Below are 64,673 nucleotides of genomic sequence, written 5' to 3'. Positions count from 1 at the left end.
TCATGACTGAGCTTTGCACGCTATTCATTTCATTTCATTTACTTATTTATAAGGACAACACACAATCAACATTTTCTGTAAATGTGCCAGTGTTAAATGGGACATATCATGCTTTTTGTGATTTTCTTTTATTTTTATACTGTTATATTGTCAGATGTTAAACATGGTCCAAAGTCCTCAAGTTCCAAAACTTGAGGTGAATGTATGCGAAATGCACATCAAAAGCCAGAGCTTCAGCTTGCTCTGAATGCTTTGTTCGAAAAGTTACCTCTTCTTCCTGCTCTACTGAAGACTTCAGATTGTTCGCACATGCCCACAAATGGCCATCTGTTCTGTAGTCTTGTTGCTAAAGTTGTTCAATGTGTTCACATTGACCACTCGCATATTTCAGATCAGGTTCAGGCTCGAACATGTACAGTTGTATTTGAGAAGTTTCCATTTTAAGTAAGGAATGAGAAAAAGAACTGAAATCCTACTACTGCTGTTTGTTTACGTAGTCTCCGGAGAGGCAGCTTCTGGAAGCTAACGGATCAGAACAGAGTGGACTCACCAGGAGGGGGGCCTTAAAAAGACAGGTGCCAAAACGGCCTTTTTCAGACAGAGGCTGAACTAAGGCTGCATAAAGAGCCACTATAAAATAAATTAGGAGTTTTCTGTAAATCATGCAAAGATATTCCAGTAGAGCCCCAGAATATAAATATAAACATGTAGTGATCTCCCTGAGGAGAAAAGACTCGTTGTTATTTAATTTAGGTGAGACTGAAGATGAAATCCATTTCATGTTTCATTGTTCATTATATTATGATTTTAAGGACTATATCCCCCTCTCCCCTCCTTCTTTCTCTCTCAACCCAATCGGTCAAGACAGATGGCTGCCCACCTAGAGCCCGCTTCTGCTCGAGGTTTCTTCCCGTTAAAGGGGAGTTTTTCCTCACTGCTGTCGCCAAGTGCTTGCTCATGGGGGAATGTTGGGTCTTTGTAAATTAAAGAGTACAGTCTGTGCTATATAAATAAAACTGACTTGACTTGACTTGATATGACCTTTATAAACCATGCAAAGATATTCCAGTAGAGCTCCAAAATAAAAAATATAGACCTGGAAATGTGCATGATATGTCCCCTTTAACCAGCTGGCTAATTTTCAACTGCTGCCCTTTAACAAGATGTTCTGAAACCAAAAAACACAAAATCACAAGTACAGCACAAATCATGTAAAACAGCCAATGGTCTTCCCAAAAGTTGTTCTATGTTTTATGAACTGTGAGTCAACCTAATATGAATTTTCACTTTTAAATTTCTCTCCTCAACATGAACCAATCCAAAATTTAGCATTGATATATTTTTTTAAACATTGTGAGCTCTCTTGCTTTCTTTTCTGGAACACTACTTAAAGTATGCCAGAACAACATTTTTAATATCCTTTAATTTAACAGTTATATAATGTATAATAAATGTTCCCTTATTGGCCCCATGTAATACTCTTTTTTTGTTTTGCTGTCTAGCTTTTTCTTCCCTTCTATTTGATAAAATTTCCCAGAATACTGTGTTAGTTTTCTTTGCAGTTCTCAAGTTTTTTTTAAGCCTTGTGAGTTTCCGAATTGTTTGTGAATTAAAGTTATTAAATTATGCAAAAGGATGTTCTTATATTTATTGCACGGATCATAAAAGAACAATATGAGCCTGCACCGTTGTAATGAAGAATCTTGGAGTATAAGAATGGTAAATGAGTGTGTGTTATGTAAAGTTGGTCCTTATAACCATTTTAAATCTCCTCAACAATGAATACCATACCCACAAATTGAAAAATACCATATCCTCTAGAGTTAAGGAGAGTTTGAGAGTCTCTTGAAATAATGATGATTCACATATTCTGGAAGAAGAGGAGTGCGTTGGCAATAGTAACCTTCTTAAAACATATTGTTCGGTTAGAAATGCAATACTCTCTGTGCATGGCTGACTTGCCCTCAATACATTTCTTCAATCCACAAAAGAGAACACACATCTTGTCCACAGAAACCAAAGTTCATGCCTCTTACCACTTTTTTGGCAGCAACGGTCAGCAAAAGTGATGATGTGGGTCTCCTGCTGCCAACCGTACAGTCAGAAACCAGACCTGAGTTCATTTCCTGAAAGTCAGAAGAGCTGTCAAAGGCAGTCACAGTCAAAGTGTGGGGACTTCTAATAACATAAACCCAGTGGTGGAGGAAGTACTCAAATACTCCTCAGTTCAAATTTGACACATTTTTACATTTGAGAGCAGTAAAAACACCCTAAACACTGTTTTTTTCCAGCATGAAACATTTTCCTAAAGTGACCAGGAATATGCAAAACTTGAATAATAGTACAACTTGTTATATTTCTGTGCAGCTGATACACATTTTTGTACAATCAGGCTTCAGGTTAAATTGACAAAAAAAATCAGCATTCAAAAATGTTGTTGCATTCTTTATCTTCAATAACATTAATTAAAATTATGATGGCTGTTGTGTTGCATTGGGCCATAATATAGAGTGATTGTGAATGTTTTGCACTCTTTCTGCTCTCTGAAAGCTCAGTTAAGGATTAATCACCCATTTACTAATCACTGGTGAGGTATTTATGAATAAAACATAGTAAGTTTATTTATTCATGTCAAAATTTAATAAGAGGATAAACCCCTTGAGATGCACTGTCTGGTTTTGAAGGGAGTCCTCAAGCACAAAACATGAACGTTAACAAATATTTAAACAACAACAACAAAAAAAGTACCAATACAACAATGTAAAAATACTCCATTACAAGAAAAATCCCTGCATTTGAAGTATTATCAGCAAAATGTATTTCAAGGATCAAAAGGATCTGAACCAACTTTAGAGACTTTTGAATCTTTTAAATCAAGAGCATTTTAAGTCAAAGAAGTTTTATAAATATTTATATATTATATATTATATATAAGAGCGTGATTAGGAGTAAAAGTGAAGGATTTTTACTTTTATATTTCAGTAAAGTCCAAAATTTTACTTTAAGAAGTTATATGAATACAGGCCCTAGAGTCTATCCCAGCGTGCACTGGGTGAGAGGCAGCGTATACCAAGTATGATAGGTTGACAGTATATCACAGGTAACAATAGCCTGTACACACACACACACACACACACACACACACACACACACACACACACACACAGAGAGAGAGAGAGAGAGGAACTCCCACCATAAATGTGTGTGTTTTGTGTTTTTTTTTACACTGGTTGCCTTGGGGGCCCCCTGGTGGCTGCAGGATGCTAATCAGCTTCTCAGTCAGCTTTAATACCTTCTGTCTGTGCTTCAAACTGACCATGATGAGAGAAACATTAGACTGTAGAGAGCAAAAATCTGCAAAAAGTCATTTATGATTAAAAAAAACATCCCAAACCAATAGTTTGGTGAACTTCATACATCTAATAATCCTTCACATGGACCACATAATAGTATCTTGTCAGTCATTAGTTACTACTTCACTTGTACTAAAGAGGTTTAATGGATGTACGTGGGTTTGGGATGACGTTAAATGCAGGGACTCAGTTTAGGGTTTAGTAAACTGATGAAACAGGGGCTCTTCAAAGAGATGATGCAGACCACAAAATGCACAAAAAAGTTAATGAAAGCCTCTCAGAGAGTGGGCACAAAACAGCTCAAATACACTTGACTTTGCTACTCTGGCTAAGACCAGCTGCTTGTAAAATGTATCTTTATTTAAGCAAAATGGTGATAAAATGGGACCGCAATCACATTATTTTATAACTTTTTTCCTCCTCTCTATTAGCCATTAACCACTGTTGAATTACTTGGTGGAGGAATCTACTAATTATAAAGATTATAATCATTAATGTAGGCAATACACATATTTAAATGAGGTGTTTTGCAGTCTTGCAGGTTTAAGTATTGATATTAAGTATTGTGATATCTTATAACCTGGTCAGTGATGTGCATAAAGTGTTTACAACATATTCCTTTTAAAGTGTAGCTGTGTTGTTGCCATCAATCAACAACACTCAGATTATGAAATTATAGTAAAAAAAAATGTTTAGAACTTAAATCTTGAAAAATATAAAAACGGAAGTTTGACTACTTGCTTGATGATGATTTTAAATGGTATTAATACATATAAGAGAGAAAACTGTCACAATGTAGAAAGTAAACATGTATTTTTATGCTTAAAGCTTTTTATGTTGTGATAAAAAATCTGCTTTGAGGTGATAGATCTAAGGTTTAAAATGATTTGTGGTTATTGTGGCACATTTGGCATGGAGTAATGAATGTTTGAGGGCCATTTGTATCACAGCAGGGTAAAAACAAAATAATCCAATTCCTCACTTAACCTTTACAACAACAAATAAAACTGTGAAGATCTTAACTTCATTCAACACAATGTCAGAAAATGGGAGAAAATATGCAAAGAAACATGACAAAAACAAAACAAAACATTGTTTTTCATTGTTGTTTCACACTTTTATGGTCAAGACGTGATTATAGGCAAATTTACAAGCATCTGGCCCTGGACTCCAGACCTCCAGAGGCCCCCAAATGTTTGTTGGTTTGTGGCGATTGCATCAGCTGTAACTCTGTTTGGGAATAAGAACCATTAAAGCACAACATCAGCTGACATGATAGGAGCTGTAGTGGGTGTTCAGACTGAAAACAGCCCTGCGTTAAAGGTCATGCTGGTGTGGGTGTTTTATTTCAGGAACTGGTGAGACAATGAAATATAATCCAGGAAGGCCGGTTTGAGAAACTCTGCAAAGCAACAATATTGTGCTCTCAGCTTATTTGCCAAAACAAGTGGCCAAAAACATCAGTTATTGCAGATTTAAGAGAATGTTATGCTTATGGTGCATTTTCCTAAATTAAATATATATATTTCCTTGTTTAAATATATTTACATTCAGGCTACAGCTGATGATTGATTAAAGATCCCCTCCTCTGTTTTAAGACAGTTTGTAATAATAAATTGTGTCTAACATGTTTTTTTCCCGCATTAAATGTTCAGTTACCTCTGTTAAAAATCCTTAAAATGACATCTTCTCCTTCTCCCTCAATGAAAAATCCAGAATTGCTGAATATGCAACTATTTTTCATTTCAAAAGTTTAACCGTTGGACACAACATGTCTCCTACTTCACCTTAAAGTCCATTCTCAGTGTTTGTGCACTGGAGGCTTCAAGTTTCCACATCACACTTGTAATTTAAGTTGAATACTGGACCACGATTGGCTCCAAACTAGTTGTGATGTCATAAATCATGCTTGTAGGAAAACTCCTTAAACTCTGATTTAAGATAAGCTCAGAAACTTTTCCACTTTCAGCAGATTAATGTGACAATCAGCTTTCTAGTGTCAAACTCTGCACAGTGAAACTCAAACATTCAACTGAAGAACAAGAAAAACACATCCTCCAGTCATTTTTTTTGAAAAAGCCATATTACACACTAATTATTATTCAAGTAGAGTATTTTATATACATCTTAAAACATGGATTTTTGCCCACATCACTTACACTAAAAGCACATTTGAAGGGGATCTTTTAATAGCCAGTATGAACAGGAGGGAGGATTAAGGTCAAGGTCACTATTATTGCCTCCCTCAGGAGAAATTAATCTTGGACAAAGGGAATTGTCCTATCAGGCAACATTTCTTGGGCATAAAATTTTCCACCCCAGATCCAGTTATTTTCGGTGTGTAGTGTCAACCAATCAGGGGCCACCAGGAAAAGTTGAACATATTACACACATTCCACCATCAGAAGGAAAGAAGTATGTACATCCTTCGGCACACAGACAAAGACTAAGCAGCACTTTTCTGTAATTATGTCTGCTTTATCGTGAGGTTAACTACTGCAATTTATACACACTCACAAACAAGACCACTATAACAAAAATGATTTTTCATTAAAATGTGCATTTCACAATTGGAATTGCAGGAGGGGTGGTGCACCAGCAACCTGAATAGACCACATGCCCCTGACCCTAACCACTACTTGCCTAACCTTGACCTAACCCTAACCTTAACCACTGACCAAAAATCTGCTTTTTTCCCACTTGGGGATACAGCTTTTGTCCCCAATTGGACAAGCCATCCCCAATTAACTAGTCTTTAGTCTGAAATTTGTCCCAGAAAGTAGCCTACGACAGGGGCGCTAAAGCTAGTGGTCTGGACCAGTTAATGAGTGGTCTGTGGAGTGGTCTTCATGGTCCTAATCCACCTTTTCCCTTCTCAGGCCATGTTGGCAACACTGTTAGCCAAATAAATAACATAACATGTGAGTAGCTATTTTATTCTGTTTTTTAATATGAACCAGTGGTCCATATGGTCCTTGTGACCAGTTGCCTAGTGGGCTGTCGGTTGGTCCTTGTGGTCCAGATCAGTTACTTAGTGGTCCATCACGTGGTTCTTGTGGTCCAGACCAGTTGCTTAGTGGTCCATTGCATGTTCCTTGTGGTCCGCACCAGTTCCTTAGTGGTCCATCGCGTGTTCCTTGTGGTCTGGATCAGTTACTTAGTGGTTCGTCGCATGGTCCTTGTGGTCCAGACCAGTTGTTTAGTGGTCTGTTGCATGGTCCTTGTGGTCCAGACCAGTTGTTTAGTAGTCCGGTGCATGGTCCTTGTGGTCTGGACCAGTTGCCTTGTGGTACATCGCATGTTCCTTGTGGTCCAGACCAGTTCCTTGGTGGTCCACCGCGTGTTCCTTGTGGTCCGGATCAGTTGCTTAGTGGTCTGTCGCATGGTCCTTGTGGTCCAGACCAGTTGCTTAGTGGTCCATCGCATGTTCCTTGTGGTCCGGACCAGTTCCTTAGTGGTCCATCGCATGTTCCTTGTAGTCTGGATCAGTTGCTTAGTGGTCCATCGCATGGTCCTTGTGGTCCAGACCAGTTGTTTAGTGGTCTGCTGCATGGTCCTTATGGTCTGGACCAGTTGCCTTGTGGTACATCGCATGTTCCTTGTGGTACAGACCAGTTCCTTGGTGGTCCATCGCATGTTCCTTGTGGTCCAGATCACTTGCTTAGTGGTGCGTTGCATGGTCTTTTTGACCCGTACCAGTTGTTCACTGGTCTGTTGCATGGTCCTAATCCATCTTATACCTCCTCTGTCTTATCATCCTGTTCTTCCTTCTCTCTCATTTGGCTTTATGGTACACTTTTGTTAACTATTAATGCATTGTTTTTGTTGATGGAGACAAATAAATACCACAAATCATAATATTTTGTAAATGAATTTTATTCTTTTGTCAATTAGGACTTGATTGTATTGTTATTGTTGTACTGAAGTTTGTGTGATGACAGACAGACAGACAGACAGACAGACAGATAGATAGATAGATAGATAGATAGATAGATAGATAGATAGATAGATGGATATGACATTTTTTTCGGCTAACAGTGTTTCCAACACAGCCCAAGACGGGAGAAGTTGGATTAGGACCACTCCACAGACCACTTCCTAACTGGTCCAGACCACTAGCTTCAGCGTCCCTAGTGGTAGTAACCAGTGATCCGTGTTAGTGACCATGGTCAGTGGACAGACCACTGAATTCGTTACAACCCCGACCCCCTCCCCCCTCTGATACAAACAATCAGCAGTTATCTGATTACAGCAAGAAAAACCTCTTTCAAAGTTCATTCGGGCACTTGACTGTTGTTTTAAGAAAGACTTTAAAAAAACAAACAAACTGTGAACTTGTCCTTTAAACATGATGAAAACGCTCACTAATTAACACGTGACATTTCAGTTTATCGAGAGCTGCGGAGTCAGGATAAGTGTTTTACTTTGAAGGTGTCAGTAGGAAGTGTGGCAGTTAACGGTTTGTGCGTTTACGTCAGTTGACGCTGCACGCGGGGCTGAACGCATCGCATTCCAGTGTGATTCCAGCGAGATGTAAGCGCTGTGCGGACTCTGTGTTTCCCCGCCGTCTCCAGTCGCATTTTGAAGGGATAAAATGTCCAACTTGAAGGAGTCCAACACTTGTCCTGACGGCTACAGGGCTTTAAGCACAAGTGAGCTTAGGGAGCTTTTACAAAATGACGACAAAATGGACCAAATCATTCGACTCAATGAGAAGGTAGGTACCCTCTGCTCCCCAAACAACCAAAGTGCCGTAAGGACGCTCTGCTAAATCTCTACTTTTATTCGTAAAACGATGTGGTTCCGTCTTTTCCCCCCCTCTTTGTCCTCGTTAAAAATGAGCGTTAGGGTGTTTTTAATCATCACGTTTGATGTGCAATGTGTGTAATGCAAATCCGCTTTATATGGCTCATCGATTGTCTGCGTGGCGAGTGGTCGGATTTCCAATTCGTCTCCATGAACCCCCCAGCCTCTGTTGATGTTTGCGGTGAATTATTAGTTACTGAAGCGAAGATAAAACATTAATTTATCTGTGTTGTGTGCACACATGGTTATATTATAACCACAAATGTTCTTCTTGTGCAGGAAGCATCAATCTGTGTGGTGTTGTAGCCCCCGTACGCGCCGTTATGTGGTTTGAGTTCTGACGCAGAACTGCCTTTAAAAATCTGGAAATATGGTGTTTCTTTATCTGTCCGTGTAGCTGTATACAGCTAAAAAGATGACTTGAGGGACTATAACAATTCTTACTTCACATTATTCAATTCGGCATTACTTTAATATAGATAGCGATACTTATTTGAATAAAATTTCAACTTTTATAACTGGTGGTCCTGCGTTGTCCTCCCCCCAAAAGATACTCGGGATGGTATCAGAGAGGAGAGTTAATTTAAAAAAAGAGCACTTTTCTAGCAATAAGTTGTGTCCTGAAGTATTGGATTTATGCCGAATTGAGGAGTGGGTTGTAACCTTTTAGAAAACATCTTAAATCGTATAATTTCATATGTACAGCTTTGCGTTTTAACATGGTACATTTAAATTACAACATTTTTAAATGGAATTCCGCGTCCTCTACTATACATGTAAGAGAGGCACGTTTAGGGGCTACACGATGACCTTCCTGGCGTCAAGTGATACTACATCTCTCTCTCTCTCTCTCTCTCTCTCTCTCTCTCTCTGACACACACACACACATATTTATACAAGGTGTACCAGGGGCTCCCAAACTTTGTCATGGGCCCCATTTTGATTAGATTTGCCTTGGGGGGAGCTCAAACAGAGAAGACTCACAGTCAGGACTCAGTGGACTAAAGAGCTGCTTGGCTTTCTCAGCCAATGGTAGAGAGAAAACTACAATGGGTGCAGTGAAACATAACCAAGGTGGGCTAAGTCATCCTTGTCATATTTGCATCGCTTTCCTCGAGTACACTCACCGAATTATTGTGAGTTCAAAAGCTAAATGTCAAGTGATTTTTGCTTTAAGAGAGACAATACTCATTTGTCCTAAATAATCCTCTGTCAGGTTCTCGTCTTGGCGAAGGATGTGACATTTGAAACCTGGCTCTGTGAATGTGAAACTGGGACGACTGAGCCAAAGTGGTTGAATCTCACCAAGAGGTCATACAATTCTCCTTCCCCCCGGGAGCAGAGCAGGGTGACTCAGAACCACCATCCAGAGACCTTTAGGGGGGGGTGTTTTAGCGAGTATTCACCCATTTATCTGCCATGAACTAATAACAGAGAGGACATTTATCTTATAAGCAGGCTGGTTTCCATTCGTCTGTCATTCCTGGAGACTACACCATGCTATATTTTGTCACGGCTGGCTGCAGTATTGCTCAATGCATCTCTCATGTTCATATGAGCTTTGGAAGCAGTGCACTTCATTAATCTCATGTTAATGATCTGTGTTATGTAAACTACTCAGCTTAATCATTCATAATGATCCCTAATCATGAATGCTACAGGCTGCTTCTTCATATTCTCATTAAAAACTGGTCACAAAACAAGCTACATGTCATGTTGTGGTATTTCCAGTGTAGCTGCAATTGAGTTTGATTTAGAGCTGCAAGCATTAGTCGATCGACAGAAAATGAAATGCCAACTCGTGTGAGTCATTATTTAAGAATTTTTACATTTTTATGTCCTTTATGATGGTATATCTTTCAGGTTGAACAATAACAAGACATTTTAGGTTGCATCTACAGCTTTGGGAAACATTCATCAACATTTCTGACATTTTAAACGAGTGATCGAGAAAATAATCTATAATGAGAATAATCGTTAGTTGCAGCTCTGGTTTGATTGGAGAACATTTCACGATGATGTGGAACATCGAGTAACATCAGGTTTTCATGTCAGTCATACAGGAGCTTCTTCCTGGAGTCGCTGTAATGTAGTGATTCAACGATCATGTGGACTGATTAATGTCTTATAAATCCTCAGAGGGGAAACTGATTTACAAGGAGAAATCTATGATAGAAGAAAAAAAAGGAGAAGAGTTGTTGTGAGCTCAGCAGCCTTAAATGTTCTGTAGCTAGAACACCTTATTTTGGGGGGTATGTACATAAAACGCTTCATCATTAGGGCTGGATATCAGACCTCAAAATGTTAAATGTGTCTGACCAAAACTGTCAAGTAAAGCTGAATGTCCTGTCTTTTAGGTTTAGGCGACATCGGAGAAGTTTGGCCTCTTTTGTCAAATGAAAATGATCCCGTATATTATAGACTGATATCTATGTTTATATTTCTCAAAATAAGCCGTCGAACGGTTAAGAGTTTTTAAATTTACATCTGAAAGCATGTGGTTTTCACTTTGCAGAAACTCTACTATCTACAAGCTGTAGGAGGTGAAAGATTTAGTCACTGACTGTTTCCAGTAAAGTTAAACAGCTGTAGCTAATTAATTCAACGAGTTGTGTAAAAAACAACAACAAAAAAACCTGACTGTTGTGTGGGCCGTAATATACTCTTTGTGTAACTTCTCTATTTGAGAAGTAAACAGCAGGCTGTGTCTTTTTTTCCTGTTTAAAAACACCAACAGAGTGTGGGCTGTGACTAAATATTATATTCATTATTGATTAATGTGTGGATTATTCCCTTGAATGTCAGAAAATTACGCAAAATGACAACCACTGTTTCCCAAAACCCAAGTTGACTCCCTCAAATGTCTTCTTTAGTCCTGACCAACAGTCCACAGCTGTCATAGAGGACTAATGAAACCAGAAAAGCACGTCACTTTAAACTCATCCCAAAAGGTGCGAGAAGAGAGCTGGAGCTGTCCCTCCCCTATGCTCTCAGTTGAGTACAGGCTTGCAGTTACATGAAGAATTCTCTTTCATGGAAAAGACTTTACAGCCTGTCAATTTCATTGCAGACTGAATGTTAAATGGATGCCTGTTAGGCTGCAGAAGTCTAATTAGGATTGAGCCTCATTTAAGGTAAAAGAGAAACACTTATTTACTGCATTTCAAGTGGTCAGACTAGTGGCGTAGGCAGAAATTGTATTTTGAGTGGGCCGTCTTTCCCCTGAAAAAAGGACTGTAACATATCCGTCATGCATTCATCATAGCCTGCAGCCATTGTTGCTTCAGTACCAGTCAGCACACAAAAAACTAAATCTGCACATTTTACAGAAATCTGCATCCTTGCACTCTATTCTATCAAGAAAACTGTGATGAGAAGCACCTTGATTTTCCATTTTTGACTGTGCAGGAAAATTCATACAAATACGGGTGTGAATGTGGTTCATAAATCTGCAGGTGAAGCTGAAGTCGTGAGAACATGATTTCACTCGGGGGTGCTGACTATTAAACATCCCCTCCCAAAAAAAAATGTTTGAGTGTATTAAATTCTTGTAGCGATGCCACTGCAGTCTCCCCATTGAGAGAGAGAGAGAGAGAGAGAGACGCTGTGCACATTTATGCACGAGGCACAGCAGCCTAACTTCATTGATTATTTAAATCTCCCGGCATGCTGACAGGATCGGTCAGGATTGAATGGTAGTTAATGATCTGTGTTCATCTACACATCCAAAAGGTCACACACACACACAGTGCAGGTTCATATAGTGAAATTGTTTGGAGTAAAGCAGCCGTCCTCCCTGATAAATCTTGAGCTCCATCAGAGCTGTCTAAAAAATTCATTTCAGAAGCTAAAACTTTAACTCTGTTTCCTCTCGAGGGTTTTCTCTGTCCTGTCAAGTTGACAGTTTTTAGTAGTCGGGCTGCCGGAGACAATTTTAACTGGCATGTGTCAACCGGGTCTGTAAACCGTGCGTCTCACACCTGCTTCTTTTCCCCACTGCGCTATCCTTACACGCAGGGTCTATTTTAGCCGGACCGGCTGGGACACGACAGAAAAAAAAATTATTATTGCGACAACACAAATGGGCCTTCAGGCTGCCAGTCACCTCGAGGCTGCAGCGCCCCTACTGCCCGCGGCTACGGGTGAAGCCACATCAGGCTGACCTGCAGAAAGCGCTTTACCTCCAGGGAGCAAGCTGACCTCGTTGTGGGCTGATGAGTCTGGTGGACTCAGTTGGAAGGAGCGGAGGAGTTTCTTCATCATCAAATAACACATTAAAAACTTTGTGGCGTTAATGTTACATCGCCTAAAAAGGGCAGAAGGCAGCTCAGGAAGGTCTGCGTGTCCGAACCAGAGGAACTAATTGCATTCCAGAGACTTCCTACGACTTATTTCTACAGTTCCGTTTTAACCAGACGACAATTTAAACACACATGTCAAGTCAGCAATAAATCAAGTTTGTTCATTTATTTCCTTATTTTTTTGTATATATATTTATTGTTCCAAAACGTATTTTAATCACACTTGGCTGGGTGGGCCAGTCAGTAATGTGGGTGGGCCAGTGCCGCCCAGACCCATTACTGGCTAGGCGCCGGGGTAAGACATGTTGAACCACAGAAAACAACAGAGCTGCTCCTCGTCTTCTGCGGCACCCGACTCCTAAGTGCTCCCCAAGTGTCATTTGTCAAGGATAGTAAACACTGTTTCAGATAAATTTACTCAGCTGTAGGTAATTAATTAAAAAAAAAAAAAAGTGACTGTTGTCTGGCCAGGAATAGACTTTTTGTGTAACTTTTCTATCCGAGCAGTAAACAGTGGGGAGGGACTGGAGGCGGCAGCTAATGATTATTTACATCATCAATTAATCTGTCAATTATTCTCTTGAATGTCAGAAAATGGTGAAAAATGTTGATCACTGTTTCCCAAAGCCCAAGTTGACATCCTCAAATGTCTTCTTTTGTCCCAACCAACAGTCCACAGCTGTCATAGACGACTAATGAAACCAGAAAATATTGATATTTTAGAAGCTGGAATCAATGCAGCTCTCGGTGAGACTTGATCTAAATAGATGATCTGGGTAACAGTGAGCAAAAACGGCACGATTGAGACTGTCCTCCCAAGAAAAACGATACAATAGGTTGCAGTTTTTTTAGACGTAAAAAACGACCTATAGTTACGTTTGCGCGACAGACGCCATCTAGTGGCTGTAGTAACCTGGAGCAGTGATGCAGTCCTCATTCAGAGGAGGGGAGTTGGATGGAGGCATTAACCCAACACTGGACCACTGTTGTTTCCTGTTTTTTAAAAAAAACATGACTACGATCGTCCCTTAACCCTAACCCGTGGTTATTATTATAGCCATGACGACGAAGGTCGCCTAAGTTAAAGGTAGAAGTAACTTTAACCCACACCACGTTTCTCTAACCTTAACAAAGTTATCATTTTAACTCAAACCATGATCTTTCCTTAAATTTAACCAAGTGGTTTTTGTGTCTAAACCTAACCAGACCTTAACCACAGCGTTGCCACATCATAAAACATCTTTATTTTTTAACAGTGATTTGTAACGGTTTTGTAAATTACAGACAAATGATGTTGTCCTGCTGATTACTTCCAATAGGAGCATCAGATTAGAAAAACGCTCCCATGTGTCGTTCTGGAGCGCACATGGTCAAACAATCTCTGCGGCCGTTTCTTTTGGAGGACTTGTTGGTAAAGTTGCAGGCTGGAAAACCAAAAAACAACGTGGTGAAAGAAGCAGTACAGCTCAGTAGAGTTGAGGGGAACGGCGGAGTCAGGGGATAATTCTCTGTGGGTTCGTTACTGTGAGTAGCACCTTTTCATTTAATCAATAATTATACTAGAAATATTGATTGAAGTTGCTTTAAACTCATCCCAAAAGGTGCAAGAAGAGAGATCAAGAAAACATCAAGCTGTCCTTCCTCTACAGACTTACAGTACATAGCCCTTCATTTCTCTCAGTTGAGTACAGGGTTGCAGTTACATGAAGAATTCTCTTTCATGGAAAAGACTTTACACCCTGTCAATTTCATTGCAGACTGAATGTTAAATGGATGCCTGTTAGGCTGCAGAAGTCTAATTAGGCCTGAGCCTCATTTAAGGTAAGAGAGAAACACCTACTCACTGCATTTCATGTGGTCAGACATGTTAAACCACATAAAACAACAAAGCCGCTCTTCGTCTTCTCAGGCGCAGAACACTCGACTCCTAAGTGCTCCACCAGTGTCATTTGTCAAGGACGGTAAACATTCGCTCCCCAAAAGACTGCAGCAGTTGTTGTCTGATAAATGGAGCGGACTAGCCATAGCAGGAAATGGCATGTCCGTTTTAATTCCTGTTTAAGGAAAACAGGACTGATGATTGGACTATAAGCCTGAAACAAGCTGTGTTATCTTTATTCTCGCAGGACGTTTGTAGAAAGAGCAGCAAATCTGTAGTATCTCTCTCTGCACCCATGCGGAGTGTCTCTTCACTACGGGGCACATTCTGCAAATTCCTCTGAACTTGGGACTACTATTGCTTCATACATCCTTTTGATGACCCGTAAAATGTGAGACAGATGCACCGTACAACACTGGACTCAATAAAATGGCCTTCAGGCTTAAACTGACTGACTGTTGAAAGAAAGCAATTGAGCAAGAAAAGTATCCGACTGGGCAGAGACCCAGGAATGCTGAGACTGATGGAATAGTCAAAAGAGAATTCAGATTTTTTTTTTTTTTTTTTTTTTTTTTTGCAGCGTGAAACCCACAAAGTGGCATTGTCAGTTTCTTTAAAGCGATGCTGTGACAGTATCGTTTGGCAAGACTTAAAGGGAGTGGCATTCATTTTAATAATTTATGGTTCTCTTATGGTCCAGTGACAATGACTCCCTCCCCGCCCCTCCGACTGGTGACCGCCCCTCCCCCTCCATATACACATACACCGACCACCATCTCTCAAACCCCCAACAGCATCACGACTACAGCTACACTCAAAACTGTGACCTTTGACTAGGGCTAAGCGATAACGGACAAAAGAGTAATTATTTTTCAGCTATTTTCAAAATTCTCAATTTTATTTCCCTGCAAAAATACAGGATACTTTTAGGACATTATGTGCGAGGCAGCTGAGCAAGAATAATAAAAGATCTGCACCACCTGCACGGCTGTCATCATTAGGCATAAAATACAGCTTATTCTGTACAGCTACTGAATGCCAGTACCAGATGCCTCATCTAAGTAGAACATCCAGTATAATAATCAGTTTCAGCACATACAGCAGAAATGTCAGCTCGCTAATTGATTTGTTCTTTTCTGTTTGTGTTTTTTTACAAGACTCCAGCCTGATATCTGCAGACTGCTGCTAGTTACCAGGCAGGTAGGGACAAACTGAACAAAGTAGAATTTGGAAACTGTTCAGTCGCTTCCCTCCTCGTCATCAAACATAAACCGAGCTATTTACAGTCTGTCTCTGTCATATATGCAACCGTGACATTCAGTACGAGATAGTCAAAGACAGCTAGCCACCTGGAGTCATTACAGTCCTGTAAATTGCAGCATGTGAACATGTACTGTTACTAATCACGTCACAGTTTTCAGGACTGTCGTGACTCAAAACGGCTAATATAGCAGCTATCATCTTTTCTTAATATGCATGTTATGGTACTGTAGCAAACTTCCACTGCATTTCAGTGGCATGAACACATATCATTCACGTATCAAGTTACTGCTGATGCGAACCAAACATTTCCTACTGCTGCTTCACATTAAAAGCTTTCTACCAGCAAACCAAATGAGAGGCTTCTATTGTGAAGCAGCTATATAAAATGTGATGTATTTGTAAGAGAGGTAGTGGAGCTTCATTAGTGATGCTATTCTTCAATAAAAACAGGTTTACACAACAAGATAGGGACACATTAAGCACTGTTTGTACAATGGATCAGGTTTGGGGTTTTTGGGGGGGTGGGGGACGGGTGGTTTGCAGGATTTAACATTATATAAATATCACAAGTAAAAAGACAACATGGCACAGCAGCTCTTGATCAAACAAACAAACAAAAAAATAAAGAAATGAAATAACAGGAGGCTGCAATGCATGACAATTTTTAAACAGAATGATTGGCAGAGTCAAAGAAGGGGGGTGTGGGGGCGGGAGAGCAAATCAGTTTTAAATATTGCAGGGAGGTTAGATGCAGAGATGCAGATAACAAGTTTTCTACAACACAGCCCACCTCCAACAAGTCATTGAAGTGAACAACTTATACCTTGCAGTGCTGTATAGTGGAAAAACATTGTGTCACGGCTCAGTTAGAGTCCCTGCCACTATCGTAAAATGACCTTAGCCTTCAGGTGATTCAGTGTTCTGTGCAGCTTCCATTTGCCGGCAGTAGAAGATAAGCCAGTCTGCCTACATACAGTGATTGTATCTGGCAGCTCCCAGTGACTTTCTAACACACAGAGAACTTTCATTTCAGCTGCGCCTCCCTCCCAGCTCTGGCTCGATTCAGGCTGTGTGAACTCCTGCAGCTGTACCACATGCATGTCAGATGGGTCGTCACGTGAATTTGTGAACAATAGTTGTCATGCTGTTAAAACGTGAAACGTGATCTGTTTCAACTTTGTACTTCTGTTAAGTTTCAGGACCTTCAAGTGGACAGGGAGATGCTACTGACCTCCAATCGGAGTTTAGCAGAGGAGAGCCTCGCCCGACGACCCCGCCTTAATAACGGCAAACTCCAACTGGCGGAGAAATACCGGGAACTGTCCAACCTGGCAACCACATGCTGGGAAAAACAGAGTCAGCTTGGTGAGTTTACCCCACTGCACAAGAGACAAAAGGGGAAGGGGGGGGGGGGGTTGGGTGCAGTTTCTGGTTCCATATAGGATGCCAACAGGCGATTACTGTCAAGGCATAAGTCAGGAGGAGTGAGGTTGTGATGACAAGGTCACTGGTTCAAATTCCAGTGCTGGATGGGTAAATATGGCTTTGCTAAGTGGAATTGAGGCGCCGCTGCAGCTCCCTAAAAGCCATTTTTCTGATGATAGGACAGCTTTCTATATGACCATAAACAGCTGACTGATACCAAAGTAGTGTTAACTTTAGTGACTTTAGTGAAAACAAACCAAAAGAGGAAATCACAGGTTAACCACTTAAGGTTAAAACTAATTATACATGATATCCCACAGTGGCTCCTCACTGTCTTACCTTGTAATTGCACAAATAGCCTTTACCGGAATCTTTGAGACATAGAAAGCAAAAATGAAATTTAAATCACTTTTGACTCGCTGTGACACTCTCGCTGGTTTAGAGAAAAAAAGGGAAGTTTCACATCAGAGTAGAGAAAAGCTTCCGTGTCAGTGAGACAAGCCTTCAGCCGCTCAGCAAAAGCCTCAGCATGACTGGGGTTCGGTCATGGGAACGAAACGGAGCATATCAAATGCCAGCAGGAAGCTTGCAGCAGTTGTCAAGGAATTTGCAGGGTGAAAGGGGCCTTGTCTTTGTTTAGGCAAGTCATGCTTTTGACGGGGCAGCTATAGGGCAGCACCAGAGGATGTCTTCTAAGCCTCAGCCCTAAATTTTAAGCCTCATGGGCATGCTTACACTGACAGTGTAAGAGCCCAGCCAAGAGCAGGTGATAAATCCTGCTGCATTAATTTCCAGAGGTATTGTCAACTGTTACTTATTTATAACTCAAAACGTAAGCTTTTATGGACCAGGCGCAGTGCGTGGTTTACCCTAATGAAAACAATTCCTGCTCCAACCCCAGCTGCCGGCCAGTGATGGAAGTTTGGAGGAATGTTAAACTTCCTGTCAATGTGTGGGCATTATACAGATGCTATCCCACCTCCCCAGCAAAGTAGCAGGATGGGCGGGGGTCCATCCTTCCTCTGCAAAACATCTGATTCTCATTTGGTGCAACAAGGGAAGGGAGGGAAAAAAAAAAAAGGATAAATGAGGAGGCTTTTCTTAAGGCGAGTAATCGTGGCAGAGACGAACTGTGGAGTGGATCAAGGTAGACAGCTGTGTTGTTGACTATATCCTGCTGTTGGTAGATGGGATCTGTGACCAGAAGAAGCTGGCAGAGTTTGTTGTGGTTGAGTTGCAACCTTGAATGTTTCTTGACGCCAACTCCAGACAGTTTCTCACAACCATTACTGGCATCTACTGACATCTGCTTCTTTCTGCTGCTATACAAGCAGCTAATCATCGACGCTGACTTTCAGACTTTTGTAATGAAACATAAGCCCCTTTACATACAATCTCACACATAGGTCGCTGTTCTCCTTCTACGAATTTGTTTTGCCAAATACATTTTGTATGTTCAGTGACATTATTTTCAACTCAAAGAGTGGTTTTTGTTCCACGTACAAATTGTAGGAAGTTCATTGAGTTGGATGTTGGACATATAAAGCAGGGGGGTTTGACACCGGAGAATTGTTTCTGATCCTAAACAGAGGCGTTTGGAGGACTTGCAGGGTTTTCCCTGTCTATCTAACTCAAACTCAGGCTGCTTTTCTATTATTGGCTGCTAACTTTGTTGAAAATTCTGGTATGTGATATTGATGAAACATTGCAGCACCTGGAGAGTCTCCAGCATGCACACGCCAGAGGTATCTTGTAGTTCATCTTCAAAATAGGCAGCGTTTGCAAGCATGTTTTCATCTCATAACTAAATAATTACCTTTGCGAGACCAACATGAAGTATATTGTAAACTTTCTACGCCATCACTCAGAGATTTATGTTAGCGGAGCAGCGATCAGTAGCAAAACAAATGAGACCGGCTGACCAACAGACACTGCAGCATTAAACAACTTAAACCAACTCTGGTGCAAAGAAAATAACTCGGTGCTCAGTCGGTTTCAACTCAAACCCTGCACCCGCCCAGCTTTCCCCAGAGCTGACGGTGCAGCAGAGAGGCTGCTCTCCACTGCTGGAGACATGACGTTAATAACGACACAGCAGAGCACCCCGCCTCCCGCTCAGTTTGTTATTGTCATACAGGCAGAAGACTGTAAGATGCTTTCATTAATTCATTAATTAGTGCTGCGGACCATCTACCAGTTATGTTTCATATTGTGTTTCAGTGGAGTAAGGAGACCAGTCGATGGTTTGGCACCAGTATACTGGAGTAGGAGACTGAAAATAGTGCCGCCTTTTCTATTCATTCAATCAAGAATCAGTTTTGAATCCAGAACCAATCGGATCAGCACCTAAGTATTGTGATAATATCGAATGGGGAGATAAGCATCGTCCCAGGCCTACAAAATAAACACTGTCATTTGTCACAACCTTTATTTCTCTCCTCTCCTCTCCTCTTGCTGAGTTTAGAAAAGAACAGAGAATACCATTAATCCCGCAGGGCCAAAATTACTCTTGCAGAATAATCCACTGTCATACATTGTGTCAGCACTTTGTTTGTTTATCACTTTTCCCCCTCACTGATTAATTGACTCTGTCATGTCATTTCCTCTCTCCTCACCTCACTTCTTCGCCTCCTCTTCCAAGGCTCCAAACTAACTTTTCCACTTTTGCTACCATGATTTGGTTGTTGCTTTTTTTCCATTGGTCAAAATCAACACTGACATTTCTGTTTCTGCTCCATTCAGCAGTCAACATGGAGACTAATTTATGAGGTTGAGAAGTGAGAGTGAAGATAAATCCACTTTTTACTCCTAAAAGTATAAAAGATAAATTTCGGAGCTGTCATCCCGCTGGTAAACGTCTCCAGATCAGAGCCGAATCTGGTGTGACTCCGGATGTTATTCTTCCAGAAGCTCCGGCTCTCTCCCCGGTTCTCTCCTCCAGAGCTCCCTGTTGCTCAGCAGCAGTCTGTTAGCAAACAGCGGCTCGGTCCCTCCGCTCTGCTGGTCCTCCACACACACACAGACTCTCACATGCTCACGCGCTGTGTGTAGGGCACCAGGTGCCGGAGGGGGCACCAAAACAGCCTAATGATCACCACGCACTCGCACGAATGCGACCACATGAAATTTTAACTCTCACACTCTCACTCTTTGGTCGCAGTCTTCTCTTCTCTCCTCTCAGGCGGAGTTTAGAGAAGAACAGAAAATACCATTAATCCTGCAGTGCCAAAACATGAGGACTAAGTTACTCTTGTGGCATCATTTCGTCATATAGTGTGTCAGTACATTGTCTATCTCTGCTTCTGTCCTCACCTCCTCTCCTCTCTGTCCCCTCCCTCTCTGATGGATGATTAATGATCTCAAAGCTTGTGTGTATAGTCAGTATTTCTCATTCTGTTTCTTTTCCTCCTCAGGTTTTGCTCCAAGTATATATGTTATCTCTCCTTGTCGCTGTCATGTCTCTCCTCTATCTGTTCAACTTGTCTGTCTCAGGACTTTGAAGGGAGAAGCACATTTATTAAAGACCTTAGATCTTTTACATTTCAGGTTTTGCTCCAAGTATATATGTTATTCTTCCTTGTCACTGTCATGTCTCTTCTCTCTCTGCTCAACTCATCTGTCTTAGGACTTTGAAAGGGGAAACATCAGACTGTAGTGTCTTGGCTTAAGTTGAGCAAAGCTATCAATGACCTCCCCACGGTCCAGACCAGCCAGTAACGCCTTCTCAATGGACATTACAGCCAAATGACCTAACAGTCCTTGACCCACTGTGCTTGTAAGCCAAGTATGCAGTCGTCACAGGCACTGAAAGATCTTCCACAGCTGCAGCTGCAAACAGGGATAGTCAAAGCCACCTGAAAGATGGCCTTGAGGGTGGGGAATATATCACCATCCAGGAGGGAAAAGATGCTTTGGACATTAGGGATTGTGTCCTGGCCAACAAACTCTGGCAGTAGTTGTTGTTGTTGTAATGCATGGCAATTTGTCTCAGCAATTCTTCAGAGGGGAACAGTTTTGAGGCTGGATGACATGACTGTATGTCGTCATAAATTTCTCTCCAACTCCTGACAACCTGCTCTCAAGCAGTCTGTCGAGGACTGGAAAGAACAATCTCTGTCTGAGATGATCTCCTGAGCTGAAGTCTGAGCTTGTACCACAGGATGACTCAACTACATGCTCATCCATCCTTTTCTGCTTCCTCCATAGACTAGTACTATATTCAGTGATCCCAGGGCCATCACATATGGTCCTGTCATACATGTCCACAGCCATCTCTGAAGCAGATGTTGGAACATCACCAGCATGTAGATGAGGGGGGCAAATCTGCAAAGCTTTGACTGCAGTCCCGTGGTTAAAGGTGTTTAGATGTTCTGAAGGGTCCAGATCACAGCACACAGGGAGGTTTTCCAGGATGGCTTTGGACAGGCTCAACCTGCCCAGCGAGTCTTGGAAATGGACAAGTTCTCCCTCCCTTATTCCGAGCTGTTTCTTCAAAGCTTTCAATTTGTCATGATTGACTAGTGATGTGTTAAAGAGCAGACACGCTCCAGCAGATCAAACAAGTCACATGCTTCAGGGACAGCTTTGCAAGTGTGGCAAAGGACCGGATTTAGTTCACAGGCGTAGCAATGGACATAAATTGCTTCAGGATGTTTTTGTCTAAAGCGAGCTTGACCTCCCCCTACTGCCCCACTCATGACAGAGGTGCCATCATATACTTCCAATCCATGTTTGACAGGCTGCTCCTCTATGGTGTCAGTGATGATTTCAGCATCAAATGCATCAAGCTTGAAAAATCCAAGGAATCCTTCCTTCCTACCATTTCTCCTGAAGTCACATATCTTAACACATGCTCTGAATGCCGATCCCTTGCTTCATCTACTATGATTGAATACATTTTTGCTGCTTTGATCTCTGAAATAATTACTGCTGTTATGATGTCAGAGAAGCTTTGGATCATCTCGTTTCGGGATGACGGTGAGATGTAGGTAGTATGTTGATCGAATTGCTTAAGTAGCTGCACTCACTCCATTAAATTGCCTTTGTTATCGCTATCTTCACCCTCATTGTTACCCTGAAAAGCGATCTCCTGTTTCCCCAGAAAGGTGCCACTATGTGTTAAAGGTTTCCCGTACGTTCCCAACCTTTTCACTGATATTTGCTCCTTGCAGCTGCTCTGTCACATCGCCATGAACTTGAACTAAAACTCTTCCAGGACATCATTGAGGTCTTTATGTATGGTGGAACTCTCATTCTTCCTGAAGGAATTTAGGGCTCTTTTCCAGTTAGTATACCCTGTACTCATGAGGGAATCTTTCTGGTCTCTTAGTTGTTTTGGTTTTGCATAAAGCCTGCAAACGAAGCAGAAAGCTACATTTTTCTGTGCAGAGTATTCCAGCTACTCAACGTTTGAAACCATCTCTGTTGGAACGCTCATTTTTGTAGGCCAAAACTGACTGTGTGGGAAACCGTAATTCTTCACTTGCATTGGCCCTGTTTGTGGGGTCCCTAAGTAAAGGGCTTTTGGCTGTGTGTGTGTATCTGTACCAGAGGCCTCCTCCTGGCTCTCCTCTCCCTCATCTCTCCTGTCTCTTTCCTCTCTTTCCCAGTTTTCTCTGGTAGCTCTCTCTCATCTCTCCCTCCTCTGTCCTTCCTGGCTCATCTGTAATTGGAGACAAAACCCTAGTTCATAAGCTCTCACTATGACAAATTATTTAAATAAATTACATGTGCCAACATGCAGCTATGTGTATTAATCTTAGTGTCACACTAGCTACTACTATGAAATGATCTTTATGTAGCATCTCTAATCTTTAAAGTAAAGTAAAACACTCATACATCAACAGGGGTGGATTTAGTGATTTAGGAGCCCCAGGCAAACTCTGTCTTGCTTTACAAAGTAAAGAAACATTTTGATTTTGGGATGGTTTACATGCACTTTGGGATGGTTAAAATAGTTTTTTGGGACGGTGGTCTGGAGCCCTGAACCTGAATGCCATAAGATTGACACAGCTCTCCTTAACCAGTATTATTGCTATCATTCCTTACAGGCTAGCTAGCCAGCCAGAGGAATGGCTACGCTAACTAGCTGTTGGTAGACAGCTATCTTGCAAAGCAAACTGTGCCTATAGTATATTTACCAAGTGTAGAGTTAATTGCATATCATTTTCACATGTTTGTAAAAGAGATTGATACTCGGTAAACACTTCATCACATCACCGGGGGCAGCTGCTGCTGCAATATCAGCCTCTCAGCACCACACAGCAATACTGTCGCTACTCATCAGACCTCAGCATCTCTCTGGCTTGCATCAGTCAGCGTAGTGGGGTTAGGAGGTGTTGGGCGCAGTAAGATGAACACACCCTGTTGACTTTTTCGGTACTCAACCAGGACCATGATCTTTCCCAAACCTTAACCAACATCTGTGAACGCTTAAACATAACCATAAAAAGATATTGTACTGCAAGAGGGGATGTTTTCAGAAAAACAAATGATTCATTACATACGTGATCATTTTGAAGATCTGTTTTGAATAAGCATTTTGCAGCTTGAATCAATTAAAAACGTTTTCTCATGTTTATGAGTCTAGCAGCATAATGTTTATTTTAAAACATATTTGCTATTACAAATTAGTCTTATGTAAACTTAATTTTTAAGAGAGAAAAAACACTCTTGAGACACTAAAACTAACTGTTTAAAAAAGTACTTTTTATTCTGTCTTTTTTTTAATGGATAACAGGCCAGATCTTCACAGCATCAAATCACTTTGAGATATTTTTGGCCCAGATACAGTGCTATTTAAAACATCAGAAGAAAGCGTCAGACTTGGTGTCACTACCTATGAATCAAAAAGAAAGACATTAGATATTTGAATCCAAGATCAGGTAGAATTTTTAAAGAGAAGTCACAACTTTAACCATCATGGAAAACCTGAAAACAAGGCATGAATTTCACAGCTTTGAAACAACTTAAACACCATTTGTCAGCTCTGTAAGCAGAGCAACTTCATGTTTGGCTCCTGGCACCAGTTTAGTCAAACCATTGTCGGTAGACTGTAGCGGGTCGTTTGATGCTATTGAGTGTTTTCAGCTGTTTGACTGCTGCAGTCTACTGACAACGGCTAGACTGCACCTTTTTGTCTATTACAATTCTTCCTTAATCTCCTGTAATCCTCAAGCCAATATGCCTCACAGGAGCATTAGAAGAACATTTAAGTGCAGAAATGGTGTTCTTGTGACAAATAGAACATCAAGTTGAACCTTTACACATTGACCGCACAGTAACTGGGAATCCACATAGGAAGCGAGATGCGAGCGGCGCGTAGGCGCGTTCTTTCCGCTCAATCCAGACCCCAGACCGCCTCCGACCTTCATTCAGCGTCTCTGTCCGCAGAAGCAGCCATCTGTCAGCAGCAGCTCCTGACCAGCAGCCGGGCAAACTGCCCTCACCAGGCTGACTGACAGCAGAAATTTACTGAACCAAAATAGTTTTCATGTCGGCTACACAGGAAGGAATTGACAGCGTTTGTATTTATTGATTCATTGATTTTATTTCCCCGCCCGCAGTAGCGGGTGAGGGGAATCTGCCTGTGGTGAAACAGGCGAGCTCACAGACAGACTGGGAGCCTTGATCAATCAATGTAGATTAAGTTAATAAGTTCAAAACACACACACACACACAGTGGTATATATGTGTGTTTTAAACAGTTGTCTGTGCAGATTATGCTTCACTAAACGCAACAGAAATAGACTTAGAGTTTAAAAAAATGCGGGGGTTTTCCGTGAGACTTGCGTGACTTGTGCGTATCTTGGACTCGGTGTGGGTTGATACATCTAATAAAATGGAAGCGTATCTGTTCCGTGAGGCGCTCGAGTGTGACGGATGTCAAAATCGCTTCTAAAAAAACGCGTTCTATGTGAATCGGCCGCAAGTGTCTTCACACCCACTTGTTCAGGATAAACTGAGGCCAGCCTCTGAACATACTACTACAGGACTGGACTTGCTATGTCTTATATTCATACTTGCATTTGTGATGTTGGGTGTGTCATCAAAATGGGATTATGAGGCTTGTTTATTTCCATTATAACAGATCTAAGTGAATCTGAACTGTGAGACAAGGCTTTTATGTTCACTTCCTCTGGGAACCCAGCAGACTGAGTCTGTCCGGCACCTCTGTAACCGGAGAACAAAGCCCAAAGCACTTGTAACCAAGCTTTTTATTTGGGACTTTCCATATTCACATTAGAATAACAGCTTTACACCCTTTGACTGAAAGTCAACAAGTCACTTGTGAATTTAAATGGTGTAAAAAATCCGAATGCCTGAGTGTTTTTCAGTGTGTTATACTAACTTTGTGTTATAGATTTAGACATTTATGAGGTTGTTTTGTGGCCAGGTCAGATTCACTTTTTGTGTCTGCAACTTAGCTCAGTGTCTAATACATATTTAGGACTTCAGATGAAAAGAGGTGCAGTCGGAGCGTTCACAGAGCAAGTTAAGATGCTGAGGGTCTTACTCCCAGTTGGTAGCACAACAGTAAAGTTTCCTTCTATCACTACAAAGACGCAGGGTTTGGTAGATACTGTAGGCTTAGTTCTGCATTTCAATGAATTGACCATGTTACATAACATTACATTCATTTGGCACATGCGCTTGTCTAAAGCTGTTTACAATACGTACGTTCAAACCCAATAGGAACAAGAGTTAGATGTCATCAATCATTTACATTATTAAGTAATGTTTAGAAAATCAATTTTTGACATTTGTGAATCGATTCAGAATCGTAGAAGATAAAAATTGTGAATCAATTTTTTTTTTCCCACCTACCCCTACCTCACACTACCACACATCATTGGCCCGCAGTGTGGAGGTGAGGAACGTTTCAGAGTTTTAACTAATCTTTCTAGTTTACCTGCAACGATTAGTCGATTGGTTGCCAACTATTTCGATAATTAATTAATAATTTTTGAAGAAAACAATGTCTAAATTCTCTGATTCCAGCTTCTCACATGTGATTATTTTCTGGTTTCATTAGTCCTGTATGACAGTAAACTGAACATCTTTGGGTTGTGGACTGTCAGTCAGGACAAAACAAGACATTTGAGGATGTCACCTTAAGCTTAGATCAACATTTTTCACCATTTTCTGACATTTTATGGACCAAACAACTAATTGATTCATCAAAAAAATAGTTGACAGATTGACAATGAAAATAATCTTAAATTGCAGCCATACTTAACTCACACAATTTCTGTCACTTTTCCTGTGAACAATGGAGTGAAACATTATGAATTCTTGTCAGGAGAGACTTTCTGAAAATGTGCTCCATTATCACCACATTTAAATGATGTCACACTTCCCTCCTCTCTCTATGAAGGCCTACTTTTCACTTCACCCCTGAGTATAGCCTTTCGTACCAACTGTTAACACTTCACACATCTACAAACTAGTTCTGATCGAGCATAAACTGACCTAAGGCTTCAGCAAAAGAGCCGAAGTGCAGGGTTTGACTGGTTTGGAGGCAGGAAGGAGCAGCTGGCCGTGGTGGAGAGATACGGGGGGTTTATTAGGTTTTTTGAAGTCTTAATGTTGCTTGGCTTGCAAATGTCTTCAAGTCAGTTTACTATTAGAGTCAGTCAGCCCTGAAAGTGTTTTGTTAGCTCAGTTAAACCAGCAGGAGTTTCCGACGGCTCGTGTAACGTGATTTTCTGTCACCAAAGGATATAAATTCATGACAAATAAGAAGTCCAAAGTGTCTGCTGACCATCATCTGTCAAACAGCCAAGAATTACTGCTGTCATTGAAGATGAGGAGCTCAAAAAGACAAACGGACAGTCTGAGAAACGCTAACTGGTTTTGACCGCCTCCAAGAGTCTGACAGGAGAGAGTGTGAGTGTATGATTGACAGACAAGATACACAAATGTGGGATTTACGTTCTGCTTTAAAGGAAGTATTTCACTTTTACAAGAGAAAACGCGTCTCTTCTCCTTGGATTGATAGTATCTCAGGAAAACTTTCCCAACAGGACAAGTATGAAAGTGTATCTTTTAAAACAAGTGCTGTAAAAGGGGTGGTCGTCTTATATTAGGGACAATATGGTATTATGCACCAAGGATTGCTGGTGGTCTTGACTGAATGAGTTCAACTTATAGCAGCAACAGTGATTTTTAGAATGACATCAACAAAGAAACTGTATTTATGTTGAACGGTTACGTCTGGCTGATACCTAACCTGCATAAAAAGGTCAGTATTTGGTCTGTAATCTCTCCAGCGGATCTGATCGGTGCATCACTAGTTTGTGGGTGGGAAGCCAGTTATGGTTTCTGTCTTTTTCACTACATTCCTGCTTTTCTTACTGTAATGGGGATTTAATTTGGGGGATAGTCCTTCCTGACCAACAGTAGGGTTAGCAGTGACTAGAACCAAATTGTTTAAGAACTAGGATATTCCAAATGAGAGGAAAACTAGGAAAAACACTTGTAGACACATGGGTTCTGGCGTCAGACAGCCATCTTAAAGCCAGCATTAATCTCATGAGCTGCATTGACCATGGCTGAAAAGGCCGGGGAAAGATCATCAAGCCACAGAAACTCAAACAACAGGGTGTAAGGGGGAAAAAAAAAAGATGATCACACTGTTTGATTGGCAGGATACACCACAGTGAGGAGCGCCTGGAAGAGACAGATGGTGGCGGAAATGGAAAGGCTGATACTGTAGTGTCAGGCAGCATTCAGCCGAGAATCCTGAATGAACTCAAAAAATACCAAGTTGTTACTCTCACTCTGTAGCGCTTCACGAGAAGCTGTGAAGCTGTTATCACACTTGTTTTGGATACGACAGGAAAGCTTCTCAGCTCGCTGTGCTTTGACGTTTGTGTTAGAGAGGACGCACATGAGGCTGGAGTGCCGCAGGGGTGTAATTCACTGCTGAGTCGCTGGCTAATTTTCAAGCCTCGGATACATCCATGCCCTGCAAGGCCCCATCTGTAATACCATGACCTATTTGTGTAAAATCAGATTCCCAACAACCAATCGGTACAGTAGAGTTAGCAGCTTTTTCGGGGGAAAGAATTGTATTCATTATTATCAACCGATGGCATCTCCATGTTTGTGTTGTTTCCAGCTGGCGCCCCATCAGTCACTCTCATTGATATCCAACATGTTACTGGCAGATGATGTTACTGGCAGGTCAGGCATGAAACGTGGCAATGTGTTTTGCTTAAAGGCAAGAATGGATGCTGTAAAGAAAGCCATCCTGCATCCATGCATACTTAACTGACATTACTGATCATTTATTAATGCATATACAGTAAATCTATCCACTTCCTGATGTGCATTTTTATCAAACATTCCTGTCTCACATCAGAGACTTTTCTGCTGCATTTATCTGTTAATATAACAAATAAAAATGTCTTTATTATGGAAAAGCTATTACAAACAGCCCCGTGTTGACTGTGTTCAAACACAACCGGACATCATGGACGGAGCTGCAATGCTCATGTGATATCTGGCATTTAGCAAGCGAGACGAGGCAACACAGGAAGTTATGAATGATGCACTAGGTAAGAGGTTATTTTCTACCCGACCTTTTAATGCCATCTCAACAGTCACAATGTAAGCCTACTTGGTGATTTTACATATATAATAAACATATAATGTATTAAATAAGGAATTAGAAAAATATTTATTATGATATTTATTTTCTCTGGAGAATTATCAGATTAAAGACAGTTCAGTCTTTGGAGCAGGAAAAGTAAATTGGAAAATGATCTATTAGATCATTAAGTTAGATTAAGCATTTTTTATACCTATTCATGAGCTAAATTTACTTTGATATCGGCTTATTTGTATTTTTTTTGTTTGACTTTTTATTAATTTATCTTAAAAAAGGACTTTAGTTTATGTAACGTTTGAACAATGTTTACTTCCATCTGCTGTAAATCCCACCGCCTCCGCTCCAGTAACAAAACAAGTCCTGACAGTCTCGTAGGTAAAACACAAGACATGAGATTCAACCTGTCGTAGGAGTTTAGTGTGAGGCTGTTTTTATAACTGGGCAGCGACTCTCTTGAATGAGAAACGTTTGACTGGTACTGTATATATTTTACTTAATATAAGGAGTATCTGCACACTGAATCAGTTTGTTTCTTGTATCCAGCACCTTTCCTAAGGAGGTCTGTGGATGTGCACGACTGCTTTGTTTCATCACTGTATATACAGTATATTTCTACGTACATACACCAGTAACCATCTTATTTATTTAAAAAAAGGAAAGATAATAACAGATAAGACAAAGCAAACACCACAAGCACGTGACAGTCTCCTCTTGAAGGTGTTGTGCTGTTGCACTTGATTGTACGCATGAAAAGTGAGGGAAGGAATTAAGGCTGCAACTAACGATTATTTTCATTAAGGATTAATCTGACGATTATTTTCTTGATTAATTGACTAGTTGTTTGGTCTTTAAAATGTCCAAAGTCTAAGACACAACCTTAAGTTTGTCCCGACCGACTGTATGGAGGAAATAGCAGCGGCGCCCCGATAGCAGCGAGGGCTGAGGAGAGCTAAGAGACGACGGAGGACGACGGTGCAGGTGCCTCTTTCTCTTTCTCCTCCTCCTTCTCCGCCCCGTTGGCCGCCTCAGTATGGCTCGTGCTGCCGGTGTTTTGTCGGTCTGTGTCCAGCTCGTGCTGAAGCAGCAGCAGCTACTGATGATGATGAAAACAGGGAAGCAGGCACACGGTGCTGGCTCCCGCTGGGAAGAAGCAGCAGTAGCTTCAAATATTATACAAATATTTGAATACTGATTTTGCCATTCAAATAACATCAACAGCAACAAACAAAGCTTCAAAGCTTTCGGTACAAGACTCTGCTGTGGGCTCTGATAAATTGTGAATGCCATTTTTAACAATTTTAAATAATAATAATCATTCATTGCAGCCCTAAAAGCAACCCGTACCTTTGATAGTGTGTGTTAGATGCAGTATGTTGTAGGTTGTAAGGTTTCTCACAGCGAGCACTTAGGGACTAGATCACGTAAGAAGTAGCAGAGCCACTAAACTACTGATTACAGCTTCTGTCTGCAGTCTGAGACGTGTGAATTTATTTCTCCTGGACTTGTATCTCAGTGTTTACGGGGTCTCTTGTAGCCTCAGCAGGGCCTATTAATATGTTGACATCAGCTGTTTGCTGAGAGGTTGCTGCTTAGCCCGCACAGTGTGTTCACGCCAAATGTCACATCAATCAGGGTTTCCCGCAGCACAAGTCCTCCAAGAACAAGATGTAGGTTTTGACTCCACATCGTCTCAGATCACTGTCGAAGGATTTTAACGCTGACTCTGAACCAGACCTGACCGGGCGTCGTGACAGTCGGAGCTTCTGGGGAATTGATGCTTGACAGTCCATTTGATTTTGTTGTTGTGGGAACAGGCTCTTCAACTTTTAATGAGTACAGATCTCCCGCAGCACAACAGCGTGATCTTTAGAAACATGTTTGTTTTGGTTGGTGTAATCTGGTCAAGGCTGAGATGAAAGAGACAGAAAACAACTCCAGTTTACTTAAATATTGTACATTAGAAGACATATCTAATCCCTCTTGTTCACCTTATTAAATTAATCATGTTCTTCAAAGGAATATGTTTCTGATCAAACTGTGAAATTCCAACATATCTGGATCAATCCACATATATATATATAAATATTAGGGCTGCAATTAATGATTCTTTTGTTATTAATTAAACCGTCAAGTATCTTTTGTAGAAATGCTGTGAAATAGTGTTTACTATTTTCCAGAATCCAATCTGACGTCCTCAGATTTCACTTTTTGTGCGACCAACAGTTTAAAACCCCAAAATATTCAATGTACAATGATATTAGTCACAGATAACCCCGACAATTTACACTGATGTACAAATGTTAATGTTGCATTGTTCCCTTTAAATGAATGAATGAATGAAAATCACAGAAAAACTGATTACCACATTAATCATATAAAAAGGTATCATTTTCCTTGATGGGTAGATTAGAGAAGTACCACATGAAAAGAGGAACTTTTCTTAACTATGTTCAGCCTCATGTGACACCGAAACTTATTATTTACACAGCTTCAATTTGTGTTGCTCTTTTTATTTATTTATTTGTGTCTCTTTTTAATGTGTTTTTGCAGGTTGTATGATTGAAATCCAATAAAACGTCAGTCGCAAAAAAGAGAAAACTAGTAAATCCTCACATTTGAAAACTGGAATTTGGATTTGATTCATCAAGCAAATGAGATTAATCTACAATATACTAATCTACACTATTAAGTTGCTTTTTTTTTTTAATTTATCGAGCTCTTGAGAAATCTCTTCCTCACTACAGTGGAGGTGAATGGGATTTCATTTATGTAGGAGAGATGACAGAAACGTCTCCTTCCAGAAACGGGTTCGCTGTTATTCGAGGTTAATCCTCTGAAACAGCAGTTTTCATGGTGACTATTTCTTCAGTTGAAAAAAAAAAACTAGTTCCAATAAAAACACTTTTTACAGGCAGATTTCTGAAAACCTGAGCAAATAAACTATATGCGTGGACAGATGCCACGAGGGGTAAGTGGGAAAGTATGTTACCCATAATTTGGGAGGACTGACCGTTAAGCAGCAGGGCCAACAGGAGGCCGCGACAGTTAGTCCATCTGTCCGTCTGTATGTCCATCCTCCTGTTCATCCAGCTGTTCCCAAAGATGTTAATTCTGGATTATTTTGTTGTTGTTTTTTTAAATCTTGTTTTCCCATCAGCTCAGAAATCTCCCTTGATGAGCACTCTGTTGTTTTGGCGAGGTATCTTGATTTTTACATGAAATTTGCTGCGGATATTCGTGATCTCCATGGAGGGAAAACTGAGGATAAATCTGTCATCGTGCTTTTTTTCCTTCCAAAACTTTTGTTCCGTGGCATTGAATAACCATCGAGGCTTCTAGAGGGGCCACTAGAGGGGCTGTACACTTTTTAGTCTTGCTGAACAATAAGAGTAGGAAGTAATCCTTCAATGTTATGTTTTTGAAGTTAATAAGAATGATCAACTTTATTTATACAGTACATTCATTTCCAACAACACTGATTTAAAAATGAAAAAAAACCACACAAATAAATAAATAAAATCACTGTAAAGCTTTTCTGAAAAGTGATTTAAGAGCAAAGACTGAACTCCTCAGGAAAGTAACTCCAGAGTCAGGGAGCCCTGACAGCAAAAGATCTTTTCATCTTTTTTGTGTTTGAGTCTAAATCTTTGGAATAATAATAAAAAAAAAAAACAAGACAACAGTCGGTGCAGTTCTCTCACAGCAGCTGAAAGCAGTGTTTCTCATCTTTACAGCATCTGCAGTATGACTACCTCCACTCCCCATCATCTCATAACAGCTCCCTGACGAAATGTGTTACTCCACCAGTGACACCATTCACTTGTTAGCACGGCGCTGCATAACATTGGCCTCCAGGTCCACTCCCCCACCCACCCACCCCCCGCCCCTGTCGCTCTCCACCTCCTAAAATGTAGGTCACATACAGCTGCTGTAGGAGTATTTGTTTGCCTGGCTGTCACCTCTCATTACACCCCCCCCCTCCCTCCCTCATCTGCAACATCTGAAGTGTGGGGTCACGAGCGAGGCCGCTCCTTAATGCTTGTGTTCGACTCCGCCGGAGTCGACGGCGGCCTAAAACTTGGCGTTAGATTATTAATGCTGAGGGGAAGGCGTTATAGAGAGCAGAACGTACTCTGCGGCATCAAAGAAAGAGGTTTGTCGAAGCCGTAATGTTTTTCTGCTGTTCTTTTTAAAAGTGAATTTTATCGTCTAAAGATCTGGGTGCATGATTTGACTGCCAAACTGCATTACCATACTTCAGTGACAAGCAGGGAACATTTAACAAGACGGTCTTGACTGGAAATGCAAGGCATACAAAAGTGCCTGCACACATTGTCCATTTTTCCCCCCTCTATCTGTCTAGATAGGGGGTGGAGATTTTCCTCTGGGGGGGTGGGGGTGGGTGGGCTTAGAGGTATTAGAGTCATTACTGTGACCTTTATTTGCCCCCCAGTCTCTACTGAACCCTGTCTGACTTGTTGGGGGGGGTGGATGGGGAGGGGTTAGCGTGGCTGTCACAGTGTCTCTCGGAGGGACAAGAGACACTTTCCAGTCAGCTGGGTCAAGCCTGCTCATAATGATGACCAACAGCAACGCCCAGGAGGCCAACACATGCTGTGTGTGTGTGTGTGACAGAACCACACTTTTACATATTTATCAGGCCGGCCATGCCCTTTTCTGCTTGTATCTGATGGTTGTCGGTGGTAACGATTCACTTTAAATCCCCTTATGTAGCGTTTATAAGCAGTATTCAAACATTTAATGGTCTATAAGACACTATAATGTAGTTGTAAGCAGATATAAGGACACTTCAAGCTGAAACCAGCAGAAATCCCATCAAAAGCCAGATCTTAAAGGATTAAATCCATTTTTATTACAACTTTAAGGTTTATTTTTGTAGTTTTGGCCATCTTTTCCCTCAGTGATAATGACATACTTGCCAAGTTTAATATTCCCAGATCTTTTTTTGGGGGGGGCGTTTTATGTCTTTGTTAGATGGCCAACAGTAGAGAGGAAATGAGAGGAGACAGAGAGAGACGGGGAACGACATGCAACAAAGATCCCTGTCCTGATCTGAGACGTTGTGGTTCATGGTTGCCGCCCTGATCTTAGATATTTATCATTTTCATTAGAAAGAAAGAGTTTTTAAGTTAACATATGCCATGTCCTTAGGAGATATTCTTAAATAAGGAAGATTTGTTAGTGCAGTTCAAGGCTCTGAGGATTTCCTTAAAGGGTCTTTCAACTTTTTTTTTTTTTTACAACTTTGGTCACATTTTTATAGTTGAATGTCTATTGCTTATAAAAACATTGCCCTTTGCCAAGTGAACTGCTTACATCTGAGAGAGTAATGACATCATTAAAAGACGTCAAACGGCTCATCATAGAAGTTGTAAGCAAACTTCGAGGTTAGACAAACATGTTTAGAAGACAAACTATCTGTTGGAAACAGTCATCACAGTTTATAAACCGACTTCCTGGTCCGACTTTAAACCTGCCGTACTTTTGCCACGTTTATGTCACATGGTAGGTACTGTAATTACCAGTCTCCAGCTCCTTCCTATCCCCCCCATCTACAGTTATTTAAAGTCATAACTCTGACTGGGAAACAGATGTTTGTGAAAGATCCAATATCTGATTTTGCATCAAATAATAGGAAAATGCTTAAACAAAGAGCAAGCATGAACGTATTATTTATGTGCTCACATGTTTCCTGTGAAACGAGGGATTATAAGCGTTTTAGGTGATCTGTCGGTTTGTTTACAGCCTGTCTGACTGCTTGTGTTTCTTGCCCCGACTCAGGCGTAGCGGTGTTACGTGTTTCCAGATCTCAGCAAATACTTTCTTGTTTGCAGTCATCCTATTAGAAACGATGACCAAAACTATTAAGACAATAAAACCCAGAATTATCCTTTAAGGAAATCCTCAGAGCCTCGAAATGCACTTACAGTCTTACCTATTTAAGTAAGATTAGTCATCATAACTGATGGAAATTATGATCAAAGCTACAGCTGTAATTATCCTTTAAAGAAAAACTGGAAGCTTTCAGTTTTCATTTATTCACTCTGTGTCTTCTTCAAGCTTCAACAGTTTGTATTAAAATATCTTGACAGTCATCACTTCACTGCGTTCTTGTTCTTGATATAACGCTGATATGAGCCGGTCTGAATGTTCTGTGGCAGATTATATCTGATGAAGGCTCTTAGTGAGCTGCTGCCCACATCCTTTAGTCAAAGCTTCCTGCATTTTTTATTGTATTGACATAGACATGAATAATTCAAATATGACATGAGTATGTGCACATGAACCTCTCAGGGATTCTTTAGGAGGGGGGGGGGGGGGGGGGGTGTCAAGAAGAGCTTGGAAGAAGTAATTAAAAGATTTATCCACAATTATTGTTTTGTTCTATAGATTTATTGAGTGTAAACGGGAGAAATGAGAAGATCTAAATGTGGTATCTTAGAAAGTATCACAAGCAGATGGCAAAAATGAGACTGAAGAGATGGATTTCAGTTTCGTGGTCAAACCGAAGTAAGACCAGCTTCTTTAAATAGCTCAAAGTTTAATATTTACAGTCCCTGTTTTCCCTTTTTTCTGGCCAAAAACTGTCCACCCCATCACCGCCATCTCCTCATCAGCACATACCCTGAAGGCTCTTTGTGATTCGGAAAGTAATTTTCTCTGCCGCGGTTTCTCGGTTACTGGATTTCCCTTCCAACTCCAGTGAAGTCATACCTCATCTTCCTCCCTCCGCATATGCATCACTGATGTTTCTTTGTCGTTGCAGAGAGCCGTGGCCTGAAGCACAGCCTGCAGACAGCGCAGAACCTCCTGCAGGAAGAGGTGGCTCGTGCAGAAGAGCATTCAGAGGTAAAACCTTCTTGTTCTCGCCGAGAATCAAACACAAGACGTTCATGGCTTTGGCGCACCGGTGTCTGTATGATTCTTGGAAAGCATTTGTGTAATCTGATTACTAAAGGCATTAGATGTTTATACCGCGCATACAGTCAACATCCAACATCTGAGAGCAACTTAACACGCTTCCATCATACGGAAACCCCCGTACATACTGTTCATGTTTCCTGTCAATCCTGCAGTCATTTTTACAGTATCGTGGATTTTTGAAACACATCTACTTACTAACTCTTCTCTGCATCTTGCTACTAGATGTTAATATTCAAGTGTTGAGCAGTTGAGCGTCACTTTGTGATTAACTAAAAGTTAGATACAGGTAGGCTTATGTAACAGGGGACTATATTAGCCTCAAGGTTTATATGGCTGATTATAATGACAGCCTACAGTCTCTGCATTGTGTTGTGATGATGATGATGATGGTGGACTAACGGCTGACAGTAGCATCAGTTGACTCCAACGAAGACACCCAGACAGCTGATGTTTGTTTATTGCTTACAAGCCCGGTCTCAGTAAAACTATTTAACATAAATAAAATCATAATCAAAGGAAACTTACAATACTAATAAATGATTTCTTTGACGAAGCTTAATAACCGTTAAATAACAAATTACAGGGCCGACGGTCGAACCTCGACCAGGATCAAAAACTCACTATATTACAGATTATTGATACAGATTAATCAGTTCACATAGATAATCACTCTGAATGTCAATATCATTATAATTAGGTCAGCTATACATTATTATTTACAGGTTTCCATTTAATAGTCACACACTCACCTGGTCTGACTTGTTTCCACGGTGATGCTTTATAGCTGCATCGTTACCTTGGATACTATGTAGCCAAGTATTAGATATTAAATATAAAGATAACAGCATAAAATAATGAAAATAACACAATATGTACACCTTACAACTATTAAATAAAGGTAAAATTACTGACAAAAATTATATTCTATATTAAAAGATTTTGTGTCTGTTAGACATAGTGACCATTTAATGCACAATTAATGTAATCAATGTAACATGCAAGAGGCAGATGTTACACTTACACTCAGGATTTTAGCTGCTTCAGAGTTGGAGGATGTGTATCAGGGACAAATTACTGGCGTCCGATCAGTTCTTCTGTAAATCTTCTGACATTCGAGAGATGTTTAAAAGCATTTTTAAAAGCTGGGAGATCTCAGCAGTGACACACTCGGGCTCGAACTGCAGGTGATTCATATGATCTGTAGCTTGAGAATGTGATGACGGTGACGTTCTCAACAGTAAGCTCGGTACAAAACCTGTAAGTTCATATTAACGTGTTGGCTGACAGTCGCCCGTAGGCTTGTATTGTATAACTCATCACCAAAAAAAAAAAGCAGAGTTTCTTTGACATGCATGTACTGACACGACAATTGCGAACACACAGGCAGCACACACATATGTTGAAACCTATTTTTCACCATTCTGCCTTAAATCATGATAAAAAAGCAATCAGCAGGCTTTGTTGTGTGTGTGCGTGTGCTGTAGATATTTTTGGACAAAGATAACAGCATCTCTATCGTATTGTTTCTGTTGTAATATTGTTTATTTTTAACTTAATTTATTTTTCTCTGAGAGAAAATCGTCATAATCACCTGCTCAGTCAGCTCGTGGGGATTATACTCTGTAAGGATTTTTCACAGGCTGAGTGCGAAACACTCACACGTTCTTGCAGTCGATAATAAAATAAAAGCGAATCATTTATGGAGGATACAGTTTACTCACATTGTGTGGGAACCGAAATTAAAACACCCACTCACAGTAATGGGAGCGTTTATTCAATCAATCAGTCAAACTTTATTTGTTTAACACCTTTCATACAAGTGAGAGACATTCAAAGTGCTTCACAGATGACTGACAACTCAATGATAAGACAGGAAATGCCAAAACAATTAGAGACACAAAAAATGGAATAAAAACCAATAAAATAGATTTTTTTTATAAACAGGATGTAACTGTTAACAGGGTGTAATTGCAAAGTCCAGCTGAATTTATAATAATAGCATGTTTTTCTCTGTAACACGCTATATATAGACGTGTTTTGCAAAGACCATGCTCTGCACTCTCTTGAGAAACCAGATGAACTACAGAGAAAAACCACAAACTTCAAACAATGATGATCTTTATTTGTCTACCAATTTTCAAAACAATGTCACAAAGCGCTTCACTAAAACAAACAAAAAAAATAATACAGCAAAAATGATTGACACTATACAAAGTAAGAGTTAAAAGTGACATGCCACATAAAGACCAATTAATGCAGAAAAGAGATTTAAAGGAAGTCACAGAGTCTGACGGCCTTGACAGCAAACGCACCGTCTTCTTCAGTGTGAAATCTCTATCAGACTGTTAATAGAGTTTTGTTGCTGGATCTGAGGTTGAATGCAGGTAAATATGGGCCCAAAAGCTCACAAATGTATGCTGGAGACAGACCGCGGAGTAAAACCTTTTAAAGGCAATTCTAAAATCAACTGGGAGCCGATGTAACAAGGATTAAAAGGGGATTCACTAGTTTTCTATTCTCCTCGTCTTCATCGACACGTTTTTTTTTTTGTTTTGCATCATTCTTGCGTAGTGAAGGCACATCTGAAGCCGGTTTGCAGACTAGATAGCTACTACTAGTCAGTTTTGAGCATGTTGAACAGCTTAAAAACCTACCTGCAAATATCAACATCACTCAGTTTAGATGCTAAATGCTGCTAACAACACGCCGCCTGTGCTCAGCATGTAAGCTACAGTTAAACATGCTGCGCTCTCAGAGGCTCGGGAGGTTAAAGGAGCATTTCTGATCCATCTCCAAAGACCATTTTTCTCTCACTGAATATGAAAATCACTTCAGGGTTTCCCACACATTCATTTATTCGTGGCAGCCCGGCACAATAAAACTTTGCCCTATATACTCCCAAACAGACGCGGACGCACCTGCAGCGACTTGTTCCACCCCCCCGCTGCACACAAACAGCCTCCTCTGAGCTTTTACCCTGCAGTCATGTCTCACCATCTACACTCGAGAGGCGCGGCCGCGATATCTCCACTTAAAACCGTAAACACTTAGATAAATTATGTGTCTATAAGGCTTTGTAAAGTGCCGACTGCAATAGACTGTCAAAACAAGGGACATGGTGCATTTAGGTGCACCTCGTAAACTCTGTACTCAAATGGCCAGACATGGATGGTTGTTTAAACAAGAAACTTTCTCTTTTTTTTTTCTTTTACTGCAGCATTTTTAATAATTAGCTGCTAAAATCACAACAACAGCAATATCTCATTCATTCAAAAATTCTATCAAATCCTCCCCAAGCCGCTACCACCACAAATACTATCTGATTCTGTGAGAAACGCTGCTGCAAAAGCAGTTGACATTTGTGATTTCAGTTGGATTTAAAAATATATAATCATGTTTTATCACTTTGCAGAGCTGCAACGAATAGTCGACATAAAATCAATCACAAAATCTTTTGTTTATCAGTCGTTTTAGTCCTCTCTCAAGCAAAACTGCCAAACATTCACAGACCAGATGATTAAATGTTTAATCGAGATAATAATTGGCGGATTAATTGAGAATGAAAATAATTATCAGTTGCAGCCCTTATCTTTTGTCAGGAATATTTCTGGAATGCGCTGTGTGAACATAAAACTCATAAAAGTAAACATGGAGAACATCCTTGTTGGAATTAGTCCGTTATGTTTGAACACATCATTTATCTTTTGTCTTTATGGTATGCACCACATACAAAATATTATAAACTGACTTAAACCTCTCACCTCTAAGATGCAGTCTGGCTGCTTGTTTTCAACCCTGCATGTTCTTTTGGCTTTTAATGGAGACGGTGAGAGGGAGTCTCACTCACAGATGAAACCCACAGCGCTGCTCCAGGCTGGGATTGATCCGCGCGGCGCACCTCCCCCCACCTCACACGGCTCCAATCGATGCCTCCATGGATCGGTCGTTAACGCGGCCGTCGACTGATTGATTAAACAACACCCACCGCAAGCAAAGCAGCCTCGCTGAATGAAAACACCTCAGCTACATTTGTTTATGAGACGGACATATCTGTAAATATTTGGCACAGCTGTTATTTTCGACATTCTTAATCTGTTTGGTTAAATAACTTGAGATAATTAGAGGATACAGAATAACAGTCTCTTATGACTGCATGCTGAAGATGTTGCATATTCACCAAATCTCAGCATGAAAGAATCCTTATGATGAATTACATCCCACTGTGTGTAGGTGTTTATGTAGGTTTAAGCAAAGCTCTGTTTGTCTGTTTGTTTGTTTATTTAGATCCTCATTCACAACCGTTGTTCTCGGGGGTCGACACAAGAATTTTATAAAGTCTCACAATTACGTGATAACCATGATGATGCTGCATGCGACCAGCAAAACATGACAAACATGATATACATACAGTGTAACCTCACATACAACATAAAGAGACAAGCTTTGATTTAAAATTAAACCAGCGTGTGTTATTCCATCAATGCCCTAATGCATCAATATTATCATAACATCAAAGATTATAGTGTGAATGTAGTAGTGCCAACCTTTATCCAAAAGGCTGGTCCATTATTTTTTTTTTTTTTGGTTTTTTGATGTTTTTATATCACTCTGTAGCTTCCCAGTAGTGTTTCATATGTATTCAAATCCAAACATTCAAATTTTGGTTGAAGGAAATGCCAATTTCCCAAAAACCCCTCCCATGTGACATGTAGGTTTCTGCATGCTTACATTATTACACATAAACTGATATGAACCGCCTAGCAGGGACGCACTGATACGGCTTTTTCAGTCCTGATACCGATACCTGGGCTGATAGCGAGTACCGATCAGATACCAGAGTTGAAGAGACTGGGGTTGTTCTTTTATATTGTAAGGCAACATCAGGCTCGACTTAAACTTTATGACTTTTATTTATTAAAATAAAGGTATCCGATACCAGATCGGCCCACTGCCACCGATACCCGATCCAGCTATTTGAATCAGTATTGGACCGAAATCCAATATCGGTATGGGTGCATCTCTACCTCCTAGCCTGTCTGGCCAGTAGCCACAGAGACGGACTGAGCGCTCGCTGTTGCTGCTGCTCAAAGTTTAAAAAATGATAAACTCTGAGCATTCCTCCCGCCAGTAAATGGCTCCGGATCAGAGCAGAATCCGGTGTGACTGGCGGGTGTTATTCATCCCGAAGCTCCGGTTCTCTCTCCTCCAGAGCTCCCGGCGGCACTCAGCAGCTGTCTGTCCCTCCGCTCCGTCCGGTGCATCTATAAACATCTCACACACTCAGACTCAGTGCTGCAATATCACATGTAGTATATGTGGACAGTAACCCAGTCACTGCTTTGTGCTAACAGCTGATGTTGCTGATGTGAGGTCGTAATAAATACAGTAATCTGTTTTGAATTTCCAGCCAGGAAAGATTAACATGCATGGCAACAATATTAGATTGTAATCCACAGTGAAGAACCATGCAAGCTTATTCTATTTTGTACAATATATTCCTTCAGATTACCTGCAGAAGCTCTTGATCATACTGCTGGACAATAATCAAGATCTGAATGTCCTGCGTTACTGTATCTAAACATTTCAGACACTTTTTGATTTCCCATGCTAGTCACCATGTTGTTTATGTGGTTTTTTTCCATGATGATTTATTGTTTTAAGACGATTCCAAGGAGCCTGGCTTCAGCTTGTGAGTGTGTTCGTAGTCATGAATCTGTACAAAGATATCTCTCTAATGTCTCTGTAACTATCTCCTCTGATCTCAGTCGTTCCAGATTAAGCCTCGAGACCGTCGTTATTGGTTCAGTGGAAAAAAACATCTTGATTTTCAAGATAGTTCTGCAGCAGCACTCACACCAAACACAAAACGTCTTTCAGAACTCAGATGTTTTCACAGTAGTGTGACCGTGAAAATGTGGAAAAGTGTTTGTTGGTTTTTTTTTTTGTCTTCTTGGCCTCTGCCTTTGATGCGTCTCGGCCGACAGCTTCTTCTTCTGTCGCCTTCAGTCAAACGAGCATCTTTTATACGGAAGATTCCTTTTCAACTTGTTTTTGTCTCCTGCGCTGGTATAAATCAATCATTCTATTCATTATGAAACTGACAGAAAGGTTGTTCACAGTCTAACAGTGACAAGGTGAAAAATAAACGAAAAAATAATTGCATTTTCTCCGCTATAACTAAATAAAAATGCTACTTTTGGACAAACATGACCAAGTTTAATGGCATTTTCATCTATGAGTCAAAATAAAACGACAGTATCAGAAAAGAACAAATTGGACAATTGATCGACGTGACTGCAGAATATCTTCTCAGTTAATAGATTAATTGTTTTGTCTGTTAAGTCGGAGGTTCAGACAGGAACCTGCTGGCGGTTCCCATGTCCGAGCGTTGGTCGACACCTCACGTAGAAGAAAATGTGGAGGAGCCTTTATGTCTCGTGCTGAGAATATTTATTGAACAAACGGCCAAATGGAGAAGAGAAACAGTAAACATCAAGGCACAAGGAACAGCACTTTACCCGTGTTAGTTCAGGTCACGTTGCATGGATCTTCGCAATCACCCATCTGTGTTGTCTAGGGAGTCTTGGGCCATCTTCCTGACCTTGGTTACCGGGGCGACGCCGGTTCACTCCTTATCAGAGTGTCTCCTGCTCTCTCCTCAAACATCCAGATAGCTGCGTATCCAAGGAGAGGAAGTAACTCTCTCTGTAAGACTTTATGTTGCTTACTCTATGACCTCAAGGCCCATTCTTGACCCAGTATAACCCCATTTGTAACCACTAAAAGATGGAAAATCCCATAACGCTGTGGAGGTGTAAGACTAAAGGAGACGGAGACTTCGGGTATCTTCTTTTAAATCACTTCTGAAAACACTTTTTCAATCAAAAGGTTTTGAATAACCTCTTTTTAAATCGCTTTTTGTCTTTTATATTACTTCTGAAATGTGTTTTTATTGTAAGCCTTTTTATAACCTTATTTAATTTGGGTAAATTTGTCTGAAAAATACACAAATAAATACATATGTGCAGATTCTTTTTCATTTTGTCCTTGTAAGCGCTCTCAATCCCTTCAACTAACTTTTAATATCTGGTTTTGATAAATAAACTTTACTATTATAATTAAATGTCAGAATACTGCCAAAAGTTCACATATTGAAATTAAATGGTACAAGAACAAATGTTTAGTTTATTAGCATATAGGCTTTTTAAAAGCAGCAAATGTTCTTCTCTTATATTTGAGAAGCTGAAAATGTGACTGTAAGAAACGTGGAATGATTTATCGATTGTCTTTCTTTTATCAGTTAATTGACTACTGGTTTTTGCTCTAATTGCCGTTTATTCTCCTCCATAAAAACGTCAATTAAAGAAGTTAAAATCAGTAAAAGACTGCAGAGTGAAAAGTGGAAAATTATCTAAATGAGTTTCTTCTTGGACACAAGAAGAAAGTAGAGTGTTACCACGACCGAAGACTCCTCATGAAGCTTCCAGGTTAAGAAAAAAATCCAGTTACGGTGTATCGTCGTACATTTTTAATGACACAAACACACTATTCTGAAAGTTTAATTACAGATTCAGCTGTGGCTTTCCTCTTCATTTTTATCTCTATTTTCTCTCAGAAATCTGTGCAAAATTGCCAAGTATTAACATCACTCTGCAGTGTTTGTTTTCTCCAGATGAAATTAAATTGGCTTTGCGTGTAACAGCTGTTGTGTATTGGCAGTATGGCTAATAAGGCCCATTCATTCGCTGCCACTTAAAGTTATTTAATGGCGCCCATGCCAGATGGAGGACCCTGCCAGTCACAGTGAGAGGAGACGTAATAAACCAGAAACTCCAGCAGTCACATGACATGGTTTACTAGTGACAAGTGCCTGTTAACGGAGGGGCGGCCGACGAGACTCTGTGAGAATTTACACTGCAACAAACATCTGTTTTAACATGTGGTCTCAGATTGAAAGCTTTCAAAGCTGATTTTTCTTAAAGGATGTAGATGTTCTGGACTTTTCACCCAAACCAATGATGAACTGATCTACTTACAAGTGTTGTGTGTGTATCCAAACCTTCATATATCTTATTCCTCTGTGCCGTAGACCTAAAAGAACACGTTAAAAACACGTCAGTGAGCCACATTGTTGCACTGGGTGACTTGTTCCTACATTATTAAGAAGACGGGCACTGTAGTTAACTTATCAATCACACATAAACCATCCAGCTGCCATAAAACTAAAGCACCAAATGTGTATTAATCCACCACTGAAAATAGTCCCCAACAAATGCAGTACAGTATTTCCTCCTCAGTTACATTTACTAAAAAACTACAGTATTCTGCTGTTTTAAGGTGTTATTTTGCCTTTTTAAAAATGAAAGTAATGTACTCATTTCTTCTCAGTGTTCAGTATTGTTGGTTTTGGTCTTTCATAGAAATTCTTGATAATATGAAAATTAGAGAATAAAACCATCCTCATCCTTTAAATCAAGTAAAGTCAACCAATGTTTGTCATCAAAAGATTCTAGATGTGAGTATTAGTATCTTTAAAGAAAACCGTGTCAAGAAAAGTAGGTTTTATTACTGATTCATTGACATCATGAGACAACAGGTCAGCCTGTTAACGCTGCATCAGTCAGCGCAGAAGAAACGAGGTCAATGAGAGAAATCAGGTCACATGGTGCATCGGAGATCACATGAAACAGTCTATTAAGCAATTAGTCAATCAACAGTAAATTCAATAACAACTATTAGGGCTGAATGATTTTAAAAAAAATATCTAATTGTGATTATTTTGACTGATTGCAGCTGCAATAACGATATGATTTGCGATAGTAGAGAGAATCATTTTTACATTATTATTCTAATTTTAATTTAAAAACATTATATAATGTGTAACGTGTAGGACAAGGACGTCTCCGCAGCACCACAATATTTAATAAAATAGTATTTTGACACGTATTTCGCATTTAACAAATATTGCGCCCCCTGTGATTTGAAAATTGCAGTCGGCCATATTGCGATTTTGATAAAATTTCGATTTAATTGTTTAATTAAATTATTATTTTTTAAATTTAAATAATTAAATTAATTAATTTAATTGTTGTGATGAGCGTTTGTCATTATTTTCTGGCATTTTATAGACCAAATGATTAATTATGAAAATAATCTGCAGATTAATCTGTAATTAATATAATCAATAGTTGCAGCCCTTCATCAAACTGCATCAGATAAACAAACATCACTTCAATCAGCTGTTTCTTCTCCTCTGATTTATTGATGAAAATGCTGTTAAACTTGGTTCTAGTTTTGCTTTTCTTTTTTGCATTTTTATTGATTTATAACAGAGAATTTTTTCATCACTTTATGTCAACAAAATGTAAACTTTAGCATATTTTTCATCTTTTATTCATGTTGTTTGATACCAAACTGAATATTTGTGGATTTCTACTGTCGGTCGGACAAAACAAAACTACTCACTGTGGTGTTCTTCTGGTGTTTTTCACAGTATCCAAACATTTTAATTGATAATGAAAATAATTCAGAGTTGCAACCCGAGATTCATTTATATCAGCTGAACAAATGAGATGTTACTCCGTTCAGTCTTCTCTGATATTTTTCATTTTGTCTTGATTCATTGATGAAAATGCCATTAAACTCATTCATAGTTTTGCCCTAAATTTGCATTTTTATTTAATTATAGCAGAGAAATATTCATCAGTTTGCCAACAAAATGCATCCTGATTAACAACTTATTATTTCTCTGTGTTTCACCTTCTCCAGACATTTACCGCTGATTGCCTTCAATGTTTTTATTCACAAAGCAGATGTTCGACACATCCGGAAAACCTGTTTTCTCTTTTCACATTATGGAAATAAGAGAAACCCAGTTGACGCAGTTTATTTTCTGCAGGAGGGACAAACAGGACAAACAGACTCACATGCACTGCAGTAACCTGGTCACTGTTTTGTTTGTTTTTTTGGGAACATTTGAACTGACAGCACAGTTAGGAGACGAGGTCTGCAGCGACAGTGTTTTATCCTTACGATGCAAATGTGTCGAGGTTTTTGACAAAGAGCTTTGAGTCAGTTTGAGTTTGAGTCTGACTTTGAATTAAGTGAAACGCAAGGATGCAGAGCTGAATGTAATGATCTTTCCTTTCATCTCAGCACATTGATATCACCAAGATACCTTCCCCTGTCTGAACTCGTTGCTATGCGCAGGCTTTTTTTTTTTTTTTTTTTTTTTTTGTAAAAACCTGGTTGGAAACACAGATACACGTATACATGACCATGAAATCAGCTTCCACCTGCAGAAATGTGGCCGTGTTAACAAGGTTTCTTTAATCCTTCATCCCGATTATGAAAACCTCATTTACATGACGTCTGAGAAATCAGGTTACTGCAGAGAGCCGACAGCCTCCTGGTTACTGTCGTGCATGTAAACAGACTTGAGTTAAAGCCACATGAAGTCACTATATCTTTGGGTGCAGAACTTACCACTCTGTGCTTATGTGAACACGCAGGACGTGATTAAACCTTCGCTTTTTAGTCACAAACCTGAAAATGTGCAGCAAAACTGATGAATAATATATCTGTCGCAAACAGTCATTCAAGGTGAGGGTGTGATTTCCTTTGTTGTTGTTGTATTTATAGTAATTTTCATCATCATCACTATTATAATTATTTCTTTTTCATAGTTTTTGTTTACTCGCAGCATGTAAACGAATCAGAGAGTGAAAACAGGTGTTTAAGACAGATTGTCCGCTCTCTTGTTTGCAAGTCATCAGATCGGATTTGTGTGTCTGTGCAGACATCACCACCCCTATCTGCATGGGTTGCTATGGTAACGATGTAGGCGTCAGTAACTGTGTACGCTGCTGATGCGGCTTTCCCACACGGATGCATGAGAAACAGTTTATTTCAGTGTCTGTCTGCTCCCACATCGCTCCGCTAGTAGTAGTCTGATGCGCTTCTGTCTCTCTGGATTTGATGTCGTCGTCGTCGTCGTCGTCGTTGTGAGTGACGCAAAAGACACTTTGGAATCAGATTTGAGCGTCCAGAGCGTTCGAACTGAGACGCATCTGTTGAAATCTGATTTCAAACCACCTCCAAATGTGTCTCTGATCTGATTAGCAAAAATCACATTTCAGGTGTTTTTTTGCTGTCCAGACTTTCTAAAAAAATCAATCTGAATACAATCAACTAGCCAAAAAAAAAAGGATTTATTCTGAACAAAGCCTTACTGTTTTATCATTTGTGTTTATCAGACTGCTAAATTACATCTTTTGTGAAGAGCTGCAACAATTTGTCGATTGACAGAAGATTAATCAGCAGCTGTTTTGGCAATCGATTCGTCTTTTTGAGTCAAGAAAAAAATAAAAGCTTAAATTATCTGGTTGCAGCTTCTTCAAAGTGAACATTTTCTCGTCACTTCAGTCTTGTATGATAGTAATTTAAAAATCTTTTGGTTGTGATCAGAATGAAACAAGACATTTAGAGACGTCACCCTGAGTTTTCAGAAGACAACGATCGACATTTTTCTCCTTTTACTGAAATTTTATAGACGACACAAAACAACTAATCGATTAATTAAGCTAATAATCAACAGTTTAACAGATGATGACGATAATTGTTAGTTGCAGCTCTACTTTTGTGTCTTTTTTTAAGATACAAATCTTAAATAGAAATAATACCAGTGGTTCCCAAACTTTTGTTTGTCACACCCCTTTTATAGTGATTTACTTTCCCATTTTTACTACAATGATTTGGATGTTTATTCTTTGATCTTGATGAGAGCGTAGTTAATGTAAATGTCGCCTTGTTCCTGTGCTGAAAGATGTTAAAAATGCACATTTTGTAACAAAATGGAAATGAATCTTGTCTCGCTCACTCTGGGAACCACCAGTGTCTGCGATGGTACTCACTTCACAACTACAACCGCTGTCCTCAATGTTCTGCACAGCCAGACTCGGCTCAGACTCCGCTCCTCACATCCTGGGAATGCATACAGACACTGATCACAAGGCTTTCAAGCGTTGCCAAATGTAACAGTTGCAGCACATTGTTCACAACCATTGTTAGCTCAGTAAAATGTACTTGAAGTGAAATATTGCAGCTGACAAACTATGCCAAAGTTCATGGGTAAACATCCCCGAGCTTATTAAATCCTCTTCATACTTAGAGGAGTTTGTTTGAACGGTTCCCTGCGGTCAGACCTCCCTTTGTGTGTTGTCCTGTCTGCTGACGCTGGTTTATTTGTCTGCCCCGCTTCACAGGAGCTGCTGGAGAAGTTCATGGAGGGGAACGTAAGCCTGGATGAGTTCTTGGACTCCTTCCAAAGCTCCAGGAAGACGTATCATATCCGCCGGGCTCAAGCAGAGAAGATGCAGGAGCTCGCCCAAGCCAAACGACAGCCGAGCAAAAGCAAGAGAGCAGAGGAGCCGGAGAGCAAGATCCCCGAGGTGAAGAAGGACTCGGAGCAGCCGCAGGAGCCTCAGCGGCCCAACGGCTTCGTAGCGCAGGGACCTCTTAGAGTGTTCCAGGTACGCTACGGCCTCACGCCGGCCATCCTCCTCCCTCATTACCCCGTTTCTCCCCCCGCCTCGGCTCCAAGCCTTCAGAGTAGTACACCCCCGCCTGAACCCCAGATGGGACAGACCCACATCCTCAGCCCCAGCACCCCGCTCCCGGGACACGGCCAACCGGTCGGCCTCAGGGTCATCGGACAGTTACCGGGTGGCTGGCCGGCTAACGGGCGGCCGGTGCGAGTGCAGCAGCTTTACAGGCCGAATCCTCAACAGCCCGAGCCGCCGTACCGATAAGTTCAAACAGGGGTGGGTGGGGGGAGGGGAAGAGGAGCAGCAGGAGGAGGAGGAGCAGAAGAAGAAGGAGGATGAAAAGCCAGTTTGAGAGGTCTTTCAAGACGTGGAACCAAACAGTGGCTGTCACAATCATGTAAGCAAAGACTGATCCAGAGGCAGGCAGCACTGCTAACGTCCGTTTCTGTTCTCCATTCATGACACACAAACGTAACCAATCAGACGCAGAGCAGAGATAGCGAGGTGGTGTAGACGACTCAGACAGGAAAGGACACGGAAGATTTTTTTTTTTTTTTTTATCTTTATCGTTTTTAATATTTTTACACTGAGGCGTGTGAAGCACAGGGTTGTGAAGCACATCTGCGATCTCATCGTTCATTCATACAACAGAGAGAGAGAGAGAGAGAGAGAGAGAGAGAGAGGCTGCTTCATGAGACGCCATCAGAGAGTCATCGAAATGAATGATGACATCAATTAAGTGGTGTTTAATATAAACTTGTTGTTTTTAATCCATCAAATAAGACATTCATGCATTTCACAAGATCATGAATGCTGATATCACTGCAGAGTTTAAACAAAGACTTCTTCTGTAGAGCAGAGCCGGTGGTATTTATTAATAATTCCCACACTATAACCTGTCAATATTATCTGCAGTGTCATGTATGATTACCCAAAAACCTTCTGCCTTCTTTTGGGGGATTTCATGGACTGTGTTGTGAGCTCCTCGCATCAGTGAGCGATTTATTTATTCATGTAAATCCTATTTTAAATGGCTGACTTCAAAGCTTCTTGTTTACCGTGCTCAGTGAAGAGCTGCTTCTCCTTTTTTTTTTTCTTTTTTTTCAAGGCAGCCACTATTTTTTATTTCTACCCCCCCCGAAACTGAGTTGCAGAGTGAGGGGAATTTAATCTCTATAAGAATGTCAGCGTTCTGCAAGCACACAGTCGAATATTTAAGGAGGTTTAAGAGGTTTCCTTCTCATTTCTCTCTCTCATTTTTACTCATTATCCATCCCTCACCGTTTAAGGGAAACGCTTCGGATTGTAGTTATAATGCTTCTGCTCTCGAACTTGATAACACGACATACATTTTGCTCATGAATAACTCATTTAAGTGCATGTTTACTACAGCTCGACAAAGTACATGAAAATGCCTTCTGTATGCCAGTGCCCAGTTGCATAAAGCAAGAAACTTAAATCATTTCCTTTTTAAATAAGTAAGATCTGTAAATGCATTTCAAGGCTTTCAAGGTATTTTTTTTTTTTTTTTACAACTTGGGTCGTATTTACAGAGTCTTGGCCTTCATTCCTATCTAATAATATATAAAGTTATTGCAGCTACATAGAAGTGCCAGGGGAATTTCTGGGGGGAAAACAATATGTATCTGATATTGTTTCTTTAGCTCTACCTCTTTGTCCGCAGCACCCCCCCCCGATGCTCTGAAAATGTCAAAATTGGAGGTGAAATTGCATCCTAAAAGCAGAATATTGTATTACCTCCTAATGGAAAAACTACACACACTGTCAATTAATGTCTGAAGAGTCTCTCAAGTGATGTACGATACAACGAGCCTCCTGCAAACTACTAACAATAAAACATTTTTGGGCCCATAAAATTAAAATTTATATAAAAACCTGCATTAAAAAAGTTTGTTGTTGCTTGTATAAAAACATGTATGCAGCTCATTAGTTTAATATACAAAAGCTACAAGTCTTTGTACAGAATTGATTTGTTTGATTTGTGATCAGTCATACGATATTTTGCTTGTAGGATTTATCTTTCTATCATCTTTAATGATCAATGCACCTGCCCAGTTATTATTTTGTTTGTGTTTTTTTTTGTGTATCTTTGTATCTGTTTTGTTTTTGCTTTTTGTGTTCTTTATTATTTATTGTGGGGAAAAAATTAAAAACCAATAAAGAAGGCAGACGGGTCAAGAAACGGGTTGTAAACAAGCCTCCAGTTTGAAAGAGAAAATTAACTGTAAATCACAGAAAATTACTGCACAATTATTACTCAAACTGTCCTTTTACTGTTGGCCTGTTTACAACCTGTGTTTAACTCTTTATTGACGATGTCGCCATGTTCACAGATGTTACTTCGCTGTGACTACAGTTTTATTATAACCAATAACAAATGATGGCCAAAACTCTGAAAGTAAGACCTGATCACTGTTTAAAGTCTGTTTTCTGTTGCACGAACATCTTTAAGACAGTAAAATATGGAAATGCATTCACAGGTACCTGTTTTTTACTGGTGAAGGAAACCGAAATGTAGAAAAAGGATTTCAGGATGGTGACAGCAAAAACCCAGTGGAGACTTTATTATTGTACTTTACTTTTTGCACCATTTATCTCAGACTGGACTGAACAGTTTGCAATATTTTTCTATTTTCTTTTTTTTTTTTTTTTTAGTCCAGTTTGTCCTGATTTATTTTTATTGTATATTTGTGTAATTGTTTTGATTTCTTGTCATGCCTTCCACCTCTGGGTTTTGCCTACAATCTTTTACTAAATAAAAGACTCACCTTTTTTTAAAAATTTTAACACCAGAAAAACCTCCTCCATCAAACCAAACCACCTCACAAACAAAGCCGATGTGAGGAAACATTTAATCTGTCCAGAAACATCTGGATGCAGCTGGGCACTGGTTCCAACCAAACATGCAGTTTTGTGTCCACTCAGGGTTTTAAGGGGAAAGAAAATGCAGTGCTGCTTCTTGACTTGTAGCACAGACGTACCCAGGGTGACGATGTACCCATGGATCTCATGTTGCTCCCCCATCCCGCCCCCCCCCCCCCCCTCCTCCTCATCCTCCTCCTTTACAGGTGCATGCCAGAGAGACTTTTAACCATAACCATGGCGACACCAAATCACCTCCGACATTCCATTGTTGCAGTGAGATTTGACATGAATGAACGTTGGAGTATTGTTGTTGAGACTGGGTGTGGAAATAAGGTCTAAACTTGTTTTAACAGTGCTGCCTGTTGTGGCCAAAAACAAAAAAAAAAAAAAAAAACCCCACAACCATGCTTACCAAATTCACAAGGATTTTTATATTCAGGGCCAGATGATTCATGTAAGATTGGACGTTTCTGTGTTTGGACTATTCTCAAACTGTAAAGTGCTTGTTTATGCGACTGTGGTTTTGTCCGTCCGGTTTTTGTTATACTGTGTGTCTCTTTTCTATCGGTGGGACTTATCCCAGCAGCCTACTTTTTAGTGGAGAGAAGAAGAAGAAAAAAAAAAAAGAGCAGTAATGAAATGGATAAATGAATGTTGCTTTTATAATTTAAATAAAGTGCGGCCAGTCAGCCAAACACCCTCAAACCTTTCAGATGATTTGCATCGTGGTTACATGTCAGACGAAGGAGCCGTGGCTGCGGGCGTTCATACCAGATGATTATGAGCAATGTCAAAGCCGATCAGTGATGCAGTGAGTGAAGATGAGCTAATAATATCCAAGTCATGTCATTTCCGTCCCTCCGTCTCCGTACGGGAGTTACATCAGCTCATGTGTTCAGTACTGTATGTGTGACTGGATGCACACGGCTGTCAAACCCCTTCAATAAAAACTCGAGTTGAAGGCGGGAGATGTCAGCCTGCGAGTATTTTCTGGTCTTTGACCTGATTACACTGAGAGGGAAAAAAATGACCCAGGCAACCGATAAATAACAGCATGCTGGATCAAACTCTAAACAATATAATGTAGAGCTGCAACGATTAGTCGATTAGACAGAAGATTTATCACCGACTATTTGGATAATCATTGTTTTTGTCCAAATTTTTGATTCCAGCTTCTCAAATGTGAATATTTTCTGGTTTCTTTACTCTTTTATGATAGTAAACTGAATATCTTTGGGTTGTGGACTTTTGTTCGGGATAAAAGAAGACATTTGAGGACGTCATCTTGGGCTTTGGGAAACTGTGATTAACATTTTATAGACCAAACCATCGGCATCGTGCCCATTCAGTTTGAATTTCCCTGTTCAAAGTGACTTTAGTATCAGTGGTTTCTAAGTATAACCCATTAATGTTAGTTTGCTGCCCTGTGCTATTATTAGCAGCTAAGTTATTACTGTTTTTGTCCAAATATACACTGAAATGCATCCAGTAAGACAGCGGATGGATAGAAGGAGATTTCTGAGTTTAAAGCCAAACGTTTTCTTGTTCAATACTGCTATTAAATGTTATATTAATACGTGTCATTCAGTTATAGTCGTAGATAGTCACTGATAAGGGAACATAGAAGCCAAAGCAGATAATTACTGGTAACAACTCGGTTTGATGTGAACATTAACAAATGCGTTGTGAAACTCTGCCGCCTCAAAAAAATTAACTGTATGACGCCCCTGGAACGAACCATTAATCAATCAAATAATCATCAGGTTAACCAATAATGAAAATCAGTTGCAGTCTTAATGTAATGGTATAAGTTAGCGTGCAGAAAACAGTCATGGGTGATTTTTTTTTTTTTTTAAATGTAAACCAAATCATGGTCATTATCGTCCCTGGAAAATGTTTTATTTTGAGCACAAAACTGGCAAATAACATAAAAATTGAGAGATTTAAATAGAGCTGCAATGATTAATCAATTGGTTGCCAACTATTAAATGAATTGCCAACTATTTTGATCATCAATTTGATAAAATGTTTGGAAATAATGCTGATTCCAGCTTCTCAATCGTGAATATTTTCTGGTTTCTTAAGTCCTCTGTTACAATAAACTTAATATCTTTGGGTTGTTGACAGTTGGTCAGAACAATAGAAGATATTTGAGGACGTCATCTTGGGTTTTGGGAAACAGTGATCGACATTTTTCACCATTTTCTGACAATTTATAGACCAAACAACTAATCCAGCCTGAGATTTAAACCCGTAGTAAACACCGATTGCACAAAGAAAGGACAGGACATCTGCATGTAATCTGCAAAACCTGTAATAAACGTACTTAGGTGTATTTTTGGTGGTGGCTTTCACTTCTAATCTTTTTAACTATGTTAATCTTTTAGACTTAATAAATCACTTTAAAGTAGAATCAGAGTAGTTAGAAGAATGAAGATATTTGTCCTCTGAGGCAGGTGGAGGTGGATTTAAAAAAAGAAAACCCAGCATGCTTTAACATGCCTTCGCCTTTGAGCGCTTTGTGTTTCGGGCAAAGGTTTTCATTTTGGTCATGCAATAAGCGGCTGGTATTCTCTGTTCTCATATTAAAACGAGGGTTAACTATGCTGCAGGGGCTTCATATGTAAACTGTTTTATTACAACAACAAGTAAAGCTAAAATGGGTACACGGTGCACATTTTCTCATACTAAATGATTTGCATGTGAAAGAGCATGTCAGTTCCCACAATAAGGCCCAGCCCTGGTGATTCAAAAGGCTTGTTATGCATACAGTAACTATTATTAATTCATGTTGAAGGACAACAATGGCGAAAGCAAACACACAAAGACTCTTGAGTGAAAAAAGCTCATCTCTGCAGCTTGTTTGAGGACGTCTAAGAACAGAAAACGTTAATATGTCTCGCCATGTATCTTAAGTATGCAAATAATCCAGCATCAGAAAACATCAGCGTCGTGATCTTGAATACATTTTGTCACTTGAGTTTGTTATAGTATCATAAAATCTCCAGAACAGGGCTTTGTTCTGTGTAACACATGGTGACGGCTACTTTCCGAGCCAAAATAATTGTGCTAAATTATCTAAAGACGCAGCTTTTATACTTTACAGCCTCTTTAACCAAAACGCCACGACGAAGCTTTGGCGTCACGGTGCCTCGTTAAAGATGGAAATGTTTCAGTCGACTGAGAGACATGAAGCGTACAGGACTTATCAAAAGTGTATAATTCAGCAGCTTCTGTGTGGATATTCTCTGTCAACACCATCCAAACACTGCAATATTATATTTATATGCTGTTTTATGAGTCAGAATGTAGGTTATGAACACGCAGAAGGAGTCAAATATAACTCAAAACTGAACTGAAGAACCAGCAAACATCTCCGAAAGATGAATAAAATGAAATATATACAATAGTGGTTTCCAACATAGGGGTCAGGACCCCCACAGAGGGTCACGGGATAAATTTGAAGGGTCCTGAAATAATTAACAGAGAAGGAAAGCAGATGAAAGAGATTATTTCTGTTATGCAAAGTTACGCTCTGTTTTTTTAGGATTTTCCTCTAATCTTTGCTTTTTCTTAAACCTGCAGTAATTGATTTTTTTGGCCACTTGGGGGCAGCAGAAACAAGAAGTGAACAAGTTATGTTGAACTTATTAGCAAACATTTGCTTACTAAAACATCCAGCGGTTACGGAGCAACATTATCATTCATTTTGTGTCGTGTTTCTGTCCACCTGATGAATCTAAGTCCAATATTCACTCTCTTTTAGCTCTGTAGTTGCTCTCTACCAACTCCTGAGGGAAATATCTGGCTCTGTAGCTGCTAAATGCTCCACTATGTTCACCAGCTAGTCTCTAACTGTGCCTGTGTGCTGTTTGGTGCTGAGCAGGTAGTGTACAGTGGGGTTTTTAGAGCTTTTTCTTTGAAAAAGCAGCGCTATGAGAGCACTAAGAGTGAAACAAAACGGTAAAGTTGCAGCCAGACAGCTGTAGGAGCTGCAGAGTCACATTGTTATTATGAAAATAGCTGCTTTAAAGCTGCTCTACTCAGTATTTGTATGTGTGTAATGTGAATGTTGCCTATAGTGACAAACCCACAGAGAGTTATCAACCTGACTCTGCAGCTCCCCTCAGCCCTGCTGAGCATTATAGCCTCTTTTAGCTCATTGTTTTGGTTTTACGGCTCCAAACTTTAAGGTTTTGGTCTCCTGTTCAAGCCGCAGAGGAACTAAACTGCAACTTGACAGGTTGGCGGAGGCATACGACCATGAGGCGCTATTTCTAGTTTTTGTTTTTGTATGTTTTATTGAGTAAACGATTAATTGGGAAAATAATCCAGCAGATTAATCGATAATAAAAATAATCTGTAATGGAGCATTTAGCAATTTAAACTCCAGATGTTTTTAGAGTTAGCGGAGACAGATAAAAGGAGAGTTAATATTGCACATGGTGGCCATTAACATGACTCCAAAATGAATGCTATTGTTGCTCCTTGTCTGCTGGACGTGTAAATAAGGAACTGTTTGATAACATATTGTCCATATCAACTCTATAACATTATGTCAATATTGTGTTTACAGGTTGTTTCCATTGCCCCCAAGTGGCCAAAAAATCAGTTAATGCAGTTTTAAACTACTGGATAATTTTACTTTTTCAAGAAATTATTCAAATAAAACATGGAGGGAAAAAATTCAGTCTGTGGTTGAACTGGTAACAGTGAGTGCAATCGGGGACAAGAAGTCCCAAGTATTGATTTATTTTAAGGGCTCACAAGCCAAAAAGGTTGGAAATCACTGACATTCGAGACTAATAACTGACAGAGAGGAAGAAATCAAAGCTGCCCTTTTTTTTATTGCAGGCTAACTATAAACGTAAAGCTAAACGGACTCGACGTTAGATTTACAGACGCAATAAGTGTTTAATAGGGAAAAAGAATAAAAGCACTTCTCCTCATGCCAGCAGGTGTGTTACTGGAAGTCCAGCTGGGAGAGAAATCATGATGGATCATCTTTTAAAAGTATATACGGCTTTGGGCCCTTCCTATGGGACATTTTGAAACCGGTCTTTAGAAGGTAGCGGAGCAAAAATCATGCTTAAATATTTATATCAAGTACATTAAGGCATACTCTGCGTCTCTCTGTGTGGTTGAGAAACTGCTAATCCATAAATGTGATGAATATCTGCAATGGCAGCTGACCAGCTGGCCGACTGAGATTTACTGAAACACAATGAGCAACAACTGTGTGTTTGGAGACATTATTTTAAGAACAATAGGGTAAAAGGCTTGTGTAAAGTGAAATGTCAGAAGCGGTTCACCGCAGTTGTCCCATCTGGTATTTAACACAGTAACCCTCGAGGACAGAAACTAAAGAAGACACAGCTGCTTCACCACTTGAAACCATCTTATTTTGGGCTAGAATGTCACATCGGTTAACTTAACCTTTAAAGCTCAATTCATCAATATTTTGAGTGTTTTTTGGACTTCAGTTTATGATCAAAAAACTGCAAAACTAAAGACATTCCCTTCAGTCTCTGTTGTACATTGTTTTTAGTGCGAATTGGCAAATATCAGCATGCTAACATGCTAAACTCAGATGGTAAACATTAAACCTGCTAAACATCAGCACGTTAGCATGCTGACGTTAGCTTTTAGCTCAAAGTACAGCCTCACAGATCTGCTAGCATAGACTCTCAGTCTTGTTATATTAGCATTAAATGAAATTACAGCACCTTTTTTTAGCTCTTTATTCTCCTTTACATACATACATCAGTTTTACAAATTCACTGTATGAAATTTACAGAGCTCAGGAGGGGTCATGTAGGAAAAAATGACAAAGTTGTGTTCTTGATTTAGTAATTCGCTCTCTTAATAATTTTTGCTCTCCATTTAGCATTGGCCTCACTTTTCAGATCAGGAACTACCCGCTTGGTTTACTGAGAGGTCACATGCATTATCTCAGAGGTGTGGAAATACAAACCTGTTGCAGCTTTAATGCCAGATAAGCTTTAATAATATGTAGTCAAAGTGTAGGGAATTTATAAAATGTACATAAGCAGAATCAACTGCTGCTTTTAACAGGCAGTCAGTTTAATTGGGAACTGAACATGGCGTCTGCTTGGAAAATGAGCAATAAAACTGAAAGCACAGTGGTAATTACGTGCCAGGAATAGGTCCTAGATAAGAAGTAACTCTATTAGTGACACTAATTAATTAATCATTAAATAGTTAATTAAAAGGCAGCACAGTGGCTCAGTGGTTAGCGCTGGTGCCTCACAGCTAGCGAGCTATAGTAATGTAATGGTCCTTTCTGACTGCAGTTAGCTTTTTCTCCTCATGTTCTCTCTAATTATAAGTCAGAAGATGGAATTTTCTACTCAATATTTTAGAAAACTAAGATTAAATACCTTTTTTTTTTTTCTCAAACAACAATTCATGAAGAAATTCTACTGAACATGGCTGCCCATACAGTCAACGGAAAACAAAAATAACTTCAACAGCTCTTCAACGTTTGGTTGTTGGCATGCTATGCTCTTCAGAGATTTAACATACCAATGAATACACAGGTTAATTTAGTTTTTTTTAATAGGGCTGCAACTAATGATTATTTCCATAATGGATTAAGCAGTTGAGTATTTTTGGTCTGTCCGTTATTCTATGAAAAGCAAGAAAATTGTGAAAATACCCCTCAGGATGTTGTAGTTGACGTCTTCCATTTGCTTTTTTTGTCTGTCTAACAATCCGAAATACAAAGATATTAAATTGACAGTGATATAAAGCAGAGAAAAGCAGCAAATCCTCACATTTGAGAAGTTGGCACCAGACAATGTTTGGCAACGCTTTTTGCTTGGTAAATAACTGAAATGATTAATGAAGTGTCAGAACTGTCTGTTGACTTATGAATTAATGGCACAAAAACAACATTTTTTTTGGATAATAGCAGCCTTCTCTCAGTCAACATTGTGTATACTTGGGTGTTAATACAGCATTTTGATGTCTAATATGTTCTCAGTGTTTATCTGGTGCTGTCCAATGGGACAATGCAACAAAAATGTGGCGTATTCCTTTAATAGTGTCGGTCATCAGTGAGATGTGAACAGTTTATTGTATGAAATGTGTCTGGTATAAATCACAAATCATCTATAAAGTGGGATATGCACACTTCAGGGCATAAAAACTGTTCTGTATCTATGTGATTGATCTGACAAATGTTATTAATATTATACTGTAAGAAGGGTACTAGATGGTCTAATGGAGGCTGCTGGGAAAGTTCTTATGCATGCTCGGCTTTACATAAGAAATCTACTAATATGATCATGTTGACATATTATTGAAGATGACGTTCAGTGGGATAACATCTTTTCTTGCTACAGTCTGTGTCCTGCCAACACTCCAACATTCAAGTGACCTTATACGACATGTTTACATGTGAAATAATTTCCATTTGCTCCCCATATGGATCCAGGAGTTGTCAATAAAGTACATTTGCCACTCTGAGTGAATTTGTCAGTTTGATCGATTTCTAGAAATGATAATTGTAATTCTTCTTCTCTGTTGTATTTCTTCTGTTGCTATTGTGGCTGCATAAAATATATAAACATAGCACAAAAAGTAAGGAATTTTGTGTTTGGTAGATTATTCTTAACAATGCTTCTTGGAAATAAATCTTATACCATTGGCCTGTTTATTTACCTTTTAAATGGTGCCACATTTGTAAAGAACATGCATTTGTGGGATGAGCAGCAGAGCTGAGTATGTGGGTTGCGCCCATGAAAAATATTCCAAATCTTCTCTGCCAATGCAATAAGATTTATTGCCAAGACGCATTGTTACAACAAAGAAATAATCTACCAAACACAAATTTCCTCACTTTTTGTGCTATGTTTAGTTACAAAAAACTTTTAAGTATTTAATTGATTGATTATTTGATTGATCTTTTTTAGTAAAGGCCAGGTTAAAGACGGCATATTCAAGGTTAGTTACAGCAAAATTTCTCAGAACTATGATGGAATATAAAGGCCACTGTTACGAGAAAAAAATCAGAGATTATAAGTAAGATGTAATATTTAAAGGAAGTCATAATGTTATGAGAATTAAGCTGTAATTTTGAGGGGAAAAGTCATGTTATGAGAATAAAGTTGTAATATATTTAGTATAAAGACAATATTACAGGAAAAAGTCATGATATTGTGAGAATAAAGTCAGTGTTACAAGAAAAACATTGATATGTTTCTAGAGCAAAATGTATTTTATAATTAGAGTAGATTAGATTACATGTGATTTAGCATTTCTTGATAAATACTGTGCATTTACTATTTTTCTCAGCAAAAACAATTGTGTTTGGACTCAGATGTCACTTTCCTATGACCGGTATACAGTCTGAAGTACACAATACAACGTTATTCTTGCAATGTTAATTTCAATAAAGCTTTATTTATTCCTATAAGGGCAATTGTATGCAACAGCTCGCCACCCAGATCAACAGATACACACACAAAAGGTAGGGGAGGAAAGAAAAAACAGTTAATCACAAAGCTATCAAAGAATATAAGCTATATGTGGAATTGGTATTAAATACATTAGGAAATAAATTAATAGTGGCTTTTTTATTAGTTGTGTATCAAAGGTCAAAACATATTTCTCTTCTCCTAACGTTACAATTTTTTCTCCTAACATTACAATTTTTTTTCTCACAATCTTCCCACTTTTTTTTTCAAAATATTGTTTTTTTTTCTCAAAATATTATGAATTTTATGTCAAAATATTACGACTTTTTTTTCAAAATATTACAACTTTTTTCCCAACATATTATGACTTTTTTCTCAACATATTACAACTTTTTTTTCAAAATATTACGTCTTTTTTTTCAAAATCTCAGATTTTTTTCTATGTGGCCCTTTAACACCTCCGTACAGAACAATGTATTCCCTCAATGCAAAATTTGAACAAATACTTTTTGTTTTGTGCGAAAACAAAAAAGCCTGTTTCTCTAAATCAATAGTTAGTTAGTAATTAGAATTAAATAGGAAAATGGATGCTGCCTTTTCCCACTAAAGAAAATAAGATGTAAATTAATATGTGTTTGGAGTATTACCAGTCATTTGAATTAGTAACAAAACATAAAAACAATCACAGAAACTTCACTTGTGTTCATCTTTAACTTAAAAAGAAAATATGATCTGATATGATTTAAGGATGTCTTTTCCCTTTTAATGCTCGGAAGTAATGATTCAAAGTTATATTTGGTATATAAAGGCATGTATGGCAGCAGATGTAAAGGATCTAAATGTTTAAATACAGGTAAAATATGTAGAAGATATATGCAGGTGTGTGCACATACTGTATGTTTCTGTTATCAGTGAACCAGCCCTCGGCTCTATCAGATTAAAAACACTGCTGTACCCTCCACTCAGCTCTCTCATCTCTGCCTGGTCTTTTTTTTCTTCCCAGCTGCTTCAGACTCACTGTGCCTATCCCTCCAACAGCTCATTTCATTGTTATGCAGATGAAACCCAGTTAACTTGCCTCTGTAAATCCAAATGGGATGAAAGGCATTTCAGAAATCTCTGCCTCTCTGACAGAAATGTTGGAGCTATACTCTTAAAATTCCCCGCTAGAACACATGCAGAGACACAACAAGGTCCATCACCGCCACATGTGGCGATAGATGACTGTATCAGGTGTTGCTTTGTTGCTGCTGTCTGCTGCCATCAGGAAACTGAAGGTCACCTGGGGAAAAGTGCGAACATCAAAAGTTTACAGGCTGAACCTTTTCAAACATCTATGAGCATATGAAAGAGAGGCTGCTGGCAGAACTGGGGCAGTCTGGAGAAAAACACTTTTTTTTTTTTTTAAATTTCTGAATTAATTGTTTATAACAATATTTTTATGCTAATCATGCAAAATCATGGCAGTGCTCTGATGCTCTCTGGTGGCGCGGACAGCTGTCACAGCTTTTTAAAAACCTCTATGGCGTTGTTGCCTTAACTCTCAATTAGTTGTTCATTATTTGATTACTTCAAAACCACATCTGTCCTGAATCGTAGCAGCTTCAGGATGTATTATTAGGTTGATAGATGTAGTCTGAAATAGAGCAGATACAGTCACATTAAAAGCCCTTGAAACCTCTCACAATCAAATAACAGCCCTTTTATTTGCATCTTATTTGTATTCTCTAGCACACTGAATATGCTCCACATTGCTATGGCCCTGAGCTACTGTGCTGCCGTTATAATTCCCCCTTTTCTTTTTTAGGTCATTATTTGCTTGTACTCTATTATGTTAATGTAGCCTTAAGCTCTCTGTTTCTACCATTGCCCATTGTTTAAAGCTGTTGTGCCTGCTCAAAAACCAAATGAAATGTTGATCATAAAAAAAACATGTCTGTCCTGCTGATGAGGTTACTGTAAACTTTCTGATAACCATGACATCTCTCTGACCCATAAGTACATGAGTGTCCAAGCTGTTTGCCACTCTCTCTCTCTCTCCCTTGTCTCTCCTCCTTGTCCTCTCTTTTCTCTCAGGCGTGGACTGCTCTGCTTCCCTGGCTGTTAGTGGCAATTCCAGATGTTTTGGATCCGGATCTTCATCCTCCAGGAGTTTCAGCCTCACCTCTTTTCTCTCTCTCCCATGTGGACGATGTCCTTGTCTGTTGAACCATGTGAATGGTTTTCTTCTCTCTCTCTCTCTCTCTCTGCTGTGTGAATGGTGTGCCTGAGTTTTGTTTCTTGTCTTTATGTGTAGTCTGTCTTCTTTCCAGGTCAGGAGGTGGTTTGATCCCAGACTCCTCCTGTCAACATGTCGAAGTGTCCTTAGGCAAGACACTGAACCCCAAATTGCTCCTGATGGTTGTGCCAACACCTTGCATGGTAGCTTGCTGCCATCAGTGTGTATGTGTGAGTGTGTTTGTGTGTGTCTGAAGGGGTGAATGAGCTGCAGAAACATTGTAAAGTGCTTTGGATAAAAGCGCTATATAAATACAGCAGTTTACCATGCTGATAGGAGGTCATGTCACTCTCTGGTTGTGCATCTGTTTGGCGCCACCTGGAAGTTGCTTGACGTCATCCTGATCATATTCTTCATACATGTTTATAATCTATCTATAATTTTGTCCTCCTGTTTTTCTATATCGCTATTTTTGTCTATTCTGTACACATCTACTGCATGTCTGTCTGTCCTGGAAGACGGATCCTTCCCCTTTTTGCTTTTCCTGAGGTTTCTTCCATTTGAGAATCTTAAGGATAGGGGATGTTGTATTCTGTACAGGTTGTAAAGCCCATTAAGGCAAATTTGTGATTTGTGATAATGGGCTTTATATATCAAATTGTCTTGACTTGGCTTGAATACTGCTTTCATGTAGTAGTGGAGCAAGACAGGAATGTTTGATAAAAGGAGGGAGCATGTGAGAAAAGTCTGGCCAGATTCCAACCAGAGATCTTTTTTTCTTTTTTTACATGGTACAAGTCGTACAAGTCTTATACAAAGTAATTGGGATGACAGGATAATTGTATTCTTGTAGTAGTGGAAATAATATTTGAACCCAAACGCTCCAGATATCAAATATAATACGTACTGAGACACTGAATTACTCCATCATTTATATTTTTTAGCTGTTTGGACATAGCTTACGTTGTCCTCTGGAACTTTTAGTGTATTGTTCTGTGTTTCTAACAATTATTTCATTCATTGAAACTTTTTTAAATACATATTTCTTCACTTTCACATTTGACTGATTGGATATTGACAATTGTAAATATTATCACCACTTGTGCAAAGGCGAAAACACATTTCAGTAAACACATCTTGTCAAGCTTCTGTCACTGTTGGTTGGTTTAAAAATCAAAATGCATACTTTGAGTGTTTTCTTCTATGCTTGTATTTTAGTTCAATTTACATCAATGTCAGGAACAAAATACAGTATATTGTAATCAAGGCACCTCCTTGACTATAAATCTTACACAGTTGCAGTATTGGTTGTATGCCATTCACATTTTAAACAACATAACACATCTAAAAAGTTTTAACAACTTGCAGTCAGCTTTTATTTTGTCATATACCTTCTTATACAGAATACTCAAAGTCTAAATGAGACTTTCAGGCTGAAGTTTGGTGGAAATGTCAGCTCTTTGCAAGTTTTTATGCTTGTTCACTGCCTACAGTAACCATAAATGTTGAGTTCAATTTTGAGGTACTTGTACTTTACTTGAATATTTCTAGTTTATGCTGCTTTAGTTTATGCTTCACTAAACTTATTTTAGAACAGCACTTGAGTAAATGTAATACATTTAACCACTCTTGATGGTTGATATGATCATTATTCTGATGTACTTCTAACACATTTTGATAATATATTCAATGTGGAGAACAGCAAAAGATATAAAAAACTGAACAATGAGTCAATTTATTGTGGAAAAAAAGGTTTATTTCAACTAAGGATGTTATTTTCCCTGAGTTACAGTGAACACAGTATGATCTACAAAATGTAGACTGGTCACAGTTAAAATCATCACATTTAACAGCTATGGTCACAGTTTCCTAATTATCAAGGCATACAAAAAAAACAGCATACAGTTACTGTTTTAGTTGAAATAATGAGAAAACTCAAAAGGCCTGTCCTACTTTTTTTTCCACTCCAGCCCTTATAGCACACAGTTTTTCATTACAACAGGCTCAGACCTTAATCTTCTCAAAAAGCACCCACTGTGCCATCCAGTATTTTACCCCTTTCATTTTCTATACATCAAAACCTCAATCCCTCTTCCTCCCTCTTCCTCCTTCTTCCACCCATTACCTAGACAAAGTCACAAGTCCCAAATGTGCTTTGATTGTAATGAGCCGCTGGGCAAGAGCTTAACTCCCGTTCACGTCTGAATTTTCCTCCAGACAGTTTAAGAACTTTGAATGTTTTGCCTGTTTAAGGCAAACGAGTCGATTATAATTCACATGTTCACTTGAGAGCTTGCTGGAGAAGGCAGTCTGGCCAAATATTTCCTCAATAATTCACTCCTCCTCACAAACAGTCTGACTAACAGTGAAACCTTGCTTAGAGGAAGTTGGAAAGACGAAGCTTTTCACACTTAATTTACCACATCCTGATTCATTATTGTTAGTCAGAGCAAAACTTCTCATCCTACTTGCTCACATTCTAGTGATGTCCATTACATCATGAATGTCAATCACCTGAAACCCCAAGTTATCGATCCCCAGCTTTTGCTGGTTATTGTGATTGTGGTTGTTATGGTTTCTCTCGTCCACATCTGTCTCGAAGCAGTGTGCGCAGTGGGGTGTGGTGACCCGGACGCTCCTTGAAAAGTTTGAGAAATCCACACGGTACTTTCCCGTGTTGGTGCGGGAGATGATGGGCAGGAAACTGTACCCCCACTGAATCTCCTGTGGGATGTAGGAGGTTCGGACCTGACAGCAGGAGCTGGTGGACTCGGCTGTCCCGTCCAAAAAGACCACCAACTCAAAGTCCTGTAGCAGAAGAGTGTTGGCTGACAGGTCGTAGAATGGGCTTGATCTGTTAATCACATGGTAGAGGGTCAGAGGGCAAACAAAAAACAAGTTATCCTTGCCAGCGTCAACTATGAAGTCAATGTGCACCTGGTCCAGAATGATGGTGTCTCCATCTGGTGTGGTTGTGGTCCTAAGCAGCTTGCCATA

The 64,673-nt window shown here is 39.6% G+C and overlaps 2 protein-coding genes across 3 annotated transcripts in view; one reads left to right on the top strand and one right to left on the bottom strand.

The window, feature by feature from the left end:
* Nucleotides 1-7,794: 7,794 nt before the first annotated feature.
* Nucleotides 7,795-52,227, top strand: vps37d (VPS37D subunit of ESCRT-I). 2 transcript variants are annotated; one of them, XM_042432049.1, is made up of 4 exons: nt 7,795-8,070; nt 16,802-16,967; nt 35,429-35,511; nt 47,850-52,227. In XM_042432049.1, exons 1-4 carry the CDS (start codon nt 7,948-7,950, stop codon nt 48,393-48,395), a joined length of 918 nt encoding a protein of 305 aa, XP_042287983.1. In that variant the 5' UTR covers nt 7,795-7,947; the 3' UTR covers nt 48,396-52,227. The 2 variants fall into 2 exon arrangements, with proteins under 2 accessions (XP_042287983.1, XP_042287982.1); XM_042432048.1 differs by having other exon boundaries at nt 7,796-8,070; nt 16,796-16,967.
* An 11,134-nt stretch (nt 52,228-63,361) lies between these two features.
* The window catches only part of kcnj1b (potassium inwardly rectifying channel subfamily J member 1b), a 4,820-nt gene continuing 3,508 nt past the window's right edge, over nt 63,362-64,673 (bottom strand). The window contains exon 2 of the mRNA XM_042431145.1: nt 63,362-64,673. This exon is cut by the window's right edge and continues 622 nt beyond it. Within this exon, the coding sequence (XP_042287079.1) occupies nt 64,149-64,673 (525 nt within the window). The 3' untranslated portion in view covers nt 63,362-64,148.

The sequence above is a fragment of the Thunnus maccoyii genome, chromosome 13, assembly GCF_910596095.1.
Source record: "Thunnus maccoyii chromosome 13, fThuMac1.1, whole genome shotgun sequence".
Taxonomy (NCBI): Eukaryota; Metazoa; Chordata; class Actinopteri; order Scombriformes; family Scombridae; genus Thunnus; species Thunnus maccoyii.
The sequence above is the reverse complement of the archived record's forward strand: the minus strand, read 5'-3'. Positions and strand labels throughout refer to the sequence as shown.

Bases quoted from the DNA above. Each gene is read 5' to 3' on its own strand.
- vps37d (XM_042432048.1), top strand. From the start codon at position 7,948: ATGTCCAACTTGAAGGAGTCCAACACTTGTCCTGACGGCTACAGGGCT. The intron at 8,071-16,795 runs GTAGGTACCCTC...ACTTCTGTTAAG, and splicing joins TCATTCGACTCAATGAGAAG to TTTCAGGACCTTCAAGTGGA. The intron at 16,968-35,428 runs GTGAGTTTACCC...TTGTCGTTGCAG, and splicing joins GGAAAAACAGAGTCAGCTTG to AGAGCCGTGGCCTGAAGCAC.